The sequence below is a fragment of the Phoenix dactylifera genome, chromosome 1 (genome assembly GCF_051530095.1).
Source record: "Phoenix dactylifera cultivar Ajwa chromosome 1, Ajwa_hap1_PhDact_Kaust_v1.1, whole genome shotgun sequence".
In the NCBI taxonomy this organism is placed as follows: Eukaryota; Viridiplantae; Streptophyta; class Magnoliopsida; order Arecales; family Arecaceae; genus Phoenix; species Phoenix dactylifera.
The window spans coordinates 57,526,067-57,598,155 of NC_143190.1; the positions used below are offsets into that span (position 1 = coordinate 57,526,067).

The following is a 72,089-nucleotide window of genomic DNA, read 5'->3' on the forward strand; positions in this document are numbered from 1 at the left end:
CGTGGAATTGTGACGAGGATTGAAACGAGGGTGGACACTTTGGATAAGAGCTGCTACCGTCCGAGCAAGCGTTCACGGTATGGAGGATCAAATTATGGGCTAGAGAGAGAGAGAGAGAGAGAGAGAGAGAGAGAGAGAGAGAGACTTGGTTGGATATTGTTAGCAACAAATGAGGACATCAACCACCGAGGTGGTAGCACAATGAGAATGAGGCTTTGATTTCACCGAAGTAGCCCTGGTTCGAAACGCACCCATGGATGGGGAGGATATAAGTAAAAAATGCTCTACCAACATCGAACACTCTCTAGCGGATAGGGAGCCCAATGGGGTTGCTATGCAGGCGGGGTTCTCCTCACCTCCTTCTTTCCTTTTTCTAAGCGCAAAAAAAAAAGAAAAAAAGAGAGGATATCAAGATATTAGCCCATTGGAGCGGTACAATTGAGATGAAAGGAAGACGACAATTCATGAGCTGACATCTCAATCCAACTTGCCCGTGAAGTTAAGCAAGTTGAGGCTCGGCATTTCTAGGTTATACATAGTTCGACATGGTTTGATTTGTTATTAAATGGGACAGATTCAGGTTAGAGTTATCATCTATTAAACTTATGCTGGCTGATTTAGACATAATGAATCTATGTAAATTATTCGAGACCTATTTAACTTTTGTAGAATCAATTTAACTTCATCTGACATGTTTATTAAATGGATTACATGGCTCCGGTTGAGTTACTTATTTAATAATGAGATTAGATTTGATTTTGCATTTTTGATCTATTTAACAAATAGGATTATATTGGGTTGGTTTGACCAACTCGGGCTAACTCAACCTATTTGCCACCTTAAGGTGAATGATTTTGAGTTGAGGTGAAACTTTTTTTGTCACTTTATTTGATTTTTATTGGAAGTAACAAATGCCCCTACTAAGAAATAAATGATATCAATAATTTTTTTAAAAAAATTAGCTGATCCTAGCCATCCATATTATCTTACACGCATCACAGGTGCCTAAAGAAAGAGGTAGGAAGGAGAAATCCATACTACATTAGTTTAGAGAATAAACGCGAGACTAAACAACTATTTCAATGGACAATATTCCATACAATGGACCGTCAAGATCTCCAACGGAAGTACAATTTATACCCTACTAGATTAGATCTTCAGCTACAATGAACAGCAGGTGTTCGGTCTTATTTCCAACCAAAATCTACACCTTGGTCTTTCAGTCACCTACGCAAGCACTTGCGGGCTGCAAAGGCGCATAGTTTGGAGTATGATTCCTAACGTTGTTTCCTCACACCTTCCACTGCTGGCAATTGAGAATTTCAATGTAATTGCAGCGGCAAGGGAGGAGAAAGGTGGAATAGAGTTTAGAGTGATTCGAGATATAAGAGAGATTCCATCTTTTTTCCTTGATAACAGCCTCATGGATCTTGGCTTTACTGGATCCCCTTCTATCTGGTGTAATAACAGATCAGGAATGGCAAGGTTGTGGGAGAGACTTGATAGAGCTATAGCAACTGGATCTTGGATGAACTTGCTCCCTAAAGCTGAGGTCTTGCGCCTTTTGAGAGCCAGCCGACTCTTCCATCATCAAGACTGTTGGGGGGGGGGGGAAATGGATCACCCCACAAATATAATCAGAGCACCCGAATCCGATGATAGGCATGATCTCGACAAGCATGATCTCGACATGCACGACCTTAGCGTGCATGAGCTCAGAAGGCCGAGCACAGAAGACTGCCGAGCTCAGAAGGCCGAGCACAGAAGGTTGCCGATCTCAGAAGACCGACTTTATCGCCACATGCTGCGGCCATATCCTGCAGCAGCCTCACTGCACCATGTTTTGCTTGCCGGCTATGTCACGCCCCCGCCTCTGCGAGGCACGTGAGGTACCTAGTGCCCACGTGGGGGCCACATGAGAGGGGAACACGGGGCTCCCCTGCCAGATATTGTCCGGTTCTGGGGCTTCACGCAAGCGTCCTTCACCCCTCCCCGGTTTTGTTTTCCACCCAAAACGCGTCTGCAGGATTAGGAGACACCCGCCTCATATGCCCAGGCTCTGGAACGAGTCTTTCCGATGTGGGACTATTGGGCCTCACACCCTTCCCACCATCGGATAAGAGCCGTCCTCGGCTCTGATACCAAATGTCACGCCCCCGCCTCTGCGAGGCACGTGAGGTACCTAGTGCCCACGTGGGGGCCACATGAGGGGGGAACACGGGGCTCCCCTGCCAGATATTGTCCGGTTCTGGGGCTTCACGCAAGCGTCCTTCACCCCTCCCCGGTTTTGTTTTCCACCCAAAACGCGTCTGTAGGATTAGGAGACACCCGCCTCATATGCCCAGGCTCTGGAACGAGTCTTTCCGATGTGGGACTATTGGGCCTCACACCCTTCCCACCATCGGACAAGAGTCGTCCTCGGCTCTGATACCAAATGTCACGCCCCCGCCTCTGCGAGGCACGTGAGGTACCTAGTGCCCACGTGGGGGCCACATGAGGGGAGAACACGGGGCTCCCCTGCCAGATATTGTCCGGTTCTGGGGCTTCACGCAAGCGTCCTTCACCCCTCCCCGGTTTTGTTTTCCACCCAAAACGCGTCTGCAGGATTAGGAGACACCCGCCTCATATCCCCAGGCTCTGGAACGAGTCTTTCCGATTTGGGACTATTGGGCCTCACAGGCTATGCCACGATATATCAACCAGGGACCATACCCTGCTATGACTGTCAACAATTAAATGCGCACGATCTCCACGGATCTCCAGCTAGCCCAAAATCTCAGGCCATCCACGGCAACTCGTTGACTTACTCAATTTCATCTAGTCATCCACGGCAACTCATTAATTCACACGATCACGCCCAATCATGACGGTAACCCATTAATTCGTCCAGTCACATTACAGGTAACTCTGACACCTCTCCTATAAAAGAAAAACTCCCTCTCCTCAGAGGAGGCGGGACTTCTGGCTTTGGACTTTACATGCCATCTCTCTCTTTCTCCACAAAGGCCCCTCTGACTTAAGCATCGGAGGGCCGGCGCTGGGAACCTCGGCCACCGGCTTTTTGCAGGTCCTCTGGAGGACGTAGCCCGCCGACGTACCACCCGCACCGGAGCTCCCTCTCCTCAGCCAGTGGTCACCCTCGGGTCCAATTTCCAACAACAGTTGGTGCTAGAGGAAGGGACCGAGTTGTGACCATGAAGCTAAGGAGTAAAGGAGCCTCTAACGCCTTCCGGCATCGCGCACCAAGTCTTGGACACACAGTTTAGAACCCATCACTAAAGCCTTCGACGGATCCAGTCCTTTAAGTCCAACCAGAGCAGTTCAACCTGTTTGTCCAACAAGTCCAAGTACTCACTGCGGCCGTTCAAGGCCTACAGCAAGTAGAAGACCATCCTCTACTCCCTCCTCATGAGAATGAGTCCTCAGGACGCCGCTTGCAACGTCATTTTTCTATAGAGCGTCGCCACCACCGAAGCTTCCACCGAGCTCGACCCCCAAATTGGGAGGGCTTGTCGCGCATCCATTATCCTGAGAGTTCGTGCCGAAGCCTGATGCCTCGAGAACGAGAGCACCTATCTGAGGCGGGGTCTGCCCCATGCCAAGCTGCAACAGGAGCCTCACCCGAGCTCAACAAAAAAGTCGAGGACTTGGAGTGGCAGATACAGATGCTTCGAGACCGAGGCTTGAAGCGAGACGCCGACCTTGACTTTACAGCAGAGTCTCCATTTCCTCAATGGATCATGGATGAGTCAATCCCCAAGAGGTTCAAGATGCCACAAATTGAGCCATATGATGGCTCATCCGATCCTCTGGATCATTTGGAGAGCTACAAGGCCCTTATGACACTCCAAGGACCCACAGACGCTCTACTCTGCAAAATCTTCCCAGCGACTCTTCGCAAGGTAGCTCGTCTTTGGTTCTTCGGACTAAAGCCCAGCTCGATTTTCTCCTTTGAACAGCTGGGCGGGCAGCTCGCCACCCATTTTGCTGCTAGCCGGCGTCAGCGCCGGACCTCAGACTCCCTCTTCGCCATCAAGCAGAAGGAGGGAGAATCCTTAAAAGACTACATCAATCGCTTTACCTCGGCCACATGGAAGGTTCGCGATCTCGACCAGTCAATCGCCATATCGGCATTGAAGACTGGAGCTTGGTCCTACAAATTTCTCTTCTCCATCAAGAAGAGCTTCCCCGCCGACTTTCTTGAAATGTTGACCCGAGCTTGCAAGTACGCCAAGGCTGAGGAAGCCATATCCTCTCGTGGGGAGGCAGCCGAACGACCTGCCAAGATGCAGAACAAGTGCCAGGAGGAGCACTCCCAACCAAGCAATAGATTCCCTTAGCATGAGAAAGAGCCTCCTTGGTCCAAGAGCCTAGCTCGCCTGAGGTCTCCCCTCCAAAAGTTTCAGACATGCACTCCCCTCACATCCACCCGAGCAGAGATCCTCATGGAGATTGAGGGTCAGGGCTACCTCCGACCTTCATTGAGGATGCGATCGATAGAGTTGCGGAAGCACTCAAAAAAGTACTGCCACTTCCACCGAGATCGCGGCCATGATATAGAGGATTGCTACGAGCTCCGTGATGAGATCGATGCACTTGTCCGTCGAGGTCGGTTGAGTTGTTTTGTCTGTGATCATGCCTACAGGAGAGAGCATGAGGAACAAAACCCAGTGCTGCATGAGGAGCGGAACGACAACCGATCTCTCGCGGGCATCATCAATACCATTAAAGAGCGGGCGAGTAGAGGCACCTGAAACATCGAGCTCGAAAGAAGGAGCTTCCTCAAAGCATCCGTGCACTGTGAAAGTCGTTTCCTTTTCTGATGAAGACCAAAAAGGTGTTGAGCCCTTTTTATGACAACGTTGTAGCTATTTCCTTCATCATTGCAAGGTTTTAAAAAGAATTTTAGTACATAATGGAAGCTCGGATGACACCTTATTTTGTAATGTCTTCCAAAGGATGAGCACTCCTCCAGCCAGATTCACAGGAGATTCCACCCCAAGAAAGTACTATGAAGTTAAACCTTCTTATGGCCCACATCAGCTTGGCCTACAACGCAACTCTTGGTCAACCAAGGCAACAACGAGATCAGGTCCAACCTGTCCAAAGAAAATGCTCTTGGGTAGCCATAGATCCTGCATAATCATAGCTCCTCGAGCTCGAGGGGTAGCAGCGCGGCACGGAGCTCAACGTGTGCCCCTAACGGCCTCCAACGACTCCTAGCCAGTGCTGAGCCAAGTCCTGAGGAACCTCGAAGCTCAGGAGCTGTCAATATGTCTCCAAAAGGTACCTCCATCTCCAACATTGCCCTCTCTCGTCTATGTTCTCGAGCTGATGCTTACCTCCGAGCTGGACTCTTCTATTTTTGAGCTTATCTAAGTGCTCGAGCTCTTCCGTTCTTAAGCTCATCTAAGTGATCGAGCCCTTCCGTTATGCTCATCTAAGTGCTCGACGACATTTCGACGCCATTTCAACGCTATTTTGACGACATTCGACGCCATTTTGATGCCATTTCGATGACATTCGACGCCGCTTCGACGCCATTTCGACGACATTCGACGTCAGTTTGATGCCACTTCGACGCCATTTCGACGATATTCGATGCCATTTTGATGACATTCAATGCCATTTCGACGACATTCGACGTCAGTTCGATGCCACTTCGACGCCATTTCGCCGACATTCGACGCCATTGCGACGACATTCGACGTTATTTCGACGCCACTTCGCTGTCATTTCGACGACATTCGATGCCTCTTACAACGACGCACCCCGATCTGAGTGGGGACACTCTGCTGAGTGGGCCACAAGCCAAAGAAGGCCGCTGAAGTCGACCTCGGAGCAGAGTCGCTTAGCTATGCTTGGACAGCTCGGCTTAAGGCCGTTAGCTCCGACTGCACGAGAGGTACACCCTACTTGGCACATATATCTCCATAGACATTTGACTGTATTACAGGATGATTGACGATTGGACTACTTTCTTCGCCCGAGCCAAAAAGTAGCTCGAACTCAAAAGTCGGGGGATAGTATTGGGGGAAAAATGGACCACCCCACAAATACAATCAGAGCACCCGAATCCGATGATAGGCATGACCCTGGCAAGCATAATCTCGACATGCACGACCTCAGCATGCATGAGCTCAGAAGGCTGCCGAGCTTAGAATACTGAGCTCGGAAGGCTGCCGACCTCAGAAGGCCGACTTTGTCGTCCACATGCTGCGGCCATGCCCTGCAGCAGCCTCACCACATCATGCTTTGCTTGCCGGCCACGCCATGACATATCAACCAGGGTCCATACTCTGCTACGACTGTCAACAATTAAATGCGCACGATCTCCACGGACCTCCAACCAGCCCAAAATCTCAGGCCATCCACGGCAACTCATTGACTCACTCAATCTCGTCCAGTCATCCACGGCAACTTATTAATTCACACGATCACGCCGAATCATGACGGTAACCCATTAATTCGTCTAGTCATATCACATATAACCCTGGCACCTCTCCTATCAAAGGGAAACTCCCTCTCCTCAGGGGAGGTGAGACTTCTGGCTTTGGACTTTACGTGCCATCTCTCTCTTTCTTCATAAAGGCCCCCTCTGACTTAAGCATCGGAGGGCCGGTGCCGGAAACTCCAGCCATCGGCTTTTTGCAGGTCCCCCGAAGGATGCAGTCCGCCGACGTACCACCCGCATCAGAGCTCCCTCTCCTCAGCCAGTAGTCACCCCCGGTTCCAATTTCCAGCAACAAAGACCATAAAGCAACCGAAGGCTACAAGGAATGCCTTTGAGGCAATGGAATAGAAATGCTCGAGGCAATACATTTAGAAAAGATGAGATTGTGGGTAAGGAGGTTCAAGATCTTCAAGCAAAAAATATAGAGAGAAGGGGAGTAAGCCTGGAGAACCATAGAACTATACTTTAAAATGCAAGGAATCTTCAGGCGACAAAAATCCAGAATATTGTGGCTAAAAGAAGGTGATGCTAATACACCATTCTTCCATGGTTCCACTGTGATGCGAAGAAGGAACAGAATTTGAAGAATTTCAAAGGCAATGCCACTATTGCAAGCCTATCTGGAATTATCCATGGGGATGCGATTGGTGTTGTTAAGGAATTCTTCAATATGGCAACAATATATATCACTAAAAAGACCAACATGAAGGAGTGCAAAAACTATAGAATGATTAGTCTTTGCAATACCATCTACAAGATCGCAGCAAAGGTAGTTGTTTAATCGAACAAAGGGTTTGCTTGCACAAACTTGTTTTTGCAGAACAAGGGGCATTTGTTGTTGGCAGGAGCATTGCTGATAACTTGATGATTTTCTAGAAATCTATTAGCCTTGTTATCACTGCCTCAAAGCACAATCCCATCATGATTGTAAGACGGATAAGGAGAGAGTGTATGATACCGTTAAGTGGTCCTTTCTATTAGCAATTATTAACATTTTCATATCTAAGATAGATTGGCAACGTAGACGGAAGGCTAAGCGTTCACATTACATTCAAAACTTACCATTGTCATTAGGACACTGAATAACTTCCATTGTTTTCTATTTAAATCTTCCTAATTTGTAGTCGAGTTAAATTAGTCAATCAGCTGTTAAGAATTTTTCTATCTTGTTGGGAACTTCCACTGTATTGTCGCCTATTTAAAGGGCAAGAGAATGCCACCAAAGTGGGAGCATGGTTGGAACGGGGCTTAGATTCCATCGGAGTGACCCAAGTTCAAAACGCGCAGGCGTCGATTAAACGAGGAAATCGGATGCCTCCTGCTTGATTTATCCGATGGAGTCGCCATTTGGTCTGCCGGTACTGAGATAGCACTGGGGTGATGTACTCATACATGGATAATAAATCTAGTGGAAGAACCCACATGTTGGAAAGGGTACGCAGAAATTTGCGGTCTGCATCGAAGTGCCCCCCCCCTCCCCCCCCCTAAAAAAAAAAAAAAGGGCAAGAGAATAAGGACAAGGCATGAAGAACCCTTTTCCTAGCACTTGGGTGCTCTCATTGGAGGTTCTGGTTCCCTCCATGAATATTTTATGTTATCTTGCCTTCACCTTTCTTTTCCTTGTTCCTTCACAACTTTTCTAAAATAATTAATGGAAAGTCTTCTTCCACTAGCAGGACCATACCAAAGTTGTATCTCCTGAATTTGAAAGAACTGTTCAGCCTGACATACCCAATTGAGTGGTTTTCTCCTCCATTGAAGTGGGGAAAGTCTAACTTCACAGTTTTTGGCAGGAACAAGCTGGTAAAATTATTGAGTTGAAAGCTGCCACCACCACTCGAACGCTCCCCACCATGAATTTGCATGGAGTTCTCAGCAGCGTCGTTTATGGACTGACTCGCCAGTTGGTCCATACGAGTACCGAGCTTGCCGAACATCTCCATCATTTGGTTGATGATCTCCTTCTATCTGGTTGAAAGTGACTCCATGGACTTTTCTAGCTTTTCCACTCTTTGGTATAGAGATTTGCTTCTCTACAACTCTTCTAAAATAGATAAAAGAAAAGTGAAGACAAGATGACTTAAAATGCTAGCTTTAGTTACTTCGAGGGAATCAGAACCTCCAATAAGAGCAACCAACTGCTTGGAAAAAAGTTCTGCATGCCTTATGATTACTCATTCTCTTGTCCCTGCACAATGCAACGCAAGTTTCTAACAAAATAGAAAATTCTCAATAGCCGGTTGACTAATTCAACTCAACTACGAATCAGGAAATAGTTAGCACGAAAATCTAAGAACCAGGAAGATTTAAATAGAAAACAACAGAAATTATTCGGAGTTCCAATGACTAGGAAACTGGTTTCAAGCTTCCTAGTCATATTGGAAGCTGGTTTAATTTTCCTTGTCCATCATATTGGATGAAAGTGGTCGTCTCTCCCGCTTTCCTTACGACCTCTGCTCGGCTATGCTCTCCGGATATCTTCAAGGTGCCACAGCTAACAGACAGCGGATCGTGCATCAGCCTAAACAGAATATGGAATTCTTGGTCTCATCTCCTGTTCATTTCAAAAACAGGAAGAAATGTACAACAACAGATTTGCAATTCATATGATAAAAATATAGAATAAGTACGTACTTATACTTCATCCCATGCATCTGGAGATTACACATGTTATACACAGTACAGCAATCAACGCTTGAGCATGTATTACAATCAAGTTGTTCGAACAAATCCCCCACAGAAGTGATCCCTCGACCATCTTGAAGTAGCGTACGTACACGAGTCGAAGGCCCTCCATGCAATATTGCACACATTTGTCGATTCCTATTCCCGTCTCATATTCGAGCTAAATGACGGGGCTTCCGCCCGGTACAAGCTATACAATGTGGTGCTTCGGCGACACCACCTTACAGAGCCTCTTTTGGAACCCAGCACCCGTGAAGCCCATAAGGAAGCCCATAGGGGAATCTGGCTCGTGCGATCTCCTCGAAGGTGGACCCATCCAGGACTAGCGCGTAACCTTCCCCGTTCTCCGCGCTGACGATGGATATGACCACGCCTGTTAAATTGATCGAATCCTTGTAAGCCTTCGGCTTTGGGTTAATTTTTTTCAAAAAACCTTGAATTAGCTTGTTGAGAAAGAAGAATGAGAGAAAAAAAAAATTATATTTCTACCTGTCTGTTACAATATACAGAGCAGCCTTTATATAGGCTATGAAGCTGACAAAGTTTGGTAAGACCGACTGAGTTTGGTACAATCGATTAATCATATGATTTTAAATCCTTTCTCAAACTCAAAATGGTAAAGTGGACATCAATTTGAGTTTGGAAATAAGAGCCTTTAGCTTTGGGTTAATTTTTTTCAGAAAACCTTGGATTAGCTAATAATAGTTGCAAGACGTCTAACTCACCGTCATCCTCCTCGGTAGCTCCAGGTTTGGCTACAAAAAAGGGCTCTGAAGGCACTGCACCCTCGTCGTGCCAGTTCTTAGCCTTCTTCTTCACCAAATCGATCTAAAATGCACCCAAAACTAGCAAAGATTAGCTACACAATATAGCTCGATTAATTGTTTAACTTGGCCTTATTTGTAGTTGAACCACAGGCAAACCTTTGTAAGGGTGTTGGGGAAGTTGCACGGCCTTTGGGCCCCACAGGCATAGGCATATCTATACTTCTTGCCCAGATGGGCCGGGTTGATGCTGCACATGTCCATCCCCCTTCCGTGCTCATCTGGGTCCAGTGCTGCCTCCAGATCACCTATTGGGCTTCCATCCAAAGGTATTCGAAAACGGCCCACCCTGTTATTGCATTGGAGCATCTCTTTTAAGGTTATAGATACTAAAAATTATTGTAAAGAAAATTTATGATGTTTTTTTTAGGACAACCCAATCTTTGACTAAATGTCATAAATTATGATTGTCGGCAGCTTGATCAATCCTTTATGCCCCACATGATGTGCATTGCATGCATCAAAAGAGTGAATCCTTTCCATTGTTTTTAGTTATTGCAGTGAGAATTCAAATCTTGTGATAATAAAATTATAGTGCTGTTGGAGAAAATTCATTATCAGGAAAATGACTGAAAATCAGCTTGCATTTAATTCTTGAGCAAGATTCCCATGTCACATATGTATGGATTTTCGATCTGTTTATTTATGAAGAAGTATTGATATTAAAATGTCTCTTTACACTTTATAGTGATATAATCTATATAACTGCATTATATATAACAAATTAAGAGTTATATAATCGTCGTTATGGCATCATCGCATCAACAACAATTATTTGAAGGAACAAAAAAAAAAGTTTTCTAGAAACTTCTTGCAGAGAATCCCAAAAAGTAGAGGAAACACCTAAATTATCGCCCTTATGGGCCTTTGTAGCAGGCTCCTATTGTTCTAATTTAGGAGGATCATGACTCGATGTGGACTAATTTGACCTCTACGAGTAAGGTTGAATGGGGTCAAGGAGCGAGATTTACTGCATCAGGAAGTCAAGTCACTAGCCAAACTTTTAGAAGCCATAACTTAGTCATATGATATGCCATTAAGATAATCTTTTATTTAAAATCAGATAACTTTTCGAGATCTACATCCTAGAGTTAACCTCTTAAGAGGTTAAAATGGATCGAAAAATTACAACGTTTGAGCCGTGAAACCGGACAGTCAAACTGAAAGTTTTTCAATCCGTGAAGAATTAGATAAAGAGAGAGATGACAAAGTTGATGTAGATGTCAAGATCTACCTCTTGCAAGATTTTTTTTAATGATTATTTTTATTAGTCATATTTATTTTTGGAGATCTAGTTTTATTCGAATTATAAGAGAAATCCGATCCAAACTGTAAAAGAGAGGACATCACCACTATTATAAATAGAGTTATGTACCCTAGTTGATGAGGTATGGATCATCAATGAAAGAAAAGCGGTTGTAAATCTTATTTTTATAATTTTTTCAACTTTTTCTTATTTTTTTTTGAGAAATTCGAGTTGAGTGGATAGAAAAAATTTTGAAACACTATTCTTTTTTTTTTTTTTTTCTGGGGATGATATGTTAGTTTAGCATTTCTATTGCTCTAAACCATGGAACCATGAGTGAACCATAACGGGCGATACCTTCGTACATATATATCCTCATTGTTCTAACCGCCAAAAAATTGATTTATATACTAAGAAGTAAGACGGCCGGATGGCTAACCAGCTGCCACTCTTGAATGTTCTACTAATTCAATATTTCTACAAAAAAAATGACGACACAATCATTAGGGAATATACCTAGCATCCGGCAGCTCGTCTTGGCCGGCGAATGACCTCAGATTCTGAAGGCGAAGCTTGTCGAGGATCGTTGGGTCAGCGTTGTGCTCGCAGCAGTCGGCGATGATGGCTGTGACCCTACCATCCTCGTCCTGCTCCTCATATGCATTGATGAAATGGAACGTAACAAAAGGTGGCACCTCCACACTCGCCACCTAAAACATTTATCAAATCAAATCATCTAAGTTATCCTAGGACAAGATATAAACTGGACCTGTGGTCCACGAATCCAAGTTAACTAGAAATTAGAGAGTTAGAAGTGCTTACAATTTTTCCACTGGCTTTACACATGACATGCACGTAGCTACCGGAGTCTGGGTGCCACTCGAACTTGTATAGTGGAGTGGGCTCGGCCTTGAGAAGATTTTGGGCACAGTACCTTAGCGGCATCTCCGGCACCACCACGTAGTGTTCGGTCACCGGAAACGAGTGCACCCACCCAGGCGCCGGGCTTCCCCGGCAATTCACCCTACCGATCACCTTCCGCTCGTTGGTCCCCGGCGCCATTCTCACCACCGTGTACCCCGGCCTCACCAAGTCCGGCAGCAGGGTCAAAAACTCCGAGTCGGTCACGATGGGATGCGCCGAGTGGATCAGACCGCCCAAATTGTCGGTGTACTCGAACTTCCCGACAGTGTCCAGCGTGTCGGGATCGATTTGGATGGAGCCTTTGATGGTCTCGGTGAGACAGACGACTCGCCCGTCGGCGAGCTTGACGACGCCGGTGTTGGCGTTGTCGGTGAGGGACGCGCCGGAGAAAAGGCCAGCCAGCTCGCCGACGTAGGCGAGGAAGCTGTCGGGTTTCGGAGCTTCGGAGAATTCGCGATAGCAGAGGCGCTTGTGCTTCATGGCGGCTTTGTATGCCTCCGACTCGATTTGGCGGTGCCCGAAGAGGAGCCGGCCGTCCTCGAAGTGGAGGCGGACGATGGTGGCGTAGCCATCGAAGAGGTGGCGGAAGTCGTAGTCCTCTATGTTCCATAGCCCGGGCCCGTTCCTTAGGTAGGTACCGTTCTGCATGACATGGCGTCAATTTGGATAGCTAAGAATTAAATCCTTATTTCGTGGGCTATCTTTTGCTAATAAACATAATTTTAACATAGAATCCTATGACTCTGCTAGATTCCGAGCGAACGCGATAAGGGTGTCGTTTTGATTCGTGTAAGCTGGAGAGGTGCGTCATAGGTCATCTTTGGTGGTTTCTCCTTGAAGCAGACAAGAAAATGACCTGCCATTGATTCCAGCACCTCAGCTCCGGCAATATCAAAGCGAGAAATTTTGAAGCGGATTATTTGGACATCACGCAAGGTTTGTATGACACTTGTTGTCTTCTTAGTTATGTCTCCAAAAAGTGTGAAGGACGTTCCGGCTGTCTACGAACAACCATAGGCCAGAACGCCGAATAAGTTCATTACCTCGACGTTCCGCCCTCATCTTCACCTAGCTAAATTTGTGTATTAAGAGAAGCCAAGGTAGATGGTTAACTCCTACTTTAATTATGCTATTAGCTTGCAGTAAGGACTTTCCACGAGAAATACGTATTAGAACAAACGAAGACATGTCACATGATACTCTACAATAGCCTCCTTCAAGAGGAGACTATATATACTAATTGATCTTTGAAAGTTTTGAAATATCGATCGATCTAATGTCAAGGGCACTAGTTTATTTTTGTAAACTCGGTTGGTTAATTAAATCAGCATCAGCGTCCTTTATTAATGATGTAGCAGTTAGCAATCCTCTTTTCTCATCATCCTTTGGCCCTTCACAGGACGATGCGACGCCAAACTAGCCGGGCTCGTGTCACCGGAAAGTTATGGAATGGATGCCTCAGAGGTGCGTCTACCTCAAAACCGAAGAAGGTTGACATATTGTGCAAGCATGTCTCTTATAAATCAAAAAACATATCATGATCCTTGTTATAAAAGATCCTTGTGTTCTTGGCTCAGTTTTTTGGTTTGTCCAAGTGACCTTCCAAGAAAAAAGACGTTATATATAATCGAAGGGGATGATGTTATATATCTTACCAACCAAAGTGGTATCTCTCCGTCTACCACCAGCTCCCCCTCCCACCGCTCCTGCCGGATGCTGGTCCAAGCCGCGAGCTTCCCATGGCCCCGGCGTTGGGTCTCAACGGACGGCAATGGGACGGTGATTCGTGGCTCCGTTGCGACGCTGACCTTGAGGGACTCTAATTCTCGACGTCGGCCCCTCGGAAGGATCGAATGGAGTCTCGATGGAAGGGACCGGTTCGACTCCGAGGTAGTGGAAGGGCAGATAGCAGTGGGTCGAAGGGCAGGAGAGAGCAAAATAGACGCCATGGAGACTTGGGTGGTGGACTGGTGTAGTAAAAAGGATGCAGAAAAGAGACCGCCAGGATCTACTACATGGTCGAACGAGGGGTTCGGGATTAATATATATAGCCCGCTGGGTCTCATGGGGGAATATTCTTTGCTAGATTTCTCGTGCGCTAGAGGACGAGAACCGCCTGAGGTATCCTGTATACTGTAGTTATTGAACAGATACCGTCCATACCACACACGCCAGCTATCTACATGCCCTAAACCAAGTCAGAATTATGCATGAGAAGGTTCACCAACCTACCTACCTACCTACCTAAGCATCTAAATTTTTTTAATAAATGGTGCGTACGTGATTTGGAGACTCCTAATCTACGCATCAAGTAATTAAAAATATATAAATATAATTTAAATATATTTAGATTATCCATTTTTTTTTTATCACTTGATACATAAGCTAAAAATCTATAAATCAAATGATTTTTGGTATATAAGTAATTTAGAAGTAGTAGATCACAACCAATGACTCAAATCTTTATGACTTATATAGACTTGACCGGATTTGAGTAGAGATCCATTCAATTATAACCAATTTTAGCGCGCGCTCTCTCTCTCTCTGCGTGCACACACGCATATATTATGTTGTAATCAATATCTTTATTAGAATTATTTTTCTAGGTCACTTGGATGGTGGCATGCCAACGCCAAATAATCAAATCAATTGATACTTAGGATCGATAACAACGGACATTAAATAAGGCCGGGTATGTCTATGGTGCCTAGATTAAATATCCATTGAGGCATGAGGATGCCATGCATGCATCTCTAACAAACGATACAAAAAATTGCTAAACCAGGCATCGTGATAATAATAAAGCACATCAACCTCAAGATGATGCCATGGGTTTGAATTTAGGTGTTCTAAAATTTAGAATTACTATTGCTAGAGTGAACTTTAATGCTTAAATACAAAAATATACATATCAAGCATCTCATTTTCATGATATTTGTATAAATTTTAAAAAATAAATTTCTGGCACAAAGCAGGCTAGCTTATGCCTTTAATTACACTATTTAATTAATTTGATGGTATGGTAGCTGACTTTGGTGTTTCATGATCTCATCACATGTTTCAAATCGATGAGAGCTTCTTAGAGAGGGGTGAAACTGAGTGGTGAAAGGAATCTTGCTTGGGTTCCTTCCAGCCCAAAGTGGGAAGGGTGGGGCAAAGAAAGGCTTTCTTGCTGGGACTTTCTCGGCCCTCTGCAATGATGGTGCTGCACATCGATTGCTCACCATTTCCATTAGTTTAGTTTATTCAAAGTCAGAACTCTTCGTTGCCGTCCCTATAGATAAAATGACTTGCATTCTAGCTAGTGGACAACCCAAGCATCAAACAAGTATCCATATTATGATATTCCGAAACTTGGAAAAGCCACAGTGATCACCACCCGAACGTTCATAAGGTAAGAATTAATATGCAGGTCACCTCATGCTACATGTTATTTGGAATTTTCAAAGATATATTCCGGACCTCTATGAATAAGGTTGTGTAGAAGAAGCCACACAATCTCCTAGAGATCGACTTCAAACTGAAGTACTTGAAAAAAATGTTAGCTTAGTTCTCTCTGGAAAGAATTTAGCCTAGTGTTACACGGTGAGGATCGAGTCTTGTAACGGAAAAACGGTGTGCGGATTTGTTTTAAGCACTTTGTAATTATAGACAACCATGATCAACAGATATTATCCCATTTATCGGCTACTAATAGTTTTATAAAAACTATCGTGTCTCAAGTATACTACCATAGAACATAGATTACAAATAATCATTTTCAATGTAGCTAACATGTTTGTATCTTCTAATAAAAATGAGTTTTATTTGTTTTTTTCTTCCGACCCCTACTCTAGGTAACTACAATCATTACTGCCAAACTATCTTTGAATCATATATTTGATATAAGTAATAAGTTGGACGATGCATTGTTGATTATTTAAAGCGACCCAAAATCACAAGTCACAATCCCATTTAGAGAAAATTTTATGCAACTACATTTTTCAAATATGTCATGGTCTAGCTTTGTAGTGCTACCATGGAAAACAATCTAAATTATATTAGTTTCTGACCTTTACATTTTAGGTTCTTCTTATCCGCTTTTATTTCCTCATTGGATTTTAATTTAATGTACGACCTCAAAAACTTCTCTCAAATACAACAATTATCGACTAGTTGCAAATGATCAATCTATCTTGATGAATCACATTGAGCTTAATTATATCTCATTTGTTACACCGGTTTGTTTCTAGTTTATCGTTGTTGCATTCAAGTAGTAATCTCCTTGCCCTTTATTTCTCAAAATTTTTATTAATACAGCGTATAGCGAGTCCTCCAATAAAGTCAGCTCACGGCTTCGTAGCATTTAATCAAGCATTATACTTCATAAGCATATTTCCAGATTTCTCTTTAACAGGGACTCTTCTCAAGAAAAGTCCCATTTATCCTCCAATCTTTGTTATTATAAAACTTTTTTCTTTAAAGAAAGTCATCAAATTGTTACCTAGTGATTGCACTTGTCTTGTTGCAACAACGTATCTTCGAAATGAGAATCAACTAGCGCATGAATAGTTCCAATAAATCTACTCAAAGCTTCATAGTGTGAAATAAACATTATACTAGACCAGGAGCATATTTTCACATTCTCTCTCTTATAGTAGCTCTCAAAAAAGATCCCTTCTCTCGTACAATCTCCATGATTTTATCGCATTTGAAACTCTTCATGCATGGTTGGTTGATGGTTCTCCAGCTGGATATATCCTCCTCTCTTAGTTGCATTATTGTCATTGAGCTACTAGTCTTCTACCATAAATTGAATAACTGTTTATACTTTGAAGAAGTCTTTTCTTTTATCACAAACTGGCCATGGATTTTTTCCTTTGAAAGCAAAATAGTGGGAAAATCCACCACACATTTCATTGGAAGCGAAATGAGTAAAAAAAATGGAGCTGAAGAAAAATCAAGAAAACGAAGAGAAAAGTGGAAAAATAAAAATAGATAAGGGGGGGAGGAAAAGGAAGAAAAGTTCAACAACTCAAGTAGCTAGTGAGGTCTAAGTCATATCCTATCATCACAGGGAAGCAAACGGTGCTTCTGACTGGGTTGCTTACTTTACGGCTCACCACTTTGAAGGCTTTGTATGGATGGATGGTGAGGCTGTGCCATGACCTTTATGTAGTTTTTTGTTTTCTGATTTTGTTGGCCCCATCCACACTCGCTATGTATAAGCCGCCATAGTACCAAAAGAAGAAGAAGAAGAAGAAGAAGATAGGCAAGAATATGAACTTGCTATTACCATCCTATGCGTTATCAACACTTCATTAGTAATGCTAGCTCTAATTAGAGCAAGCATTCTCTAAGCTCCTTCTATTTTCTCCTCAATTCTTCTTGACCAAGTGATAGAGAAGTGTTCCATTCATTTGACAAGAAACATGGCAGAGTCATCCTTCCATTACGGGCCCAACAACCCTGGGGACATGGTTCATGTTTCCCAAAGCACAGTGCAAACAAGTTGTGTTCCACTTGCCCCCCTGCGGGCCCTCACTCCACAAGGCAGGGTTCTCAAGTTGCCCCACTACCACGTTAAACAAATGCCAAGTCCCGGTGGGCATCACTTTGTGCCCCAATCACCCCCATAAGTGGGAACACCAAGTAGAATACCCGGAGCTGCCATTGTGTGGCAGACAAGGCCAGGCTCCCCACATCCCAGCATCTCCCCAAATAGGCTCCTATTTTGATACACCAAGCAAGGGTGGCCACGCAATTGGTAGGGTCGAGCCATATAGCTAGCTCATCATGCACGTCATGTTTGAGGCCAAATGCCTACCATTTGCAGTCCCGATCACCGAGTGAATCCACTGCTTATTGTCGAATGCCCCTAGCTATCTTGTGTTTGAGTCAAGATACCTGAAATTAGCACATTAGAATGGTTAAAATTAATCACCACTTGTTCCAAAAGCTTAAGCTGATAGAATGAGATAGATTTATTTATATATTTTATATTTTTTTATACTCCTTCTCATGTGTAGGGGTGACAATCGGGTCGGATCGGATCATAAACAGGTTGGGTCACATGCAGGTCGGGTCAGAAAATCATAAACCTGAACCCGACCTGTTTATTAAACAGGTCAGAAATTACGACATAAACCTGTCATGTTTAATAAATAGGTAATCCGACCCGGCCCGTTTAACCTGTTTGCTGACCTGTTTAACCTGTTTACCCAACCCGACCCGTTTAACTTATTTAGACCTGTTTAACCTGCCCAACCCGACCTGTTTAGACCTGTTTAACCTGTTTAGACCTATTTAAACTGTTTAACCCGTTTAACCTGTTTAGACCTGTTTAACATGCCCAATAGTTAAACGGGTTAAACGGTTTAAATGGGTCAGACATCTAAAACTCGTATCCGACCCAATTAATAAACAGGTTAAACGGATCGACTTGTTTACGACCCGAACCTGTTTAGACCAAACCCAAACCTGTTTATAGCGGATCGAACACGGGTCGGGTTGGCGGGTCGGGTCATATTTTGCCACCCCTACTCACATGTGGGCCAGACTTTTCTTTAATGGGTAAGCCTGTGTTAAAAAGTGTAGAGACAGGGTTCGAACTCAGAATCTCTGCTTTGATACTATGTTGAAATCACCATTTGTTCTAAATCACCACTTGTTCTAAAAGCTTAAGCTAATAAGATGAGGTATATTTATTTATATATTTTATATTTTCTTACAAGAACTTACCTATATATCTACCTTAAGATCGATCAAATTCCTAGCCGCTAAATTAGCAGTCGGTCGCTCAATACAATTCCAGAATGACTCGGGATTCAGATTGGACAAGCATGATGGATTGATCCGCCATGTTTTTGCTGCTGAATCACAAATCGCAGACTGCATGCCATCCACAAGAATCAGGTTGAGTTTAACTAGTTGCTGTCTATGATTAACTTTCTATTTCCACGCGGAGCAAGCTGATTCCACTGTGGTCTATATGTTTCATAAGTTTGACTGTTTGTAGAATGCTGCAATGAAAGTTGTGGACCCGTTCACAGCTTTTGCTTTTGTTGATCGGTGGGAGGACAGGATGCTGAACATTCATAGCCATGGGACCCGGTGATTAGGATCACTTCATATATTTTTAGAACTTTGATTTGAATTTTCAACTACCATGCTACTTTTCCAAAGAGACATGATTACATGTCTAAGGAGTTCTGTTAAAATTCATATTAGCCACACATCGAAGCGAGCCATTTAGAGGAAATGAGACTCTATGATGAGTGCAAGGCAAAAGAAAGCACCATCGATTTTAGAGTTTATGTGGGGTGCACGATGCGTGACACTTTTTTTCTAGTTTCAAATATTATGGAAGTCAATGACGGGTCCTACGTACGTATGATGTATGCCGGCCATTTGGCTTTTCATCTGTGGGGAGTCAGCAAAGGAGAGGTTAACCGATCGACAGTTTGCAACCGTGAACTTCATATGTTGTCTCAATTTCACATTCGAAACTTGGTGGTGATAGGTTGATTGTTCCCTTGCTAGATACTCCTTTCTCTCTTAGTTGCACCATAGTCTTTGGGCTGTATCTATGCTATAATACTTTCGGAATTAGGAGACGGTCAAGAGTGCAACAAATATCATGCGAGGCGGGCACTATAGAGTAACATATAGAGCGGGCTTCCTATTTTGCTATATTTTTCATAGCGACTATCTCAAAGAAGAAATCCAAAAGTTAGAAAGTTCTCCTGCTATTGGAGTTATCAGTCCAATGATTAAAAAACCAAAAAAAAGAAAAAAAGAAAATTGCGTGTGGCATCTTCTTTTTTTTCTTCTTGTTTTCATGATATACTTGTTACCGGTACATATTACATCGCTAGATGATGCACATTAAGCAAATTAGTCATCTAGCAAGTCAATACATATATAATGCTTGATAAATTGCTGCACAGTTTTCAGAACATGATGTTCATCGATGTATAATATATAGCCAGGTGATACACATTTAATAAATTAGTCATTCAGCAATCCAATACATACCTCCAAGCAAATTAATATACAATTTTCAGAATATCATATTCACTAATACATAGTACATGGGCATGTGATATACACTCGTTGATTTCTTGATAAATACTGTAAGCTTCTTAGATACATACTCAGCAGTGATCTAATACACCTTCAAATAAATTAATACATAATTTTCACAACATACTTTTTACTAGTACACACTACATGATCAGGTGACACATACCAAGTAAATTAGTTATTTAGCAAGTTAATACACACCTCTATATAATTCAATATACAATTTTTAAAACATGGTGCTCGTCAGCAACAATACATAGTATACTGTTTTCTAGCTTTATTTAATATAAAAAATTATATACATATAATTTCTTAGATTCCATAAATTCTTAAGTGCAAAGATCTTCAAAAAGACAGAAATTTGGAGAAGGAGAAAGAGACTCGAAAAAAAGAATGAAGACCTCGTGGATGAAAGATATGGCGTGATGAGGAAAGAAAAATGATGTCTCACATAATTTTTCTTTCATTCTTTGTTTTCTTTTTTTTTAACCATAGGACTGATGACTCTATTAATAGGGGAAGTTCTTGACTTTTGGGTTTTTTCTTTAAGATGGGCACTAGAGGATACATAATAAAATAAGAAACTTGCTTAATATTTTCTTTCCCTAGTGCCCACCTCATATAATTTTTGTTCATCGGGAGTGGGCAATCTATGATTTCTTCTTTTCTTAGAAGTCAGCCAAGGATGTTGTCTTGCTCACATTCCTTTCCTTTCTTTTTTTTTTTTTTGATTTGTTTTATTTTATGGTTGGGAAAGGCATCAAGTGGCCAATGACAATCTAAAGAAAGCATAACCCAGCCCACCAGCTTGGGCTAATGAGCATATGTAGGCAATTTCGGTCTTTCTCATTGAGGTTAATCTGTTGTCCCACCTCCATAGCATGTATTGCTTATGCCATTGGTGTTATACCGAGCCTTCGTTAAACAAGTGTCATATTAATATCATTAGTCAATGCCAATAGATGGTTATAAATTAGAGGATAGACAATGAGGAGTGGATGAACCATGATCCTTTCTATTATTATGGCCAAGGATGCCATTTCATGAACATCATTTGCGTTGTATCTAACCCTTGACGAGCAAGAATGTCAAATTTGCACCGGTCGACAAAGTTGATCGCAAATAGATGGTACAAGCTCGTTTGTTGCTTGTGGAGCTGCAACATTAGTGTAATATAGAAAGAGATGCAAGGCTTGAGCCAAGGAGACACCTTAATCTCCTTGAGCCCCTGATTCTTTTAAGAATGTTTCACAAAGCACACGCAGAAGGCATGGTTGAAGAAGAGGGTTTAATTGAAGGACTTGGTTGCAGATGATTAAGATTGCAAAGTAATCTCACAGTATGTTGATGACACAGTTGTCTTCTTGAGAGCCAACAACACTATAAGTACTACAAGTATGTTTGTTTGGTTTGGCTATCAATTTCGTAGGGCTCGTTTGTTTCATGGAAAAAGAAGGAGAAAGTATAGTCAACGAAAAAGTAATGAGATGACTCTTGTTTGGTTGGAATTTTCAAATGAGAGAAAAGAGAAAGTTGTATTTCCATAGGAATATGATTCCTACGTTTTATGAGAAAGTCTTTCCTATGAAAAACATGAAAAAGTTACTTTTCCGTGAGCCGGAAATCACTCAATTTTTATTTTTTTCAAAAAAAGCCCTTCAGCATTAAAAATGCATTAAAGACTTAATTTTTATTAAAGATATAATAAGAATTACGCATAACTTTTCTAGAAAAATGGATCGTCAACCAAACATAAGCGTTCTGAAAATTTGTCATTTTCTCATTGTTAATCAAACATGCCAAAAGTATTTTTCCAGGCATCCTCTTTTCAGAAACCTGCTTTGCAGAAATTATATTTCTAAAAAGAAAAATGCATTCCGCGAACCAAACCAGCTCATAAAGAGCTTCTTCATTCTTTAGGTGTCGATGCCTCTTCTGGCAGAACCTTTTGCCAATGTTTCAATATCGGCTGGGGTACTTTCCAGAACAATACCTCATATTACCTCTATCCAGTTGCAAGTTGCAAAGAAAAGATTGGCTCGATCTTACTAACAAATTTGAAGAGGGACTTGCAGTCTGGAAATCTAAACTTCTTTCTTTTGGAGGTTGGTTAGTTATGCTGAATGCTGCTCTTTTTCCACTTACTATCTATTATTTCTCTATTTTTAAAACACCATCATGGGTTCTTAAGAGACTAGATAGTATTAGACACGCATTTGGAGGGGCCGTACTATCTATTATTTCTCTATTTTTAAAACACCATCATGGGTTCTTAAGAAACTGGTTTGTAGAGCCAAAGATGGAGGAGGATTGGGAATTAGAAATTTTGATAAAGCTTGCTTTGGTGGCAAAATGGGGCCGAATATATCACATTCGAACCTTCCATCATAAGAAAATAAAATTGAAGCCTTTTCTAGAAGGAAAAGGAGGGAACTTTCTTCCATCTAGGTGGAAATGATAAAGTGATGCCTATACTATGGAATTGAATTCTACGAAGATCCTTGGATAGATTTTGTATCGTCAAATTGAATTGAATTGAGAATTATGTCGAACTCAAGACCTCTGCTCTAATACCATGTTAAAATCACCACTTATCCCAAAAGCTTAAGCTAATAGGATGAGATAGATTTATTTATATATTTTATATTTTCTTACACTTTTTTTTAATAGTAACTGAGGAAGTTAGACATTTCCACCAAATTTATTAATCAAAGAAAAGAATTTTCAAAAAATATATTAATAAATTACATAAAATGAAGAAAGGGATGATTCAGAGACCATACTGCACTAGGAATCAATGATGAGAAGGAGCTCCACTATTCTTTACCCTCTTGGGCTTCTATTGAGTAAAAAAAACAAAAAAAGAGAAAAAAGATAGCCTAAAACATTCATAGTGTGAATTATTGATATTCATAGTGTGTTTTCCAACAAATATTATTTTTATCTTTCTTGACTTGGTAGATATATTAGAAATATTTATGCAACATTCTCTCTCTCACACACGCGTATGGGCGCGAACACACTTAAAGAAAAAAAAAACTTGTCCACCTTATTTACAATATAATAAAATTGTAATTTATATTGTTTTTTAGAAAATATTAGAAGTCTACTAGCTCATTTTCGTTAATTCAAAACAGTAATTGTTAGATCCCAAAACCAAAAATGCATCAAAATGGCAGGTAAGCCCTCGCTCAATGCTCGTTTTTGACTTTTATCTTGTTCCCTTACACCATGATTTATTTAATATTACTGCAACTTGATATTGGAGTTTTATTTAAATCCAGATTCTAGGTTGCTATATTTCGGCATCAAATAGTAATGTGTTTAATCAAACTTTGTCTAGCTAATATATTTTCTTGTTTATAATTTCTTTTAACCCATCATTTTTTTTCTTTTAATAATTTCATGACACATGAATTCTCTATTAAAAACCACCTATCAAGATCTTTTTAAATATAATTATTTTCAAATATTTCATTTATGTGTTTGAATATTTAGCTAATCTTTATTGAGTCCAACCTTTTCTGATTAAAAAACACCTACACTAAATTCTTTCTGCTTTTACTTGGCAATTACTAGTCCTCTGCATAATTAAAAATTGAGTACCAAATAAGCGCCAAAGCGGAATTTTTTTTGGCATCATATGCAGGGTAGGTCTTTCACAATAAGGCTTTATTACCCATTTTACCGGGTCAGGGTAAACTTAGGAGAACACAATGGATTTTCCTAAAAATATCATTAACCAAATCCTTTTATGTCATTGATGGGAGAGAAGCTGGGCCTGATGATTTAACCAGATGAGGGCATTCGGATCTGCTTAAAGTCCGAACTCATCAGGATCTGCTTAAAGTCCGACCCGCTAAACTCGTCAGCACCATTGGCCCCGCAATAAAATCAGGAGATCCGCTTACCCTTGACATCGTTTAGAGGGTCGGGCCTAAATACTATGAGATCCTTTTATTTGATCGATGGGAGAGAATCTGGTCCTGATGATTTAGCCAGATGAGGGCATTCGGATCTGCTTAAAGTCGAACTCGTCAGGATCTGCTTAAAGTCCGACCCGCTAAACTATCAACACCATTGACCCGGCAATAAAGTCATGAGATCCGCTTACCCGGGACATTGTTTAGAGGGTCGGGCCTAAATATTATGAGATCCGCTTACCCGTATCATCAGCGTATTAACGGTCGGCTCTGAAACCCCAAAACTTCCGGTCCAGTTCCGGCCTAACTGGCCCCAATTCGACCGGATCATCTCCAACACCAGCCGGTTCGACCCAAAGCCCACGCCGGCTTCCCTTCGCCTTAACTTCTAGGGTTTAAGCGCCCAGCGATGTAGCTAACTTCTGTCTTCTCTTCCTCCCGCTCGCCAAGAAAACCTAGAACCCTGGGAGGGATTTCCATTCTCCGCCATGAATTTTCGCTTCCAGAACCTCCTCGGCGCCCCGTACCGCGGCGGCAACGCCGTAGTCGCGGAGAACACTGTCCTCTACTCCCCCGTCGGCAACCGCGTCGCCGCCACCGACCTCGCCAAGTCCCAAACCGTAACCCTCCCCTTCGAGGCCTCATCCAACATTGCCCGCATCGCCGTTTCCCCGGACGGCAACTTCCTCCTCGCCGTCGACGACGCCGCTCGCGCCCTCTTCGTAAACCTCCGCCGCCGCGTGGTCCTCCACCGGATGACCTTCAAGAAGCCCGTCGCTGCTCTCCGCTTCAGCCCGGATGGCGCTCTTATCGCCGTGGGCCTCGGCAAGCTCGTTCAGATCTGGCGGTCTCCGGGTTTCCGGAAGGAGTTCTTCCCCTTCCACCTCGAGCGGACGCTTCCGGATTGCGCCGCTGCCGTGACGACTCTGGACTGGAGTCCGGACTCCAAGTACCTCCTCGTCGGGTCGAAGGATCTCACCGTGAGGCTCTTCTGTATGCAGAGATTGAAGGGTTCTCGTAAACCCTTTCTGTTTCTAGGGCACAGGGATGCCATTGTTGGTGCCTTCTTTAGGACCGAGAAGAAAACCGATAGGATTCGCAGGGTGTACACTGTATCAAGAGATGGAGCCATTTTCACCTGGAATTTGGAGGAAAGTCGAAATCTTGATGACTCCAAAGAGGATATTTCGGATCCTCCTTCTCCCGGTACACCCGAGCAGAGGCCTCCTGGAAGAATTGCCAATGAAAATTCTGTCGAATTCGAAAACAATGACATAAAACCAATGAATTTGGACGGTCTTGATGCTGAAGAATCAGAAATCTCCCTCCATAGAGCAAAATGGGAGTTGTTAAAGAAGGATTTTTTCATGCAAGCACCAGAAAAGTTAACAGCTTGTGATTACCACCAGGAGCTTGATATGGTCGTGGTTGGGTTTTCCCATGGGGTTTTCGGGCTGTATCAGATGCCAGACTTTGTCTGCATTCACTTGCTTTCTATATCTAGGGAGAAGATCACCACTGCAGTATTTAACAAGCTTGGAAACTGGTTAACATTTGGTTGTGCGAAGCTTGGGCAGCTGCTTGTATGGGAGTGGCGATCGGAGAGCTATATTCTAAAACAACAGGGTCATTATTTTGATGTGAATTGTATAGCATATTCGCCTGACTCCCAGATGCTGGCTACAGGGGCTGACGATAACAAAGTCAAGGTAACTTGCAACTTCTGCTAATCACGAACATCTTCTTTCTCTTTCTCTCAATTTATCTGATTTATCTATTTTGTTTTCTTGAGTTTACACTCTTTATTTTGTCCTTAATAACCTTATATTCATTAGATCTGCCATAAATTGACTTGATATTGCTAATGACCTCTCCAATCTACTGTCTTAAGTCTGGTTCAGGGCTTCATATTCATATGTTTGTTACCGTGTATTTCATTTGTCTGTGTACATTGATATAACTCTTCGGGCTAAATTCAATTCTCTTCAGAAAGATGCAGTGTTTTAACTTTCGAAAGTTTTTTTTTAAAAAAATATTATCAATAATCAGTTAATATCCAGTCAAGACCTGTTGGTTGCTGATAATTGATTGCTGGTTAACTTATGGGCTTCACCTTTTAATTAATTATGCTGTCTTATCTTTTCTGCTGTCTCACTTTGTTCAACCATTTTAATCCATACTAAGGAGGACTGGGATGTGTGATTGGATATATACATCTTTGGGTCATGGAGTTTTTTCTATTCAGGGTTTGCATGTAAAGCTCGATGTGCTTGTCCAGTGTTTGTATCACTTCAATTTCTATTTGACACTTTTTAGAAGGATTTACATCAATCAAGAGCATAATGATGGAAAACCTATAGAGATGGCATGGACAAGCATAACTTAGATTTGAGTTTAAGGTGGCCCAAAGGGGATGCATTTGAAAATTTATGTTGAAGGCCTTAGAAAAAGGTGGAGAAGAGTTAAGCTAACTTTGACATGATTGCAAGAAAGAATTCATGAATGCTTGTAGACACAGGAAGTAACCTTTATGGTTATGTTTGAATGTTGAATAGTTAACCAACCCTTGAATAACTTTAACTATTGATATTCACTTATACCTAGCTAACTAGTGAACAAAGTTATTTCATGTTTGGTTGGTACTCGCTTGACCCACCGTTAATGCCATTGTGCAGAAATTGTGGTGTTTGGTTGAAAAGGTAGTGGTTAGCTAGTCAGGAGCCCTTGTTTGTTTTCATAGACAAAAATGCCCTATGCCAGTGTGCAGAAATTGTGGTGTTTGGTTGAAAAGGTAGTGGTTAGCTAGTCAAGAGCCCCTTTCTGCTCTCATGGACAAAAATGCCCTCTTGCAATGTGTAGGGAAAATATCGAAGTACTTAACCCCTAGATATATGTCTCGCACGCATTCTTGCAACCGTAAGGGGAACATTGTTTTTTCCTATATTAACAATATGGGGCAGCATGATATTGAATTGGCATATATAAAGCAATGCATGGTATTGTTTTCTGCCAATTGTGATGGAAATTTACCCCCATATATCCCATCCAACCCCATTTTGATAGTATACTACAACAAATAGGAAAATAATGACTTGCAATGAATTTGGAGGCATTTTAGGCTCAGAAACTTAGGTCAGCATCACGATACAAAGTGGTTGCCATTGGTTGACACTAGGGCCAAGCCGAGCATGTGCTTCTATTGGCTTTTTGATCTTCATTGCCATATAAATGTGAGAGTTCAAATTACATTTATCATGTGATAATGTAAAATAAGTGGAATGGAATATGAAAACACCGAAACATAAGCATAGACATGGAATAAATATAGGCCTTGCCATGGGCTAGAGTAGTGGCGGTCCCGAAGGATAATAATCATACATATCTAGGACATAATAGTAGATATCATTATCAACTTTAATTTGATAAGCTACATATCAACAACATGCATGCAAAGAATTAGCTAACATATCTCGGAACCAATCAGAGGACCAAAAAAATCATCCACAGATCTAATATTCCACAGCACCACACATAAGGACCATCACAAGTATAACATTCAACGCAGGCCATGTAAATCTGCCTTGGATCCATGCCAAGGAATCAGAATACATCACGGAACCTCCATATTGGCCATCAACAAAGAGGGGATATAGCCTTGCTGTAGCCTCGATGGTGGCTGAGGGGAGGGTGTGGTGGCTGGGAATGGCTCAGGAAGTCTCTAGTTGGAGCTTTGCCATGCAACTTTACAAAGGATGATGCTCGAGCACCAACATGGAAAATAGTAAAAGTAAAGAGGGGAGGGGGGATAACCTTATGTCATCAACCCTTTAACTAACATCCGAACACACCTTTATAGTGATGAATGTGAGATCAGAATTGATGAAGCTATCCTAGTTATCTAAGAGGAAGTTTGATGGTTGTGATTATGGTAATGTAATGTATTGTTGCCACCCATGATTTTGCAAAAAGTATGAGAAAAAATACCAATGATGAATATTGATCGGAGAAAATACAATAGAGTATTGTTGTTTTGTCATTGCCATGGATATAAATGTTAGGGTTTCTTTTAGTGGAAGTCATGTATCCAACATTGGTCATTTTTTCTTTTGGATTATGTCTTGAAAGATGAAACATTGCTTTATTGAGGATATATTTGTGGTAGCAAAATGGTGGTAACTTTAGAGGATAGACCTTGGCGCAACGATTAGATTGCTCCATTGTGATGATGTCATAGATTCATAACATGGAAATAGCCTTCCTTCACGTGGGGTAAGGTTGTGTATATCTGACCTTTTCAGAACCTTGCTAAGGCAAGAGCCTCATTTAGGATGCATTTATGGCAATGAAATGGTTGTGACTTTAGGGGGTGGCCCTGGATACAATAATAAAGTTGCTCCATTGTGATTTGGGAGTCATGGTGAATCATGGATAATCACGCACACAGGATAAGACTGTGTACATCTGACCTTTCTCGTACCCTGCAATAGCATAAGCCTCGTGCACTAAGATGTCCTTTAATGAAATAGTGGTAACTTTACTATCAAATTGGGTTCTGATTGTGGTAATCCTAGATTACTAAGTGACGAAGTCACTAGATAAAGTTAAACAAAAATATGTTGAAGAAATTGCAGTTGAAGTACAAGCATTTTTGCAGTACCTATTTTGGTACCCATACTGAGACCATGCCGGTATAATGTCAGTATAGGTTGGTTGATGGTACCGACACTTGGTTCGCCCCTGTATTAGGTATCAATTTGCTACTATACAGTATGGTGTGCATGGTACATGTGGTACGGTCTGGTACAATGAACCATTCTCATAGATTAGTTCACAATGAATCTGTTGTGTGATACAAATGAACATGGGATTGGTACTCTGAATCGGTCATAACTTAAAAAGCACTTATAATTATATTTAGTTCCAATTATTGCATATGATACTCAAAATTCTGTGTTACCATAAGTATGACATAAATTTGCAAGTTTTTAAACTACATAGATTGGCAGGACTGGAGCTTCCTTTTGGTATGGGGCAGCTCCACATATCTTAAAATGAGGCAACGAAGTTTGAGATATTTTCCTTGAGTTTTCTACTAAGATTCAGTTGTTTGTGAGATGTGGGCTAGTACCAAATTTTAGTCAGGACAAACTTTGGCAAATGGACTAACCATGACTTTGGGAAGATCGATTGATATTGGCTAAACTTTAGCAGCTTAGAAGCAACAGTCAAAGATTTTCGTAAAATTGGAAAAGGCCCAGCCCCAGAGAATGTTAATTTTCAAGGTTATGGTGGAGCAAGCTTATAATGCAAGTGCTTGTTGAAGGAAGTTTTTGGGTGCATTTAGGCTAAACTATTGTTGACAAGTCTACTTTAGTCTAGGTCGGCTTGGGAAGGATATTGAATCATTAGGAATTTCTTTTGTGTTGGTTTGATAAATATCCACATTGAGTTTTAAAGTAATATAAATTTCACTAGTTTCCTGAAGTCTTTGGTTATCTTTTTATAGGAAAGCATTTCAATATGGTTTTTAGTCATGTTTAGAGTTAAGACTTTCTAAAATTATTCAACATAAATTTGAATTCATACTTCATTTCTTGTAAACTATCAATCTTTGTATTTGAGCTTCAATGCAAACTGAGGATTTGGGCCTTTTAATTACATTTGATGCTGATTACTGATTTTTAATCATTAATAAGAAAATGTTTGACCTGGTTCCTTCCTCAAGATCAAAGATGAAAAAAGTTACATCTATGATCAGTTTTTGTAGAAAAATTATGCATAGAGTAGCTATGTTTTGCTATTTATTATCATTTGCTCTTGTAGATTCATTTATACTTTTTCTATGAACTTTCACATACCTTGCATGTTTATTCATTACAGGTGTGGACAGTTTCATCAGGGTTTTGTTTCATAACATTTTCTGAGCACACTAATGCTGTTACTGCAGTCCATTTTATGGCCAATAACCATTGTCTTCTGAGTGCATCTCTAGATGGGACTGTTCGTGCTTGGGATTTATTTCGTTATCGGAACTTCAAAACATTTACTACTCCTTCTCCCAGGCAGTTTGTCTCTTTAACATCAGACCCAAGCGGTGAGGTGATCTGTGCTGGAACTCTTGATTCTTTTGAGGTATGTGTCACTAAAGCATATACATCTCTTCATAGAGTTGATGCTTTTTAGCATTATTGTTTATCTTCTTAACAATGTTATATATATATATATATTCAGATATTTGTTTGGTCAATGAAGACTGGCCGTTTGTTGGATGTCCTTGGCGGTCATGAGGGACCAGTTCATGGTTTAATGTTTTCACCTACAAATGTAAGTTTTTTTCTGTGTTATAATATGTTTTCGTTTTTCTTTTTGGGATATAGTTTTCTAATATGTGTGGATATTTTAAAGTGGTTTGCATCTTGATATAACTCTAACCTTCCACGAGCAGGTTACAATGCTAAAAAGTGCAGCCTTATTTTGCTTTGTCCAATTGTTTTCTCCATTTTTTTCTGTTTCATGACAATAAATTTTGCATGCATTTGCTGTTGATAATGGCACTTATTTAATTGGATCTTTATTTTATAAGCAAAATTACAATTCTGCACTTCCACTTTTTATATTGAAAAGCTCCATGGTGTTTTACTTTTTAGGCTGTTCTGGCTTCGTCTTCATGGGACAAAACTGTTCGATTGTGGGATGTTTTTGAAGGGAAAGGTGCAGTAGAAACATTTCCACACACACATGATGTTCTTACTGTAGTATATCGTCCAGACGGAAAGCAGCTGGCTTGCAGCACATTAGATGGTCAAATTCAGTTCTGGGATCCTATAGATGGCCTTTTGATGTACACAATTGAGGGCCGCAGGGACATTGCTGGTGGACGTCTCATGTCAGATAGGAGATCAGCTGCTAATTCAAGTTCAGGAAAGTATTTTACAACTTTGTGCTATTCAGCTGATGGAAGCTATATTCTAGCTGGAGGGAGTAGCAAATACATTTGCATGTATGATGTTGCAGACCAGGTCAGGCATCACAATTTTTTTGATCTTATTTATTGTAACCATGGCCTGATCTGACATTTTTATTGATTCAGCAGTTTATCTCAGAGTTCACAATCTTATATTTTGGTCTTTGGTCGATTACAAACACCAGAAAATGGTGCAGTTTTGTACTGAAATTCTGGCAAAAAAGGGGGTCCCACTAGCTAAGAAGATAGGCAAGCATCTATTTATATTTTATCCAAAGTACATAAAAGAATGGATAAGCAAATAAAACCACTAATAGTTATTTGATTATGAATTTAGATGTTTGTTTGCAAATATCGATACCACAAGTTTCTCGATAGTAAATAAATTTTAGAACATGACAGTGTGTGTGAACAATTAGGAATAATAACTTGTTACTAAAAAGCATGCAAAACTTAAATCATATTAGACATGATATAACTTTATACTATAGCATAGAACTGCAGATGCATCTATGGATAATTATATGCTATTCCATTTAAAATGTCTCCACTTTATTATTTTTTTGTTAACAATATGAAATCTTGATACAATCATGTATAATTTTGTTCTTGGGTTTGAATGCAACAAATTTATAAAAACTTCTAATGAAAAGTAGGGAAATGTTACCTTAGTCTTCTTTATTATGCACATCCCATCATCCTATTTGCAAGATCTGCTAAATTTGGTGAAATTGAGGTTTAGTTTGATTCTAATAGGAATCTCTCTCTCTCTCTCTCTCTCAAGTGTTCATCATTGTTTCTTTTGGATCACTACATGCAAAGAAGAATGATCTACACCTGATGTCAAACCCTGTTCCATAACTTGTCCTTGGTCTTGTTCAAGGATTCACATCTTTATGGTAATGGCACATCCTAGCAATACCATACTGTTCTAACAATAGAACAGTAGAACAGTAGCTAGGGTGCCTCCAAGATATTGGTTCTCATAAGGGCTAGGATGTCTTGACTGTCCTAGCTGGTATCGGCCAAGAAGGATCAAGATAGTTGCATCTCTACATTTGGGGTCTTGGGAAGCAGTTTTTTTCTCTCTTCATTCTTGTTCTCAGTGGTTGTTTCGGTACATCATAATCTATCCAGGAACATGTGCTAGTACCATATGGACTCAGGACTGCACAGGAACATGTGCTATATCGGGATTTTAATCCTCAGTTCAGCTCTTGCTAATGTATTTTTGTTACCAAACATGCAATTTCACTGACCTTTCTAGACATATCATTGTTAAGTTTTAGACTTTCATGACACAAGTTTGATACTTACATACTTATGCTGCCATTATTACAAAGTAAATTGAAGTCAACTCAAATCAACTAAGCCTTAATCCCAACATAGTTGGGTTTGGCTGCATGAATCTTTTTCCCCTATTCCGCTCGATTTAGAACCATAATTTCTGAGAGATGTTGAGATGTCAAGGCTTTCCTTTCTGTCCAGCCTACCTCTACTACTATGTCCTTCTACATATATCAAATCACTCCTTCGTACTGGTACATCCCTCAGTTTATGTTGTACATGTCCAAGCCTTCTAAGTCATTCTTCTCTCAATTTGTCCTCAATTAGTACTACCTCTACCTTTTTATAGATGACTTATTTTCATATTCTATCTTTTCTTGTATTACTATACATCCATCTCAATATTCTCACTTTGGCCACATTTTTGTTGGGCACATCTTGTTTTTAAACTGCCCAATTTTGATACCATAAAACGTCGGTTGCGTGATTGTCCTATAAAATTTTCTCTTCAACATGGCAGTATTCTATGGATGCATAATGTCTTAATTGATTGAGGTAGAAGGAATTTGGCAATAGTTAGCTATGAGGAGTAATCTTGTAACCAAGCTAGCATGTCAAACCATGATTTTTTTAAAATCATCATCATCCGTGTAAGAATCTACAACCTTTATTCTATCCATATGGGTTCTACTTGATATGGTTTAATTAAGGAAATCATACAATTATACAAAGATAGTTCTCATTTTTTTGGAAGTCTTGGAGAAATGATAATTTTCTACTTTAATCCAATTTGAAATTCTTTTAGCAATAGATTATTCTACCTCCAGCAATTTTTGTAATGCTTACTAGTGCAATATAATGATATATGCTGAACAATTTTTACATTTTTTCTGAGCTAAGAATCTTATTGCTGTTTATACATACATGCCAGGTATTGCTTAGGAGATATCAAATTACTCGCAATCTCTCCCTGGATGGAGTTCTTGATTTTTTGAATTCTAAGAGGATGACAGATGCTGGTCCATTAGATTTGATTGATGATGAGAATAGTGATGTTGAAGAAGGGATTGATCGACAAACACGTGAGAAGATAGGACATGATTTACCTGGATCGATGCCCAATCGTGGGCGGCCTGTTGTTCGCACAAAATGTGTGAGAATTGCACCAACAGGAAGATGTTGGGCAGCTGCAACTACTGAGGGTGTTCTTGTGTACTCTTTCGACGAGTCCTTCGTATTTGACCCCACCGACCTTGACATAGATGTTACTCCTGAGGTGCCAATCTGTTTGGCTGTTTGTGTACTTGCTTCCATTTTATCTATTTAGTGCTGCATTTCATTAATCTGGGGACTAACATATCTTGTCCAAGTGATTATATAGGTGGTGGATGAAGCTCTTGCGGAGGACCAACCACAGAGAGCATTATTACTCAGTCTCCGCCTGAATGAAGATTCTCTAATTAAAAAGTGCATATTTGCTGTGAATCCATCAGATATACCAACTGTTTCTTCATCCATACCTTTCAAATATTTGCAGAGGTTAATTGAAGCATTTGCTGATCTTTTAGAAAGCTGTCCGCATCTGGAATTCATTCTTCAGTGGAGTCAGGTTCAATTAACTTTTATATACTATATGAGAATTAAGCTGTTCAAATTATGGTATACTTGCATTCACATATCTAAATGACTAATATACATTGCAGGAGCTATGTAAGGCTCATGGTCATTTCATCCAGCAGAATTCCAGAAGCCTGCTTCCAGCACTAAGGTCCTTGCAGAAGGCAATCACAAAACTGCATCAGGATCTGACAGATACATGTTCTTCCAATGAGTATTTACTCCGATATCTATGTTCTTCAGGCACCAAGGGCTGATGGATGGTTATTCATGCTGGCCCATTCGTAGGTATATCTTTGGGTGAAATTTAAGGCTTCTAACTTTCTGGTCAATATAAATGTTTGATTAGAATCTTCCTTTAGCGGTAGACGTTGCATAAATTCACAATGGATTTTTCTAGGTTTTGGATGCTCTAAATTTCTCAGGCTGACCTTTTTTCCCATTATTGATATATTACTTTGTGTTCGCATTTTAAGTTAAAACAAAATTACGTTGTGCTTTGTTAGGATTTTTTTTGAAATTTGGCTTATTTTGTCAGCATTCTGACTGGTAATCCTTGTGATACCATTTAATTTTGCAATTTAATCTCCCCAAGACTAAGGTTCCACTATATTTGTCTGCTGGTTTCCGAGCTTAGGTGACAAAATTGCAAAAAATGAATTTATCAATGAAGATAAAAATAAAAACACGCTCCCATCCACCCACACTTTCTGAGCTGTCATATAAACCGAGATATTTCTATTCATTCTTTTTTGGTACATGATATTTCTACTCATTGATTCCTGTTGACTAACCTGAATGTGTTTTTCCCTTCTTGCGTTAGAGACTCATATGGATTAAAGACCAAGTCCTGCCTCTTCTATGCTTTGACATCTGGTATTACGAGATCGAGACCATGATCTGACACTTATATGCCATACCATCATTTTGGTGGCTGTTAGCTGAAATTCTTCCTGTCAGATTCATCAGAGCAGATGGCCTGGTAATATGACATCCTTGATGCATGAAATCCTGAAATGTCGGACTGGGGGTGGCTAGTGAATTTCTGCTTCCCTCAGCAACCTGGATTCCAGAAAATTTGATGTTTCCAACGTCCCAAATTCAATTAACAATGTGGTCAACAATTATTCACTGGATTAATTTCCTAGAATGAGTGAGTTGTTTCAGAAAATTAAGGAAAATTATTATCTATATATGCATTTTATTTTTGATGACTGGGTCCCTAAGAGCGAGATCATGATGGCTTTGATTTGGATGATGTCTGCATATTTCTGTGCTATGTAGACTACAATTTGTATCTATAGTTTGATGAAAGTGCAGAAAGCAACATGCTAATATGGGTTATTTTATAAATCCAGATATGTTTATTGCCATGAGTTTCAAAGTTTTGCCGTGCTAACATTTAGTAGTGAATTGCTGAATAATAAACAAGCCTTGTAAAAATGTGTAATTTACTCTATATGAACGGAAAGTGTGTAATGCCTTCAGTCCTGCTGTTGTACTGATCTGCATCTCCCACCCAAAATAAAGAGGAGCAGGGCGTGATAATGATCTTGTTGAACTTTTTTGGCCAAAGATATGATGTAAATTTACAAATACTTAATCAGTTCGTCGATACTGATAACTGTGTCTACAAATCTACCAAGAATTAAGGAGCATTGACCAAGTTTGGCAGGAAGACAGATTTTTCGTTTTACTTAAAGAGCTCTTCAATGGTCGAATGGTGTGGCACCTAATCTGGAAAAAATAAAGAACCAACTGTAATTTGCATCATGGATTGAGAACAATCTCTGCAGTACACAATTTTTCACTAGTGAGACTACTAAAAAACAGATGGATTGTTTCAGAATATGATTCCAAGTGCGCCTTACGCGTATGTTGTGTATGAGTGCAACAATGAATTGAAGACTGACCAGCCTTGGATTTGAGTTCAAGACATGAAAGTCGAATACGAACTACTTCCGCAGCTAGATGGCTCAAGAAATGGATTGCTTAGAAATTTATGTACCGGCAAGTCACTTGGCTATTTTATGGAGGGGGAGTTGCATTTTATTATTATTTTTGCCAGTGATAAGCGTTTTTTTCTCTTGGATGCCATCCAGGTGATTAGTTCGCTGTGTCCAGTGATATCTTTGCGTGGAGAAACCATGACGAGTCAAAGTGCAGCATACTGGTGTCGGACCTTTGTGTGATTGAGAGGATTCCGGGGTGATAGAGATACACCAGGAGAACTACCGGCGTTTCTATTTTGACCCAGGATAATGAATTCAGCCAACCAACCAGGGAACGCCAATTTATAGTGAGTAATCTACAAGATCTCTCGTTGCATTTTGACGACTCACCATAATCTTGAAGATGGCAGGCTAAAGATGCTATTCTGGTATATATAGCATTAAATCTGGGGAATCACTAGCATGGATGATTGACATGTGAGATGGTGTTTCTTGAATGGCTGAAGAATCTCCAATGCCTAGAAAGATACTGATTTATTATATTATTTCTATGTTTCATGGATTTACAGAGATGACAAAGGCTAGGTCTCCTCATGGATGCATGCCCTGTTAGGTCTAGGGCCACAGGATGGGTTTGCAGAGATGACAACCGGATATCCAGCTCTACAACCCCAAGGCATTGGTGTTTTAATGATGCCACCATGATGGTGAACAAGTTATGCCAGTTCTGGTACGCATGCTGCAGGGATAGCTAAAAAAATTCTGCTTTTCAGGAGCTCTGATTCCAGTCGTGGTACAATTTTTCTTTTTTCTTTTTGGAGAAAAAGGAACAACGAGAGTTCCACCTGCTGCAAGTGGCATGTATTTTGGGCCACAGAATAAGACGTACAATAAGCAGACCGTAAATATTTCCAGATAATCAAACTAGTCAGCAACCAGTCTGAGTTAAAGAAGGTGCATATCTGGCATTATAGATTGGGTTCTAGCTGCTAAATGGGCGATTCAAGTTTTCAACAGTTGTTTCCAAGCAGGCTGCCATAACAAGTTTGAGCTTGCAGGCTTGTACACAATTGGGTACGTGCTTACTGGATCTTATGCTAAATTCTTTTTCAGTTCATTTCTGGAGGGAGGGGATTGTGGATTGTTCCAATAAAGGAAGCTCAATTGTATCAAATCGTAGCCAACAGAAGAGACTGATTGATCGAAAAACAGACAATTGAAGAATAAATCGCCTCATAGATTCGAAGATTTGAATTTGACATATTGAAATCTGAAGCAAATGCATGAAGTAGCCCAATTTGGTATGTCTGCATGGAAACATGTTAGCTGCCAGGTCTGCCCTATGGGTTTTATCAAAATATATGATCCAGTTTGCTGTAATTTTCATAGCATTGTCCAAGCTTCTTCAATCTTTGCTTTAAGCTCATCAAAAACACTTCATCCTCTGCAACTGGGATTACTGGTAGTTTGAGTCTCTATCGTGAACCCGGGTGGTCTGAATAGCCTTTCCATCAATAGAGAATCAGCTGTGGCTCTTGTTCATCCATGGTTGCACCATGAAAAGTTTGCTCATGATGAGGTCCATATATTCTTTCACCTTGAGGCCTTTAGGAGAAAAATTAAATGATGGGAGCAGAACCGTAATGGGCGCTATCTGTCTCCGAATAAGCCTTTATAAAGGGGTGCAAGACAAAAGACTGCTTATGAGGTCGTTTTCTATGCACTTACCATTTCTCTTGATTATATTGTCTTGTCTTCATTCTCTCCCTACTGAACCATGTGATTTCATTTCTATAAGCAATCGGCAATTTAACTTTTAGAGCCCTCCATTTCTTCAGAGGACCATTGCTGTACCGATGGCGATTGATGTTTTGGCAGCGATAGTCCTGGTGGGCTCTCTTGTTTCCTGAAAATGCTGTGAAGACTGTGATCGCTCTAGGAGTTAGCTCGCTCTTTTACGGAGAAATAGCTTCTCCCCCTTGTTCTGCTTTTCGCCACTCGGTATCTTTAGAGCTGATAGACACTCCTGTTTTCGATTCCATCGCTTTATTCTTCTTGTCTCTTAAAAAGGCTGTCAAGAGTGCAAATTGGGTTCTTGCGCCTCGTTTAGGCTCGGCGCAGGCCAAAGTCTTCTTTATGCCTTCCGGCCTCTAGGGCCGTTGTTTTTGGGCTCACTATGGGCCTCTTTGGATATGAGCCCAGTGCACCACCAGTCTCAGGGAGAGCGGCAGGGGCTTCGGCTGTTGGAAACCCGGATACTGCTCCGTGCAATCAGAGAAAGAAGAAAGGTAATCCATCTCGATATTTTGAGGGCTAACTCATAAAGCAATCACGGTAAGTTCACTTCGGAAATCAATACAATAAGATCTTTTCACTCTTTTTCTCTATCAGTCTACCCCCATAGTCTTCCGAAGGTATATTAAGAGTAGAGCTTTACTCGGACCGCAATTTCTAACATGAGAAAGGAATAGCGTAAGGTCCGACCTTTTTCATCTAAGGCGTAAATAAAATGTGAGGACCGAGGGCAAGCGGTTACATTATGGTAGTCAGCAACAACAGTTCAGTGTCAAATGAAAGTATGCGCCCCAAATTATAAGAGAATTTGAGTAATCATACTTACACTTTTTATTTTTTTTATATAATAGCAACTCATACTAATCGAGCATGAGTACAATTAATAAAGTCAGAAAAAAGAAGTTACAGAAAGAGAATTGAGCAGACTCGTGACTCTTTTAGAAAATCTCTTCCAAATGATGTGTAATATAAGAGACGACCCAATCAGCAGGTCACTGCTTGTACGGCTGCCAATCACTTCTCCATTCACCCCTTAGTTCATCAATGTTACGTGGCATCCATGGATTGGTGTGATACACGAAATAAGGTACGTGCCAGTCGGGTCCGATTTGGCCATCCCACCAGTAGTGATTTTCGCACTTTGAGCAACTAAGCATAGAGATTTTTGAATTCTGCTAAAAGAACCCGGCTAGCATGGATAGAGGGAAAGGCCCCAATGCTTGGCTTCGCCTCATCAACTAAAATTTCAAGGAATGAATCAAGATTTCGGACAAGGATTTGCCGCATTAGTTATGAACCAGTTTTCCAAGCCTTCCCCAATTAGTTGTCATATAATTTTTATAGGACTGAAAGCGGATCGGATTATATCCAACTATATCCGTTTTCATATATCGGATTCTAGTCGGATTCGAATATTATAAATATCTAAAAAAATATTCAATTTATATCCATATTTAGATAAGAAACTATAAATTGTTTGATATCCGATTCGTATCCGCACTCGTTTATAACAAATATGGATATGTTTAACATCCGATTCGTATTCGTATCCGTTTAAAACTAATATAGATATTAATTTTGATATCTATTTAATATTTGTATCCATATTCGTATTCGCTAAAAAATATGTATATATATATATATATATATATATATATATATATATATATATATATATATATATATATATGAATATATTATGCCATCCATTTTCAGCCCTTACTTTCATAGTGTTAGAGGCACTCCTATAGTAGTAATTTTCTATCCTATTCTCTTGGTGTGCACCCATAATTCATTCATGGGATATCTTGTGCACACAAAATGGTTGTAACAGCAGCAGTTATTTCAGCGCTAAGACCTGGATTCAGGAGCAAGATTCTTACACGGAATACCAGATTCGGAGCTTCGTGACAGGCGGACGGTAAGATATGCTGTTCGGGATCCGGTATTCCGGTTCTGGCCATCTTCTCCCGTGGCCGCTTTCGTTCCGATCCGCTATCCGCGCGCTACGGCGCGAATCCGCGATCTATTTGACCGGCCGATCCGGTGATCGCATCGACATTTCTAAGCGCGCGTTCGCACTTTTTGTAAAGTCGCGGTACCCGGGCGTCGGCATCGGATGCGGCGCGATTCCAACGGTCTAGCGGAGCGGTGGTACCATTCACGCGTGACGACCGTTCTCTCTGATTTTTTGGCTCGCTCTCGGCCGGAGGACGTATGGGGAATTCCAACCCTGGCACTGTTCTGGGAGCTAGAATTTGGCTTGATATGACAACTATATATAGTAACATTTATTTTTTGTTCATGATAGATACTTTCTATTAATAGTAAATCTTTCTATTAATAGTAACTTTTATTTTTTGTTCATGATAGATACTTTCTATTAATAGTAACGCTTTCTATTAATTGCAACTTTTATATTTTGTTCGTGATAGATACTTTCTATTAATAGTAAATTTTCCAGGGAAAGACAAATTTGGTAATATATTTATGCATATTTTTGCTGGCCCAGAGAATATTTTTCATTACGCTGCGGAAGATATTCTGTCAACAGCAATGACATTTTTGTCTATTGCTCCAAAGTCTAGTTTAATCAGAGCTCTGACGCAATTCTATAAGTTCTGAGGGCATCTTCTGCACTGTACTACTTGATTGCACTAAATTTAATTAACCCATTACAATTAAGTCCAAGGAAATTCACACGATCGATGCTCTGCCTTCAATTTTTGATGCACTTTTTATATTTGACTGAGACAGCAACGCCAATATAAACCACGTCATGGCTTGCATGGCCCTAAAACATAGAGCTGCAAGTGGATCAAGTAGATACAGGCTAGCTTTGTTTGATTTGAACGCCTTCATGCTTGACATTGTAACTGTGGGTTGGCTGTAGGTCGCAAATCTAGATTTTAAAAGTAAGTTATGTTTGTTAAAATAATCTTAAAAAAATATTATCTTTGGGATCCAGACTATTTAAATAAAAAAGTAGGCTTATGGGTGGATTGAAATCAATTAAATTCAGATCATGACAGGCATGGCAAAACCAACTTGACCATTTGCTCCCCTTACCAACTCTTGGGGCCTTGCATTAGATGGTAGCTATCAAATTGATATAACAATTTTGTAGGCAGCACAATCTGCCCTACCCTCAAAGGTTTAAAGAGTTCATCAGGTATTTATGATTAAAATTTTTTCATTTGTTTATTTTGAATAATTGTAAGAAAATATAAAATATATCAATAAATCTACCTCATTCTATCAATTTAAATTTTTAGGATAAGTGGTGATTTTAACATTGTATCAGAGTAGAGGTTCTGAGTTCGAACCCTGTCTCTACACTCTTTAATTCCATTATTAAAAAATTTCATATGTTGGGTTAACCCATTAAAGAAAAGTTCGACCCACATGTGAGTAAAAGTATAAGAAAATATAAAATATATAAATAAATCTATCTCATTCTATCATCTTAAGCTTTTAAAACAAATAAAAAGAAAGAAAAAAACAAATCTTCGTAACTTTGAGGCATATGCAGTAGGGGCATGCAAATGGACATTAGTCAACTGATGTGATTCTCTAATAATCGATCGCTAGGATTCTCCTTTGCATGCGAAAATCTTTTTTTGAGCAAAACGGTGGCAGCAACCACCGCTCGTTTCATTAAAATAATGAAACGGGGGACACTTTGCATACAGAAATCCCCTAGTGCTATCGTCTTTTGTGGTTCACCCATTTGAAGTTTTGAGTGGTTAACATGTTTGCATCCAAGAAGTTTCTTGGAGAAACTACACTGGATCTAAATATAATATATATTTAGAAATTATGAGTTTTGAGCCCTAAATATAATGTATCATCACTCAGGCTTTCAAGCATCTAAGGCTTTCTATATTCGACATCCATGCCTGACATTTCCCTGTAAGCTTTGTAGCCTTTTTATAAGCAATTGTGATAGTTTCCTTGCCTATTAAATGGTAACACGCAATGACGCATTGGTTACCTTTCTGCTTTGTAGCCATTTTTTAGATGAGTAAGATGGTGTAAGATTGGGACCTTCTTCTACCCCTTTGTAAAATTGTATACCCTTAAACAACACATTATTTCCATTTCTTGGATTGCAGACTTCTTTTCAATAGATATTTTGACAGAGACGTTGAAGGACAAAGATGTGTTTTCGTAATAAATCTATATGCATCGCGCAACATATATTGCCTCCTCTCCCCTCTTTAATTTCTGACAAGGATGTTTAATGATAAAGGCAAGTTTTAATTACACTCAACCGAAGTCGCTTTGCCCAATCCCACTTTATTTTCCCTTGTTCAACAAGACAAGTTAAGATAGTCTACCACCCACTAATAAACGGTGCCACCCAACTCGCAGTTGGTTTAATTTCCCTTTTAGACTCATTTAGATTTATTTTTTATGACCTACCTAGGATCTGATGTTAATAGTGTTTTAAAAGGAGCTGAAGGTGACTTGATTTATATTTTTTGATTCTCTCATATAGATTTAAATAACTCGTTCCGGTCTTCGCTAAACTTTCCTTTTCTAATTAAATTGTTTTATTTGTTACAGGTCCCGCTCATGATTAGGAGGATAGTCTGCATCAAACTATGGTCAAGTTATGTTAGGAAAGACCCCTTCACTAGATGAAAACTTTCCTATCTTTGTGTGAGTAGAATGAGAATACCACAATAATTAATCAATGTAAGAACCACCAAAAAAAACAAACCACAAGAAAGAGACAAGAATTTTTTAGGTGGAAAACCCTCCAATATGAGGGGAAAAAACCACCGGACCTAAGTCCACCACAAACCTCCACTATCAACAATAATGGGCTTACAAAGTATCTTCTCTAGGCTAAGCTAGAGGATCACATACATCAAGGATCTCTTCCTTGGATCACAAACAAAGAGTTTATATGAAAAAGAGTTTAGGCTCCAATAATAAAATAAGAACAATCTCACCACCGAGTGTAGGTTTGCACAAGGTTCTTCTTCCTCTTGAAATGCCTTGAATAAGATCTTCACCTCCTCCTTGAGATGGATTCCACAAGCACTTCTCCCAAGACGGCTACCCACTTTTGTTTTCTTCTCATCCACCCTCTAATAGAATAATTAACCCTAACCCCTCTTTTCCCTCTTTTTGTTTCCTTTTTTTTTCTTTTTTTTTTATTTAAATTGCTGGGTCCCACCTCACATAAGGTGGGACTCGGCCAACAATTCTCCCCCTCCCATCTTATGTGAGAGGCTCCACCAAGCTTGCCTTAAGCATACAAATATCATGCTTCTTCTTAAGCAAAATTTTAGTCATCATATCCGACCCATTCTCATCGGTATGGATTTTCTCTAGATGCAAAAGCTTTTCTTCCAACACATCCCGAATCCAATGATACCTCACATCAATGTGCTTCGACCTTGAATGAAAGCTGGGATTCTTGCTAAGATGAATGGCACTCTGATTATCACAAAAGAGAGTATACTTTTCTTGTTTCAAGCCCAATTCTTGGAGGAATCTTTTCATCCACAACATTTCCTTACATGCCTCTGTCACCGCAATATATTCGGCCTCTGTAGTGGACAAAGCAACACATTTCTGCAATTTGGACTGCCATGAAACAGCTCCCCCTGCAAAAGTCATCATGTATCCCGATGTAGACTTTCGAGTATCAATATCACCAGCCATATCTGCATCTGTGAATCCTTCTAGCATAGTTTTTCCATTTCCAAAGCATAAGCAAGCTTTGGAAGTACCTCTAAGGTATCTAAGTATCCATTTGACTGCAGCCCAATGTTCTTTGCCAGGATTCGAGAGAAATCTGCTCACAACACCAACTGCATATGCTATGTCTGGTCTTGTACACACCATGGCATACATCAAACTTCCTACTGCTGAAGCATAGGGTACATTTTGCATCTCCTCTTTCTCCCTTTCATTTGTAGGACATTGCTTGTTTGTGAGTTTGAAATGATTTGCAAGTGGAGAGGAAATCGGTTTAGCCTTTTCCATATTAAACCGCTCGAGCATCCTTTCAATATACTTTTCTTGTGATAGCCAAAGCTTCTTGATCTTTCTATCACGAGAAATTCTCATGCCAAGCATTTGCTTTACGGGCCCCATATCTTTCATGGCAAACGACTTGCTTAAGTCTTTCTTCAACCTATCAATTTTGTTAGTATCACGGCCAATAATCAACATATCATCTACATAAAGCAATAGAATGATAAAATCACCATCACTAAACCTTTGCACATAGACGCAATGATCGGATTTTGTCCTCTTGTAGTCGTGGCCCATCATGAAAGAATCGAACTTTTTATACCATTGCCTTGGTGCTTGTTTAAGCCCATATAAGCTTTTCTTCAACTTGCAAACAAGATGTTCTTTGCCCTTAGTTTTAAACCCCTCAGGTTGCTCCATATAAATTTCTTCCTCTAGGTCTCCATACAAGAAGGCTGTCTTCACATCAAGTTGTTCAATCTCAAGGTCCATACTAGCTGCCAAACCCAATATAATCCGAAGAGATGACATTTTCACAACCGGAGCAAAAATTTCATCAAAATCTATACCTTTCTTCTGACCAAAGCCCTTCACAACTAATCTTGCTTTGTACTTAGGTTTTAAGCCGCTCTCATCCTCCTTTAATCTGTATACCCATTTGTTCTTGAGTGGTCTCTTACCCTTAGGAAGCTTTACCAAATCAAAAGTATGATTTTCATATAAGGATTTTATTTCTTCTTGCATAGCTTGAAACCATTTATCCTTGTCCTTATGATTCTGCACTTCTTGGATGCATTCTGGCTCCCCCTCATCTGTAAGAAAAATATACTCTGAAGCAGGATATCTAGATGATGCTCTGTGCTGTCTAGTAGACCTTCTGACCTCTGGTTCTGTCATTTCAGACTGACTTGATAGTTCACCATGTTCTGAAGCTTCACTGTGACCATTATCACCTGTAGAACCCTCACTAGCACCTGTATCACTATGCTCACTGTCATCCTGCACATCTCCCCTATCATCATCATGGACCATAGGTGGAGGAACTGGATCAAGATTAATTGGAGAACTGTTCAAATACTTTGGCTTCTCTTGCTTTCCAAAGTCTTCAATAAACTGATCTTCAAAGAAGACAACATCTCTACTCCTGATCACCTTTTTGTCTTTTGGATCCCACAACCTGTATCCAAATTCTTCATGGCCATAACCTAAGAAAATACATTCTTTAGACTTTCCATCAAGCTTAGACCTTTCATCTTTTGGAATGTGAACAAATGTCTTGCATCCAAACACCTTCAAATGACTGTAGGATACATCTTTTCCTGTCCAAACTCTTTCTGGCACATCACCATCCAAAGGAGCCGATGGAGAAAGGTTGATCAAATCCACTGCAGTCCTCATAGCTTCACCCCAAAATGGTTTTGGCAACTTTGCATGAGAGAGCATACATCTGATTCTCTCTACAATTGTTCTATTCATTCTCTCTGCAACTCCATTTTCTTGCGGTGTTTTAGGAACTGTCTTTTGGAGCTTAATGCCATAGTCTTTGCAATATTTTTCAAATGGCCCTCTGTACTCACCTCCATTATCTGCCCTGATACACTTTAGCTTCTTGCCTGTCTCTCTTTCAACCATGACATGAAAGTGTTTAAATATATCCAAGACTTGATCCTTGGATTTCAAAGCAAAAGCCCATACCTTTCTAGAATGATCATCAATAAAGGTAACAAAATAAAGTGCACCACCAAGAGTTCTACTATCCATCATGCATACATCACTATGTATCAAATCTAGAATGTTAATTTTTCTAGATATAGGTGTTCTATGAAATGCAACTCTATGTTGTTTTCCGGCTAAACAATCAACACAAGTTTTCAAAGACACACCTTTGGTATTTGGTAGCAACTCCTTCTTGGCTAGAATTTGAAGTCCTTTCTCACTCATGTGCCCAAGCCTTTTGTGCCAAAGCTTTGTAGAGAAATCATCATCAATTGTATTCACCTCTCCTTTCTTTAGCTTTGCTTGCATCATGTAGAGAGTATTATTTTTCTTTCCTCTTGCTATCAACAAAGAGCCTTTTGTGAGCTTCCATTTTCCTTCACCAAAATGATTGCTATAACCTTCATCATCAAGCTTGCCGGTGGAGATTAAATTGAGGCGGATATCCGGAACATGTCTAACATCTTTGAGTAGCAACTTGCACCCTGTATTGGTCTCTAAACATACACTCCCCATGCCAACAATTTTGGATAAACCATCATTTCCCATCCTAACACAACCAAAATCACCAGAAGTATAGGATGTGAAGAAACCACCATGTGGAGTGATATGAAAAGAAGCACCAGAATCAATCACCCAGTTACTATCTTCATATGCAAGGTTGACACAACCATCACTAACAACAATGACATCTGCATCAGCTGCAACTGCTGTAACATCCTTTTCCTCTGTCTTTGCTTCACTTTTTTCTGTGTTCTGCTCTCTTTTCAATGCTCTGCACTCTCTTTTCATGTGTCCTAGTTTGCCACAATGATAGCATTTTATGCCTTTCCTTGACTTTGACCTGCCCCTGGATTTATCTCTATTGTAAGGATACTTGCTTTTGCTTCTACCTCTTCTTTCTGTCACAAGAGCCTCAGCTTCAGGAGATATTCCCTGTTCCTTTCTTCTAACCTCTTCATTTAGCATGCTATCCTTTACCATATCCAAAGTGACCTTGCCGTCAGGTGCAGAATTGCTTAGAGACACCACAAGAGTCTCCCAACTGTCTGGCAAAGAACTAAGAAGTAACAAAGCCTGCAACTCCTCATCTAGGACAAGCTTCATAGTAGTCAACTGATTCACCAAGCCTTGGAAGTCATTCAAGTGTTCTGTCACACTTTTCCCATCTTTATACTTCAAGTTGACAAGCCTTCTAATCAAAGAGGCTTTATTCTGTGCAGTCTTTCTCTCATACATGGCCTCTAATTTCTTCCACAAAGAGAAGGCATTGGTTTCTTGAGCAACATGATGAAACACAGTCTGATCAACCCATTGTCTAATTTGTGCAACTGTCTTTCTATTCATTATCTTCCATTCCTTGTCAGTCTTCTCTTTTGGCCTAGCCTCATCTCCATGGATAGGTTCATACAAATCCTTACAATAAAGGATATCCTCCATCCTAGGTTTCCAAATGGCATAGTTGGAAGATGTCAATTTAATCATGCCTCCCATAGAATCCTCCATTCGAGTCACACAAGAATTTTATCAAATACCTTGTAGGCACAAAACCTTGCTCTGATACCACTTGTTAGGAAAGACCCCTTCACTAGATGAAAACTTTCCTATCTTTGTGTGAGTAGAATGAGAATACCACAATAATTAATCAATGTAAGAACCACCAAAAAAAAACAAACCACAAGAAAGAGACAAGAATTTTTTAGGTGGAAAACCCTCCAATATGAGGGGAAAAAACCACCGGACCTAAGTCCACCACAAACCTCCACTATCAACAATAATGGGCTTACAAAGTATCTTCTCTAGGCTAAGCTAGAGGATCACATACATCAAGGATCTCTTCCTTAGATCACAAACAAAGAGTTTATATGAAAAAGAGTTTAGGCTCCAATAATAAAATAAGAACAATCTCACCACCGAGTGTAGGTTTGCACAAGGTTCTTCTTCCTCTTGAAATGCCTTGAATAAGATCTTCACCTCCTCCTTGAGATGGATTCCACAAGCACTTCTCCCAAGACGGCTACCCACTTTTGTTTTCTTCTCATCCACCCTCTAATAGAATAATTAACCCTAACCCCTCTTTTCCCTCTTTTTGTTTCCTTTTTTTTTTCTTTTTTTTTTATTTAAATTGCTGGGTCCCACCTCACATAAGGTGGGACTCGGCCAACAAGTTATTCCTTTTGAAATGGCAAAGAAACAGTTGATTGCATTCGTGCATGCACAAGAGATAGGCTTAGGAGGTTGTTGCAAAGTTGCCTTGTTTTTTATTTCAGTAGCAATGCGATCAATATTGTGACACCTGCTCCCTTTTTTTCGCACAGACAAATGTTTCATTTCTTCCTTTTTGATAGTAAGGTGATCAGAGAAGTTTTAAAAAATAACTTGGCTGCCTGAATTATGGCAGCAAAGGCATCTTAGTGGTTCACATATCAAACATCGAATATTGCTTGGTTTCTTCATCTCAGATGGGAGCTATGATGTCTTCTAACCGGTTAAAGAAATAGTATCACACTCTATTATTGTCAGGTATCTCCAAGAGGTCATGCACGCGCGCATGCGTGTGTATGCATCCTCTTTCCCTAGGAGAATTCAATGATCAAAAGCAACTACCAGTCTAGGGTTGTTCCAATGGATTACACCTCATGATATTTTATAGGGGTTGTTCCAATGGATTAGACCTTATGATATTTTATAAGGTGGAGGCCTATACTTTGTCACCATGCGATCCCAATCAACACACTAACATTAAGAGGAACGCATGCATAATAATTGCACAGCAAATATTTTGGCTCTTCTAACTTGTAGCATCCAGTTTAGCCTCAAAAAAGAACAAGAAAACTCTCTCAAGGCTTTCAGGGTAAGTCTCCCGGTAGACCATTTTTCTTGTTTACTTGTCCTCCTCCACTTCTATGCGTGCAGGGAATGTTTGTCTTATTAGCTGAGCTCTTGATTTTTATATCTGTTTTTGTTTTCAGAAGGCATAATTAATTGAGCACCGACTTTCCATAATATTAGTATAAATTTTCTTGCAGCTGATATCAGTCCAACGCATTATGCTGACTGGATCGAAAAAAGAAAACTATTCGTTGCATGCTATTCGTTGCATTACGTCGAAAAAAGAAAACTTCTTTTCGTTGCATGCCAGTATTGCATGGATCGATCTTTCATGTGGCCGGTCGCTATCCAACGCTCATGCCTCGTTGAAATATGGAGAATCTTCGATTACTTCAGATACAAAAAGGTGACGTCGTGATTTATTTATCCACACCTTTCTGCTTTCCTCAACTTCATAGGAAGCCATACATTCGAATATTTAGCACACACGATTCTAGTGAAGTTTATCGATGGGATGAAGGATCTAAAACCACAAAGCTAATGCGATTAAATTCAGTTTGCACTCCCTCTTTAAACTGAGCGTGCGTAGAAAATACTGAGAACTTGGAGTATTATGATCTCCCTTTTCATCTTTTGCCTTCTAAAAAATAAAATTTAAAACCAATTAGGCCTCTTGTTAGTTGATTGATATACCAATATGCATGACTTTGCTCAATGTAATGACGGTCATTGAAATGCAAGACAGAGCATAACACCGCAGCATCCGCGAGAAATTTGATTCGACACCTATTCATGTCTAAAAAGTAGGACCGCTTGATCGCCAACCCTTTGATAAGATTTTCCGGAGAAAGTTGTGTGCCTAGATTGCGTTTTATTTTTGAGATTTTGATATATCAATCCTTTTCTAATCCTATCCCAAATCAATCCTTATCTCATGTAATAAAATATTTAGAACCTAAGAATTTTGTAAATAAAATAGAGTAGTAGTCCCTTCTGTCTAATTAATACCTAACTCTATCCATTTCTTTATGCTAAAAACAACTGACTTTATGAATTTCTTTATGTTAAACAACAACTATAACTTTAATTCTTTTTTCTATTATTATAACACCAATTTCTTTAATAGCATTTTATTTTTGGAATTTTGATATATTAGTCCTTTTCTAATCCTATCCCAAATGAATCCTCATCTCATGTAAAAAAGTATGTAGAACCTAACAATTTTGTAAGTAAAATAGAGTAATCCATCCTATCTAATTATTACCTGACTCTATGAATTTCTTTATGCTAAAAACAACTGACTTTATGAATTTCTTTATGTTAAACAACAACTATAACTTTAATTCTTTTTTCTATTATTATAACACCAATTTCTTTAATACCATTTTATTTTTGGGATTTTGATATATTAGTCCTTTTCTAATCCTATCCCAAATGAATCCTCATCTCATGTAAAAAAATATTTAGAACCTAACAATTTTGTAAGTAAAATAGAGTAGTCCCTTCTGTCTAATTAATACCTGACTTTATGAATTTCTTTATGCTAAAAACAACTAACTTCATGAATTTCTTTATGTTAAACAACAACTGTAACTCTAATTTTTTTCCTATTATTATAACACGGATATCTTTAATGGTCCACGTCTCCAATCTTCTTGTTTGAGATAATCATAGTACAAGAAAATTAATTCATGGTACAAGGAAATTAATGCCGTAATTGTTATTTAGAATAAGGAAATTAATGCCATGATTGTTATTTATGGTACAAGTCATCAGTTGAATGGCAAGGACCATGCTGTATCTCAATTCCGAAAAAAAAATTCCTATACGTCTTATTTTAACAAAATGAAGTGACGATTTGAGGTTGGGCTGAAAAAAGGGGACTGGTACATCAAAATCCTCTTTTAGGATAATCCAACCATCAAGAAAGGAGCAATACCTACAATACAAGAAATACTGTGCATATACTTCGTTTCGGAACTTCTGATGAGAAGTTTTTTCCATCCCTTTGAAGAAATATTACTTTCTGACTGCAGGAAAACACAAACATGGGATGATTCTTTTCAAATTGAGGAAGCTTTCTGTTGGGGGGAACAAGATTTTTCCCAAATGACGCAAATGTCCCTAAGGAGCCGCACGACCTCCGACCCTGGACGGCCGAAGTCGGCGTCCGACCTCGGGACGCCCGACCTCAAGACGACCGACCTCGAGACCTCCGATCTGAGAAAAACCCCGATGATCGAGGTCTACTCTTGTCAGCCACCTACTACGGCCGTGCACCTCTGAGGTCCGGCCGAAGACCATACCCTGACGCCCCTCTGGCATTTATTGCGCATGGTCGCTGTCACCCTCCGGCTCACTCAACAATTAATGCGGACCTCCGGCTTACTCCACAATAAATACGGATCTCCGGCTTACTCCACAATTAATGAGGATCTCCGGCTTACTCCACAATTAATGCGGATCTCCGGCTTACTCCACAATAAATGCGGATCTCCGGCTTACTCCACAATTAATGAGGATCTCCGGCTTACTCCACAATTAATGCGGATCTCCGGCTTACTCCACAATAAATGCGGATCTCCGGCTTACTCCACAATTAATGCGCATGGCTTCTGTCATCTACGGACTCTCAGCTCTCCACGGCAAATTAGCCCAGCAGAGTCTAGTCGACTATGATAAGTCTCTGATCCCGGCCATACCTCCGACACCAATGCAATAATTCGCCTGGTAGCGTGCTAGTTCGGGTTGTACGACGCCCTCACCGCCGACATCGGTGCAATCATTCGCCTGACCGTGCGCCGACCTGAACAACATGCCGAGCCGTACTACGGCCTCGCCCTGTTACATCGCAGGTAAACCGACCCCCGCCTATAAAAGAGAGCCTTGGCCTCTCAGGAGGGGATTGGAAGATTGATGCACTCTACAGACACTATTTATCTCCCTTTTTACACTATTCGCCCCCTCCCTGACTTGAGCGTCGGAGGGCCGGCGCCGGAAAACCCGGCCACCGGTTCATGTGCAGGCACCCAGACGGAGGACGCCGCCAGCTGACGGATCGCCGCCTCGCCACGAGGACCAGCTGCTCCTTCTCCCCGATCACACCAGACAGAGGACGCCGCTCGCCGACGGACCGCCGCCCCGCCGTGAGAACTCGCCGCTCCCTCTCCTCGACCGAAGATTGCCCCCGGGTCCAATTTCCAGCAACAGTTGGTGCTAGAGGAAGGGCCCGAGTAGCAGTCATGAAGTTGAGAAGTAAGGGAGCCTCTAACATCTCCCGGCGTCCCCCACAAAGCCCTGGACACTCCGTCCAGAATTCTCCAACTCCGGCTGACCCAGCTCCTCAGGTTCAGCCGGAACAGTTCGACGCCCTGGTACAGCAAGTCCAGGCCCTGGCCGCCGCCGTTCAGGGTCTGCGGCGCGAGGAAGCCTTACCTACGCTCCCCCCACGGGCCCAGGCCCCGCCGGAGTGTCTCCCCAACGGCCCGGTTTTCCCAAGCCAAAACTTGCATGGCTCCTCCAGAGCCAACAACGGAGAACGAGCTTCTCTCTGGAGGGAGTTACCGGGAGAAGGTTTCGACCAGAGGCCCCAACTTTCTGAGGCAGAGTCAGCCCCAGACCACCGTGAGCCGGCGCAAACCACAGCGACAATCCCACGGATGGGGGAGCTCGACCGGAAAGTTGAGTATCTGGAGCGCCAGATTGCGGCGCTCCACAGCAAGAAGGCAAGACAAGAGGGAGACTTTGAGTTCACTACCAAGTCCCCCTTTTCCCGCCAGATCGAGGATGAGCCGGTTCCCGCGAGGTTCAAAATGCCTCAAGTGGAACCCTACAGCGGGACGACTGACCCTCTCGACCACCTGGAGAGCTATCGGGCCCTCATGGCCCTACAAGGGTCCTCGGAGGCTATACTCTGCAAGGCCTTCCCAGCAACCCTCCGAGGGACCGCTCGGCTTTGGTTTTCGGGACTGAAGCCGAATACGGTGTCCTCTTTTGAGCAACTCGGCAGGTAGTTCGCTACCAACTTCGCTGCCAGCCGGCGCCAGCGACGGACGTCAGACTCCCTCCTCGACATCAAACAGAAAGAGGGGGAGTCCCTCAAGGAGTACCTGGATCGCTTCACCGCTGCTACATGGGAGGTTCGCGAGCTAGACCAGTCGATAGCCATGTCGGCTCTGAAGACTGGGGTTCGCTCCTACCGATTCCTCTTCTCCGTAGAGAAGAGCTTCCCGGCCGACTTCACCGAAATGTTGGCCCGAGCCCGGAAGTATGCCAAGGCCGAGGAGGCAGTCGCCTCCAGGCGGGGAGCAATCGAGCCCGCCTCGAAGAAGCGGAAGAAGCGCCGCGAGGAGCGCGGCCGGCAAAGGAGCCGGTCTCCCCGCCGAGAGAAGAGTCTCTCCAGACTGAGAAGTCCGCCCCGATAGCAGAGGCGACCTCAGCAGAGGACCCCTCTTCGACCGAGGTCCCCACCACGGCCTCGGACGTACCCGGGGAAGTACAAGAACTATACACCCGTCAACGCTCCCCGGGCCGAAATCCTGATGGAAATCGAGGGTCGGGACTTCTTCCGACCCCCGCCCCCCATGCGAGACACGGGATTCCTTCGAAATCCTAGGAAGTATTGCCGCTTCCACCGAGATCGCGGGCACGACACGGAGGACTGCTTCCAACTCCGGGACGAGATAGAAGCGCTCATCCGGTGGGGAGTACTCGACCGGTTCGTGAGGAACCGACATGAGGAAAGGAGGCCGGCGGAGAATGTCGCACCAACCGAAAATCCGGACGACAACAGGCCCATCGCCGGTACCATCAACATGATTGGGCGGGCCTCGGCAGGAACAGCCGCCCAGGGAGCACCCCCGAAGCGCCCACGTACTGATAAAGTCATCTCGTTCTCGGACGAGGACTTAGAAGGGGTCGAAACTCCTCATGATGACGCTGTGGTCATCTCTATGATTGTAAACAGGTTTGATGTAAAGCGTGTCCTAGTTGACAATGGAAGCTCAGCCAACATTTTGTATTATCATGCCTACCAAAAAATGGGAGTGACAGAAGGGTATCTCCGGAGAGTCAATGCCCCGTTGGTTGGGTTTACCGGAGATGCGGTCCCGGTTGAAGGTGAGGCTAGCTTCCTTGTCACAGTCGGCCTCGCCCCCCGGGAGAGCACCGTGAGGATGGACTTCCTGGTGGTCCGTCTGCCCTCGGTCTATAACGCCATCCTTGGGCGCCCTGGGCTAAACGCCCTTCGAGCCGTGGTTTCAACTCGCCATTTGCTCGTGCGTTTCCCCACCGGCCAAGGAGTAGGCGAGGTCCGCGGAGACCAGCTGATCGCCAAGCAATGCTACATGGCAGCCCACACAGCAGAGCAACCGACCGAGGCGCCGGACCACCCGATGGGCCCTTCGCTGCCCATAGAAACCCTCGATGCGAGGGACACCCTCTGGAAGAAGCAAGTAGAGCCCGGTGAGCTCCTTATTCAAATTCCACTACAAGAAAATTTTTCCGAGCTAACCGTGCAGGTCGGCTCCGGCCTCGGTGCCCACGAGAGGGATCGCCTCGTCAGCTTCCTGCGGGACAACGCTGACGTCTTCGCCTGGTCGCTCGCGGACGTGCCAGGAATTGACCCTGAGGTCATGGTCCACCGACTCCAGGTGAGGCCAACCAGCAGGCCTGTAAAGCAGAAGAAAAGAGGCTCCGCCCCGGAACGACAACGAGCTGCGGCTGAGGGGGTGGACAAACTCCTCGGGGCCGGCTTCATCCGGGAGGTCTCCTACCCGGATTGGCTCGCCAACGTAGTCCTCGTAAAGAAGGCCAACGGGAAGTGGCGTATGTGCGTGGACTACACCGACCTAAACAAGGCCTGCCCGAAAGACAGCTTCCCCCTCCCGAGCATCGACCAGCTCGTCGACTCCACTTCAGGACACCAGCTGCTAACTTTTATGGACGCCTTTTCAGGGTACAATCAAATTCGAATGGCGCCAGAAGACGAGGAAAAGACGGCCTTCATCACCGACAAGGGCACCTACTGCTACAAGGTGATGCCCTTTGGCCTGAAAAACGCTGGGGCCACCTATCAGAGACTGGTCAGCCAAATTTTTAAAGACCAGATCGGCCGGAACATGGAAGTCTATGTGGACGACATGCTGGTGAAGAGCCGAGCGGCGGAACACCACATAGCCGATCTCAACGAGACATTCGCCAAGCTCAGGAGATACCAAATGAAGCTTAACCCGGCGAAGTGCGCGTTCGGGGTCACCTCGGGCAAGTTCCTGGGTTTCATAGTGACCCAGCGCGGAATTGAAGCCAACCCGGAGAAAATCCGGACACTGCAAGAGATGTCGCCTCCGAAGACAGTTAAGGAGGTGCAACGGCTCGCGGGGCGGGTTGCCGCCCTGGGAAGGTTTGTCTCTCGGTCAGCCGAGCGCTGCCTCCCCTTCTTCAAGAGCCTCAAACGGCCAAAAGACTTCCGGTGGACAGAAGAATGCCAGCAGGCCTTTGAAGAGCTTCGGAGCCTTCTGGCCTCTCCCCCACTGCTCACCAAGCCCCAGAAAGGCGAGATCCTTTACTTATATTTGGCCGTCTCCCCAGCTGCAGTGAGCTCAGTCCTTGTCCGGGAAGAGGACAAGCTCCAAAAGCCGGTCTATTACACCAGCCGGGTTCTCAGGGATGCTGAGACCCGATATTCTAAACTTGAGAAGACCATCTTCGCTCTCATCATCTCGGCGCGGAGACTCAGGCCTTACTTCCAAGCCCACACGATAGCTATATTGACCGACCAGCCTATGAAGCAAATATTGCAGAAGTCGGATCGTGCGGGGAGGATCGCCAAATGGGCGGTCGAGCTCGGGAAATTCGACCTCGAATATCGGCCCAGGCCGGCTATCAAAGCTCAGATACTCGCCGACTTCATCGTGGAGTGCACCCTTCCGGACGACCCCGAGCGGCCACCCGAATCCGTGGAGGAGGCCCCGAGGCAGCCATGGGTCCTGCACTCGGACGGGTCTTCGACCTCGGGGGGCAGCAGGGCCGGACTTATCCTCACCAGTCCAGACGGAGTGGTGGCCGAGCAAGCTTTGCGCCTCGAATTTCCGGCCTCGAACAATGAGGCCGAGTATGAGGCTCTCATCGCCGGGCTCAAGCTGGCGAAAGAACTAAAAGTGGGAGACCTGACGGCCTTCAGCGACTCCCAGCTGGTGGTGAACCAAATTCGAGGAGACTTCGAAGCTAAAGAGCCATCCATGCAAAAGTATCTCCAAAAGGTGCGGGAACTCACGTCTGCCCTGAATTCTTTCAATATTCAGTATATTCCCAGAGCGGAAAATCTCAGGGCAGACCAACTATCCAAATTGGCAACTTTCCGCATGAGCGAGCTTCCCAGGGGAACAACGCTCGAGTACCTCCAGATCCCCAGCACGGAGGAACCCGAGCCCACCATGTGCATCGACTCCGAGCCAAGCTGGATCGATGGGCTCGTCTGCTACCTTCAGGACGGAACCCTACCTCACGACGAGACGGAGGCTCGCCGAATCAAGCGCCAGGCCCCCCGGTATGTCTTGTACGAGAATAGACTTTATCGGCGATCATTTACTTCTCCCCTTCTCAGATGCTTCCGCCCCTCCGAGGCGGACTATGCCCTCCGAGAGGTCCATGAAGGGATCTGCGGAAATCACCTGGGGGGTCGCGCATTAGCCCATAAGGTCCTGCGACAAGGATATTATTGGCCCACACTCCAGAAGGATGCAACGGATTTCGTCCGGAAGTGCGATCGGTGCCAACGAAATGCCAATGTCCAGCGCCGACCTTCAGCTTTGCTGACTTCCATCATCGCCCCCTGGCCGTTTGCCCAATGGGGGATCGACATCCTGGGGCCCTTTCCCCTGGCCACCGGACAGAGAAAGTTCCTGGTCGTCTCCATCGACTATTTCACCAAATGGGTCGAGGCCGAACCCGTCGCCCGGATCACCGAGCAAAAGATGCGGGACTTCGTGTGGAAGTCCATAATCTGCAGATTCGGACTACCCCGTATCCTTATATCCGACAATGGTCGACAATTTGACAATGTTCATTTCAGGAAATTTTGCTCTGAGCTCGGCATTGATCACCGTTTCACCTCAGTCGCTCACCCCCAGACAAACGGAAAAACTGAGGTAACTAACCGCACTATTTTGCAGGGGCTCAAGGCTAGGCTTGATCGGTCCAAAGGACAGTGGGTCGAGGACTTGTACAATGTCCTTTGGGCGTACCGGACCACGTTCCGACTGCCCACGGGAGAGACCCCCTTCAACCTGGCATACGGCACTGAGGCCGTCATCCCGTTGGAGATCGGCCTGCCTTCTCCAAGAGTGGAGCATTACGACCGCGACACCAATTCCTCCCAGCTCAGGAGCAACTTGAATCTTGTCGAAGAGACAAGAGAGGTTGCCCGGGTCCGCATGGCGAGATACCAACAGCGAACGGCCCAATACTACAACGCCAGAGTCAAGCCCAAGCTCTTCAAAGTGGGGGACCTCGTCCTCAGGAGAGTCGAGGCTTCTCAACCGACCGAGCAAGGGAAGCTCGCCCCAAATTGGGAAGGGCCGTATCAGATCGCCCGGGTGCAACGACCAGGGGCCTATAAATTAAAGTCCCTAGAGGGGACCCTGATCCCGCGAAGCTGGAACTCCGAGAATCTACGAATGTACTACCAGTAAAACCCCTAGGGGTTCATGACAATCAGGACAATGGACTCAGCTTCCTTTTTGCAAATAATTCTCCCATCTTGATGGCTGTAACTCTCTTCTAACGTTGGGTCGTCTGTGATCCTCAGATTCCCCGGCCAAAATCGGGACGCCTCGAGGCTCGACCGTAGAGTCCCAAACTTCCTCGACCTCGAGAAGTATCGCAGGACGATGAAATATCGGCTTGGCGCAAGAATCCCTCGACTAAGGTCGGGATGCCCCGAGGGTCGACCGTAGAGAACCAGACTCCCTCGACCTCGGGAAGAAGCCGTAAGGGGTGGAAAGGGTGGCTCCACCCGGGGCGCCACAAAGTGGACCCCCGGGAGCGGTCGACGATCCCCGATCCCCGAAGCAAGCTTTCCCCTGACTAAGGTCGGGATGCCCCGAGGGTCGACCATAGAGAACCAGACTCCCTCGACCTCGGGAAGAAGCCGTAAGGGGTGGAAAGGGTGGCTCCACCCGGGGCGCCACAAAGTGGACCCCCGGGAGCGGTCGACGATCCCCGATCTCCGATCTCCGAAGCGAGCTTTCCCCCGACTAAGGTCGGGATACCCCGAGGGTCGACCGTAGAGAACCAGACTCCCTCGACCTCGGGAAGCGTCGCAGGTCGGTAGAGCGCACCCAGACCCGCCGACCTGACGAAAGATCCCCCGACTAAGGTCGGGATACCCCGAGGGTCGACCGTAGAGAACCAGACTCCCTCGACCTCGGGAAGAAGCCGTAAGGGGTGGAAAGGGTGGCTCCACCCGGGGCGCCACAAAGTGGACCCCCGGGAGCGGTCGACGATCCCCGATCCCCGAAGCGAGCTTTCTCCCGACTAAGGTCGGGATGTCCCGAGGGTCGACCGTAGAGAATCAGACTCCCTCGACCTCGGGAAGCGCCGCAGGTCGGTAGAGCGTACCCAGACCCGCCGACCTGACGAAAGATCCCTCGACTAAGGTTGGGACGCCCCGAGGGTCGATCGTAGAGAACCAGACTCCCTCGACCTCGGGAGGCACCACAGGTCCGCAAAGCGTCCACGGACTCGCCGACCTGACACAAGATCCCTCGACCAAGGCTGGGGCGCCCCGAGGTCCGACCATAGGGTCTCAAGCTCCCTTGACCTCGCAAAGAGCTACAAATCAATAAAGCCTCCCCAAATCCTCTCAACCTCGGCAGACGCCGTTGGGTCCGTGAGAAGCCCGAGCCCCCTTAAAGTCAAGAATGACTCCGGAGGTCGACGAGGAAGGGAGGCAACCTACTCCACCATGCAAAGCATAACTCTAAGAATGCAAGAGGTACATCTAATTAGACGCCCTCTTTGTCAAATTTTATCTACATACTGCTGAGCGGAATCTCATCCAACGTTGGAGTCTTATCCCGCCCCGAAGCCGGGCTTCTCCAATAGGTCGGCTTAAGACTGACCCCCTAACTACATTATGCATGCTCCGTTCATCAAGTCTCCGCAATTTGTACAAAGGCTTCATAAATTAGGGCCCAACTCGGCTCTTCTACGTAAACTCCGACGTCCGGCTGAGAAAGTGGTCCCGACCACGAGTGTACCAGCCAAACACGGGTACCAAGGCAATCTTTGGAAATCCCAGCCTTGCTCACCGAAATCTCGGCAGAATCCGAGAACGATAACTACGAAAACCTTCGGCAATAACTTGTTTATTAGCCCGCGCTCCCTACGAGGGGTTCAGAGTTGAGTTCGGAAACCCGACTAAACTCTCCGAATAGCAGCACGCACAGACCTAGTCCGGTCTTACTTGAAGGGCTAAGGCCCGACCTCAATGCCTGGGGACTTTCCTAAAGGCTAAACGTGATGACTTCCACGACTCTCAGATCCGAGTTATAGAACTTAGAGAAATTTTCTAAAAAACCTAAGACTCGGAGCTCCCTTCGGTCGGAATGACTGGAATCCGAGAAGGCTAAGGCGTAGCCCGGGAAAAAGGGGCAACTTCGTTAAGCAGCCCGAAAATTAAATTACAAAGTTAGAGGTCGTCAAGGCGGTTAGCTAAGGCTCTAGCCTCATCCACAACAACAGAGGGAAAGATGAACACAGAACGACAAAAATATTTTTTCATTGACAAAGGGCCGGAAGGCCAATTACAAAATTGGAAGTCGGCCACTCAAGGGCCGACCTCGGATACAATGGAAAAAGAGAAAGAAAAAATAAGATATACGCTAAGTCCTAAGCGGCGGGAGCAACATCCGGGGGGTCGTCCGGCACATTGATGATCTCGGGGTCTTCGGCCGGCACAGGCTCGGGGTCGGGGGCAGGGGCCTCAGGTACCGCCTCCGGGACGGCGTCCGTCTCGGCCGCCGGAGCCGCCTCCATGGCGCCGACCACCTCGGCCACCCCCGTCGAAGGCTCGGCGGGGTCTTGTTCGTATATTCCCGCCTCGGATGTCAAAATGGCGGGGAGGCCTTCCGCGTCGGACCCCCAGCCCAGGTCCTCCCTCGGACGGACTGTCGAGAGGTCGTACTGAGGACAGTACCGGCGCATCTGCAGCCGGAAGTTCTCAAAGCCCCGGAGAAATCCGTCCACCGTCTCCTCCTCCAACATGTCGCGGAACTCTTGCGACTCCTTGAAGAGTTCCACGGCATGGTCAGCCCGCTCAAGTGCCCTCCACTCTCGGGCCTCGAGTTGCTCGATACGGAGGCGGAAAACTCCGTCCTCATACTTGAGGGCCGCGACCTCGGCCTGGACCTCCTCCAACCGCGCCTCCGTACCGCGCATGGCCGACCTGGTCAGGGCATGAGCAGCCCTTTCCTCTTCAAGCGCCCCCGCCATAGCAAGGCGCTCGGCCTCGGTGGCCGCCCTCCGAGCTTCGGCCTCGGCCAACGCCGCCTCCAGCTCGACGACTCTCTTCTTGGCCGGCTCCAATTGTCGGCCGAGCCGCCAGGCCTCCTCTTGACAGCCTTGGGCGATAAACACCAAGGCGTCGAGCTCGTGGACATGCTGAAAAGAAAGAAACGAAGATATCATGAGTTGAAAAACACACAAGTTCGCTAGTAGCTTAAGGAAATTAAGAAGGAAGCTTACCCGGGCGGTGTTGCAGTAAGCACCGTTGACGACCTCCTCCAGCGGAATATTCCGGAACTCAGCCCGGTCCGCTGGAAGCATCGCACGCCGCAACACGGAACGCGCGACCTCGGCATCATGAAAGGCCGAACTCCCCTCGGGAATAGAGGAGTCCGGCTCGACTGAATCTTCTCGGAAAGCCCGGGAAGAGCTCGGCACGATCGAGCCCGAGGTCCCGGAGCCGCTCGCTTCGGGGCCTCGAGTAAGCCCGGGTTCTGGCCGCCGCGGCCGGGCCATGGACGACTCCCCCCGCTGGGCAAGGGGGCAGGGCAAGGAGGGACCGATGCACCCGCCTCAATGGCGACCCGCGCCCGCCTCGGGTCAGCTGTGGAGGCCCCCGCCTCGGGGCCACTCGTCCCGGCCGACGTAGAAGCGCCGTCCGTCCTCGCCCTCTTCCGAGGCTGGGGTATGGCTCCCCCGGCCTCGGCCTCTCGCCTTCTCAGGCGGGAAAAAAGTGATGTGTTGCTGGTCGGCATATGGGGAATATCTGAAATCAAAAATTTTGTTACGTGTTAGACCAGTGGCAGTAAAACCAAAGAACGAGAAAAGAAAGTAACGTAACCACCCTTACCCTCGGGGCGCGCCGAGCTCAGACCCACGCTCGCCAGGGCGTCCTCCCGCAGGAACTCGGTCAGGTCGTTGCCCCTCCCGAGGGCTCGCAGAGAGTCCAGGGTCCTCAGCTCCCTCCTCGAGGGCTCAGAGAGCTTATTGAGGGCCTTCAACCGAGGGTTCCCCCACCTCGGGTCGAACCCCCAAGGCGCCTCGGACGCCAGGAAGAAAAATTTCCCCTTCTACTCATGAATCGAGGAAGGGGCACCCTGGAAGAGTGACATACCGCCCCGAAAGGCGAAGTATAGCCACCCTGCGTCCGCCGGGTTCTTCTTTAACAGAAAACACCGGCGGAAGAGGCCTACCGAGATCGGGACCCCGTGCCCGTGGCACAGGGACAAGAACCCGATTATGGTCCTCCACGAGTTCGGAGCCAACTGCGCCGGAACAAGCTGGTACTCGGCCAGCAGGTTGTTCACGAACTCGTGGACGGAAAAATGCAGGCCAGCCCAAAGTGTCTCGCGGTAGACCGCGATCCGACCTGGGGGCGGCTGCGTCACCCTGTCCCCCGGCCCCGCAGTTTCAAGACGAAACCCGGGCTGGAAGAAGAACCGGGAGCGGATCAGCTCCAACTCCTCCCCCGACAGGCTCGACCCCACTTCCTCAGGACCCAAACCCATTCCCACAGAAGAACGAAATAAAAATTGAAAACAGCGAATGGAAGCTGGGGAGGAGAAGAAAAGAGGAACTCTAGCAATCACGGGGTAGGAACCTACTGGACATCGCCGGAAATCGCTCCGGGCACCAACGGCAAGGTTCGGTTGAGGGAGGAAGCAAGGGAGAAAGACAACGAAAATAAGAAGCAGCCAAACAAGACCTTTAGGGCAACCTCGAGGGGTTTATATAGACCCCCCTGACGGCCCAGATCAACGGGGACGGTTCCCATCCCCCGATCGGGTTGCGCCACGTGTCGACCTCGGAAGCCGAGGCACCGTGTTCACTCCGGATTAATAAATCGGGTACGAAATCGAAGCGTTGTCCCATCGGATCTCGGGGCCTCATCATGGGTCCGCAAAATCAAATCGTCTTGAGGAACGAGCGGACGCCGCCCCCGCTCCCCTCATTTAATAAGATCTGGGACACGTGGAGCCCCGATGTGGCCTCCACCTCCCCGGAATTATGATCCAGTAACACGAAAGCGGAAGCGTCCGACCTTAGGTCATGCCGCGTGTCCGCTTTAGACCCCGCAACGGCACACTCATTGATGAGTAAGGGGTCTCGATTACGGGATCGAGACACCGCCTCGACGAGCTCGAGGACCCCCATCCTTAATCCGCCGCAAAGCAACCTCGGCAATTCAAGAGACGCCACCCCCGCTTCAAGAAGCGTAATGATACGAGCTTCATCATAAGCTCGCTGAATAAAGCAGCCTCGAGATGCCAAAGGGCGCAGGTTTCACCATGAAAACTCCGAGAAGCGTAAGGACGCGGACGAGATTCGCCCCCCCCCCCAACTTTAATGATAGACTTTACTTCCCACGTCCGAGCCCACAAGCCGCTCGAACTCGGAAGTCGGGGGGTAGTGTTGGGGGGAACAAGATTTTTTCCAAATGACGCAAATGTCCCTAAGGAGCCGCACGACCTCCGACCCTGGACGGCCGAAGTCGGCGTCCGACCTCGGGACGCCCGACCTCAAGACGACCGACCTCGAGACCTCCGATCTGAGAAAAACCCCGATGATCGAGGTCTACTCTTGTCAGCCACCTACTACGGCCGTGCACCTCTGAGGTCCGGCCGAAGACCATACCCTGACGCCCCTCTGGCATTTATTGCGCATGGTCGCTGTAACCCTCCGGCTCACTCAACAATTAATGCGGACCTCCGGCTTACTCCACAATAAATACGGATCTCCGGCTTACTCCACAATTAATGCGGATCTCCGGCTTACTCCACAATTAATGCGGATCTCCGGCTTACTCCACAATAAATGCGGATCTCCGGCTTACTCCACAATTAATGAGGATCTCCCGCTTACTCCACAATTAATGCGGATCTCCGGCTTACTCCACAATAAATGCGGATCTCCGGCTTACTCCACAATTAATGCGCATGGCTCCTGTCATCTACGGACTCTCAGCTCTCCACGGCAAATTAGCCCAGCAGAGTCTAGTCGACTATGATAAGTCTCTGATCCCGGCCATACCTCCGACACCAATGCAATAATTCGCCTGGTAGCGTGCTAGTTCGGGTTGTACGACGCCCTCACCGCCGACATCGGTGCAATGATTCGCCTGACCGTGCGCCGACCTGAACAACATGCCGAGCCGTACTACGGCCTCGCCCTGTTATATCGCAGGTAAACCGACCCCCGCCTATAAAAGGGAGCCTTGGCCTCTCAGGAGGGGATTGGAAGATTGATGCACTCTACAGACACTATTTATCTCCCTTTTTACACTATTCGCCCCCTCCCTGACTTGAGCGTCGGAGGGCCGGCGCCGGAAAACCCGGCCACCGATTCGTGTGCAGGCATCCAGACGGAGGACGTCGCCAGCTGACGGATCGCCGCCTCGCCACGAGGACCAGCTGCTCCTTCTCCCCGATCACACCAGACAGAGGACGCCGCTCGCCGACGGACCGCCGCCCCGCCGTGAGAACTCGCCGCTCCCTCTCCTCGACCGAAGATTGCCCCCGGGTCCAATTTCCAGCAACACTTTCATATATAGTTTTTATAAGAAAAGAAATAAATGTTATCAGGGATGATCAAGCCAAACTGTTGAAAGCAGCTAATTCACTATAAGAAAATACACTTTCAGCAACTAAGATTCTAGTCGCCGAATAACCAAATTTGGTCGTCGAAACCTTTTCGCGACTAGCATACCATTACAAGAAACTTGGACATTAGCGACGCTTTTTTTGGCTATTAGCGACGCTTAAAAGCGTCGGTAAAGCGTCGCCTATGCTACAGTGGAAAAAATATTTCCGACGCTTTTAAAAGCGTCGCTAATTCCAATTTAGCGACGCTTTAAAGCGTCGCTCTTTTCCGACGCTTTAAAGCGTCGCAAATTTCCATTTGCCAAAAAAAATTACCATTTGCGGTCTGCATCTTCTCCTCCATTCAGAAATACAAACAACCTCCCCGATCGGTACCTTCATTCCATCCACGCAGAGTGGTTGGGTTTGGCTATATAAATAGTTTTTTTTTTCAGATCCACCGATGTGGGACTAAGATGAGATAATTTTTTGGCTTCCGACGACGCTTTTAACGACACTTTTAAGCGTCGTTATTTAACGACGCTAAAAAGCGTCGTTAAAAGTTTCGACGACACTTTTAAGCGTCGTCATTAGTCGACGCTTTTAAAAAGCGTCGGCAAATGTTGATGGAAAAATTTTTTTGCCGACGCTTGGAATAAGCGTCGGCAAATAAGAGTCGGTAATGTTCTTTTTTTGTGTAGTGTACCCTTCGTCGCCGAACCCTAGTCACTGAAAGATTTTGGCGACCAATATTGTGTGGTCACCTAAGGTACACCAACAACGACTAACGTTTGGTTACCGAAGAAAATTATCAGCGACCAAATCTGTTGTCGCTAATTTCAACGCTGACCAAATAGTTGGTCGTGGAAGGTTTGTCTTCCGCTACCAAAAAAATGGTCACTGAATGTCTATCTTCCTCCACCAATAGTTTGGTCGCAGAATGTATTGGAATGCATTGGCAACAAACATTTTTTGGTGGCAGAAAGTATTAACCTGTATTTAATTAACAATTCAAATTATAAGCTTAATATTTATTTTTGGCTCATTCCAAATCTTGTACAAACAACACAGCCTATCCAATATCCATATTGCACAATACATTTGCTCATCCAAATAGAAGTATACACAATGTTGGAGAATCCATAATCATTCATTATAAATATCATCATCTATAAGTCTAAAGTCAAGCATACCTATTAATCATACATCAAAATATTTCATCCAAAACATATGTTAAGGTGATAATCATCACCAAACACATCAAAATATAAATTAAAAATTCCAAAATATTTGATGTTGCTATTCATCCAAACAACCATCATGTAGACAAAAATATTCTTATACCAAAAATTAGATTCTGCTTGTAGACAACTCCACCATGATCATCTGAACAAAAGCTATCCATGTACCAGAAATTAGATTTCACATGCTCATAACTCCACCATATATCTGAGAAAGCAAAAAAGAATACACAATCAATAACCACATGTGAATAATAATAAACTAAAATTCAAGTATAAGTTCACAATGATATTTCGTTTAATTTGGTCCAAATCTCTAAATAACCTACGTAATATAAATGAGAATACATACCAACGAGTATTTGTACCACCAGTTGAATATATGGCCCCATCATGATGGATAGATGACTTGTGCGTTTGAGTCTTTCCCTTTAAGAACTCTATCACCAAACTTGTAAGATGTGCAATTTGCTTCTGTTCTTCCTCTCGCTCTTTCTTTTCCTCCTCACGCTCTCTCCTCTCCTGCTCCAATTGCCTCCGCAGCTCCTCACGCTCTATCTCACGCTCCATCTTCATCTCCTTCATCTCAGTTTTAAGTTTCTGCAACTCCCCAATATGGTCTTATGACACACGACTAGGTGTGGAAGAAGATGAAGAGGGCTTCAGCCCATCCCCAAATCCAAAAATGTATCTCTTCCTTTTTCCAAGTGTCTGCCTAGACATCTCCTCTGATGTTAATTGCACACCGAACTGGGAAGATTCTTCTCGCAAGCTTAACATCTTTGACTGTCAATGCAAAGGTAATAACAGAATTAAATGTATATAACCTTGCAAAAGCAGAAATTGATTTAAATGATTATTGAGATTTTAGATACCTACATGTTTCACGGCGCAAATAGGATCAATCCACTCTTTGTTCTTCTTAGTATGCATTTTCTTATAGAATTCTGAAAATTCAAGATTTTCAGAACCATTAAACTCCGGCTGCAAAGTATAATTTAGATTAGCATATAGCCACTACATAATAAGAAAACTAAAATAACTGACAGATCTACTTGCATAAAAGGATTCCAAAAATATACTTGCAGCAAACTAGAATAAAACATATTACCTGTATAGTCATTGTTGCAACAAATGACCGAGATCTTGAACAATGATTGTACTCAAGCTTTTTCCTATTCTTTTTGCCAGCTTTTGATCTCACCTTAAAAAAAATACAAATTAAAAATCTAAAGAAAATATTATGATCAAATATTTTACTTATAAACTCTGAAGCACTAAATATATGTAAGTTACCTTGTGTTCTTTGCTTTTCCACACATCGTCAATTAAGTGGCGCCAATCCTCTTGAGTCACATGTTCGTATGGATGACTATAAGGGTCCACATGTAAGACGTTCTTAAGATGCTTGTAATGCAATTTCATATTGTGCCTCCAATTTTCGTGAATATTGTAGCATTTTCTGTGGACAGCTTGCTGAGCTACTAGATTGCCATGATAATCATTCGAGATTTTGAACTTGTTCTAAAAACATAAGTAAAATCATTATGTAGTATGATCAATGCAACTATTACAAGTACCTAAAAAATATTGTGCAATAAATAATTACAAGGACAGATTGTATGATAGCAGATTGAGTAGCCTCGTCTACATGCCGCCACGTCGGTATGCCCTTAATTGGACACATTCTCGTAATATACACCCCCAACAGATTGGCTACCTTTGGGGCATTAATACCACATAAAGCATTCCACTCATCAAGTATTGGAACAGAGAGCTTTTCTCCGCCATTCTGGGCAATGAGCTTATCAATTCCTTCCCCAATTGTCTTACCCCGCACGCGCTTTGATGATGAACCTGCTAAAATACTTAAATACTTTAGGCCATAAGACAAACCTGCTAGTGATAACCAAAGAGAACGCAAAAAAAAAAACACAAAACCACTAAAATGCCATCATTTTACCAAGAATATCTTAGCAATAACAAGATTCAGAAAGATGAGTTTTCTCACCTACGCTGTTGGCAATAATAGGTGGACTTGAAAGCTCGTGGGTTTGTTGGGTAGAAAAGGTGGCGAGCAGAGTAGGTTGGGCAGCCATCAAGGGCACAAGTTCAGCATCTCTAGAAGAATTCAGTCCTTCATTATCAAATGGCAGATACTCTTCATCATCATCGCCATTGCTAATCTTGTTCGGTCCTTCATTACCATTCTGATTTGAATCAAACAATGCCTTGGACATGCCCGGTATGCCAAGAGCCTCTAATCTCATTGAGTTCATTTCAATCCTTTTTTGCCTTTGTCTTTCGTGTCCCATCAGCTTCTAGGACAAGCACCCAGGCTTCACAAATTTTTTACCTACTTTGTGCATCTTTCACAATAAAAACCAGACATATACATTACATTCAGCCATAAAGAAATATGAAGTAAAAAGTAAATCACACTCTCCATAAAAAACAGAAGCATGTAAGATAAAAATAGATGATTTTCATTAACATAAAAAATAGAAGCATGTAAGATAAAAATGTTCAACTTTTCTATAGATAGATCATTAGAGAAATATATCATGGCTCTAAATCTAGATATGTATCACTGTCACTATCAATGTCTTCTTCTTCATCGCTAGGCTCCTCCATTACTTCATTGACACCCCCCCCCGGCTTGATCTCGCCCACAGCACTACAAAATGACCTCCTCTTGGATAATTTTAGCATCAATATCATATCTGCGCAAATCCATTGTGGTTGGCTCTTCAATGGAAATTGGTTCAACGTCATTGGTTTCATCTTGTTGGAACGCATGATTGAGAACAATAGTTTCTTCAACATCATTGGGTTCTAAATTACTCATCTGTGGCACATCCCATATACCTCGATGCTTGAATCTTTGGACAACTTTCCAATTGCCACGTCTCTCTGCAGTGTCATTAATATAGAATACTTGCTGCACTTGACTCGGTAGTACAAAAGAATCATCTTTGTACCACCGACTTCTTGTATCAATGCTAGTGCAATGCGCATCAATGCAGAAAGTTTTTTTACTTCCAGTGTTGAACCATTCGTATTGGAACAAGACGACTCGTTGTCCGAACATATATGTTAATTTCCAAACTTTGCACAAGTAACCGTAGAAGTCAATCGGTTGCCCTTCGTGGTCCCCTTCAACAACTAACCCATTGTTGGCGGAGGCCTGAGGGGCCGAGTCAACGTTGGCGGAGGCCTGGAGGGCCGAGTCAGTCCTGCCGCCTGCCAACGTGGATGCGCTGGAGGAGTAGGGTGGGTTATACCACTAGGGGGTCCCTGAACCCACTGGCGAGGCCCTGTCGGAGTCCGGAGTTGGGCGAGGCTTGGTCGGAGTCGACTCGTGGCGCTATTGGCCCCTGCGCTAGTTTAAGGAAATAAAGTTGCGCCTTCACTAACACCTGCGGGTTTTGGTGTAATGGTAGCGCTTGATCCTGACAATTGGTATCAGAGCCATAGGTCTCGAGTTCGAAACCCAGGCATCACGTTGGGGGGGGGATTGTTGGCGGAGGCCTGAGGGGCCGAGTCAACGTTGGCGGAGGCCTGGAGGGCCGAGTCAGTCCTGCCGCCTGCCAACGTGGATGCGCTGGAGGAGTAGGGTGGGTTATACCACTAGGGGGTCCCTGAACCCACTGGCGAGGCCCTGTCGGAGTCCGGAGTTGGGCGAGGCTTGGTCGGAGTCGACTCGTGGCGCTATGGGCCCCTGCGCTAGTTTAAGGAAATAAAGTTGCGCCTTCACTAACACCTGCGGGTTTTGGTGTAATGGTAGCGCTTGATCCTGACACCCACTATTCTGGCTTTTACGGCGGTTGTCACGTTCGATGGTATGGAATCGGACACCATTACAAAAGCACCCTGAATATATGTTGACTATCGGACGAGGACCGTTGGCCAATGACCATAATTCATCAGTAGCTTCCGGTGATCGCTGGTTTCGAAGTTGAGTCATCTATAACAAAAAAGTGACATAATATGTTACTTCACTTTCAAATACAAGGATAACTCAAGGTGCCTACATGTTAATTAATTTTGCTTACGTGATCTTTGAACCACTTGGAAAATTCTTTACGTTGTCTGTTTGTGATGTCAACTTCACTCTCACCTTGTATGTAGTTCTTGTATTCCTTATTCGACATTCCGTAACGTATAAGTAACGTATAAGTCTAAAACAACTAAATATATAATAGCTGAACCTTAATAAGCAAGTTAAAAAACATACTCTCGATATTGATCCACTTCTGAACTATTGTATAAGACAAACCATTCAGCCATCTCGAGTTCATTGATCGGCACATCAGGTCCCCTTTGGATTAACCCAAATGGTCGGGCACTTTGAGTGAAGACTGCTAACCCTGTGCCACAATCACCACCGTCATCATTCCTTTCTTCTCTATTAAACACTGTTTCGATTCCATCGAGGTACATTGAGCAAAATGTTGTACTCTCTTTAGAAATATAAGCCTCAGCGATAGAACCTTCTGGGTGAGCTCGGTTGGCAACAAATCCTTTTAGAACTCCGAGTAACCTACGATAAATTATAGCTCAATGCTAATAGAAAAATTCTTACATGTACAATAATATACATGATTACTATTCCTACTATACGGTTGCAAACAATTATCTTTCAATTGGATACATCCATCGATATTGCACTGGCCCTCCAAGAATAGCCTCGCGAGGCAAGTGAATAGCTAGATGAACCATGACATCAAAGAAGGCAGGAGAGAAAATCTTCTCAAGCTTGCAAAGAATAAGAACAATTTGGTCCTCTATTTTTTTCAAATAAGCTATTTTTAATGCCTTGGAGCACAATTGCTCAAAGAAATTACCTAACTGAAATAATGCAGTATTAAGTTTTTTGTTGAGGTACCCACACATTCCAACTGGAAGAAGGCGTTGCAAAAGAATATGATAGTCATGACTTTTCAAGCCCGATAATTTACCACCTTGAGTACTTACACAGCTAGAGATGTTTGCCGCATAGCCATCTGGAAACTTAATCGATTTTAAAAAATCACAAAACCCTTGTCTCTCTTGCGGGGACAATGTGTACAATGCTGGAGGCTTCTCATAAGATCCGTTCGCCCGCTTTTTTAGGTGTAACTCCTTCCGTATACCCATATCTGCCAAATCCATGCGTGCTTTTTCTGTATCCTTGCATTTCCCATCTATGCCCAGTAATGTCCCAACAATATTTTCTGCAATGTTCTTTTCTATATGCATGACATCCAAGTTGTGACGCAGCTTGAGTGTTTTCCATTAAGGGAGATCAAACAAAATACTTTTCTTGGCCCAAATCATGTCATCATTTTTGCCCCTTTTTCTTTTCTTATTAATGCTTGGATGCTTGCCCAACGACTTGTATGTCCCTGAATTAATTTGCTCCAAGATCTCTTCTCCCGTGAACTCTCGTGGCCTTGACCTGTCCTCACTTTTATCATTAAAGAGCTTGCTCTTTCGCCATATGTGGTTCTCAGGCAAGAAACACCTCGCACTCATATAGACAATCTTACTCCTCAAACGTTCTGATGAAGCATCTTCATTACAAATGGGACAAGCCAAATAACCTTTTGTTGGCCATCCAGACATGTTACCATATGCAGGAAAGTCATTAATGGTCCACATGAGAGCAGCACGCATTCTAAATTAATGTACTTCCACTAGAGGCATCATAAGTTTGCACGCCATCCTTCCAAAGCTCTTTCAACTCATCAATTAATGGCCTCAAGTAAACATCTATTTCTTTACCGGGAGCCGTTTTTTCGGGAATAAGCAATGACAGCATACAAAATTGCTCTTTCATACACTTCCAAGGTGGAAGATTATAAGGCATCACGATAACGGGCCATATACTGTACGATGTGCTCATATTTTCAAAAGGATTGGAACCATCGGTGGCTAGCCCTAACCTCATATTCCGCGGATCCTTGGAAAACTCGGGATGTTGCCGATCAAAGTTCTTCCATTCCTCCCCATCAGCCGGATGTCTTGATGTTTCGTCATCCACTCACTTCTCCTTGTGCCATCTCATATCTACAGCTATTTTCGGGGACAAAAATAAGCGCTTCAATCTCGGTGTCAGGGGAAAGTACCGCAAAATTTTATGAGGGATCTTCTTACCATTACCATCATTCAGCTTATATCTAGGCTCATCACATATAGGGCATTTCTCCAGGTTCGCATTCTCCTTCCAAAAAAGAGCACAATCATATTTGCATGCATGAATTAGCACATATCCCAAACCCAAATCTCGTAAAAATTTCTTGACTTCATAAAGGGTCCATAGAACAGACTTATCACACTCCGGTAGAATTTCCTTGTATACCTTCATGTTCATGTTAAAAGAGGAATTGCTCCACTGGTTGTACACCTTAACATAAAGCATCTTAATAACGAATGATAATACTGTAAAAGTTTTGCAACTAGGATAAACGGGTCATTGAGCATTATCGAACAACTTATCAAAATTCTGTGCATCCTCCCTCCCCAAGTTATTAGGCAATTCGTCAATATCGTCATTCATAAAAGCGCCCATGTAAACAGCTTCCAGCATATTAGACAATTCGTCCCTATCATCGGTGCCATCCCCAGCCATTCTATCCTCAACACCTCCACCATTGTCACAGTTAGCATCATTTGAAACACATGATTGATGCACGTGAACATATTCTTCATGTTGCACCCAAGTCTTGTAAGAAGGTGAGATTCCTTTCAACATCAAATGATTCTTGACAACTTGAATGCTTTGTTTTTTGTTACATGCACTCGACACAAGGACACCAAATATCATTTGCTGAGCCTAAATTTGCCACCACAAATTCAATAAAGGACTTCACCCCTTCTCTATATTCTTTACTCTTCATTCTATTTTTTATTGTCATTCAACTCTTGTCCATTTTACTGACCTACAAAGTTCTTCATCAAGTTAGATTGATTAGTTTATAGATTTATTTTTGTACCCTGCAAAAAAAACTTGCAGCAGAAAATCAGGTGCGGCCCAATACATTTGGGGGCCTAAGACATATTCATTGAATGAGGCCTTTTCTTTTTTTTTATTATTATAATAATAAATTTTAATAAGTATAAAATAGTTAAAAAATGATATGAAAATAGATAGCTGTCAAGTATACTATTTCAACAAAGATGCATGAATCTAACAAAGATAGACAAGAAGCCTCTTCAGTTTAATATAATCCTTGAATAGAAGAATGGAAAAATAATTAGTTTGAAAGAAATTCCATCCCACCATCTCCCATCTCCCATCTCCCCTTCGATACCCAAGCTACATCACAGCACGGCAACCATCCAACCCAAACAATTAAAAGAATCTCCACCCTCTAAGAAGTCCATCTCCAATCCCCCTGTCTTTCTTCCTGATGGCCCATCTGGATCAGGAGTAACGTGAGGGAAGGAAAACCAAGACCAAAACCAAAAAAGTGAAGGGATGAAAGCCAACCAAATCCCTCCCCTC

At 43.3% G+C, this 72,089-nt stretch overlaps 3 protein-coding genes, 1 long non-coding RNA gene and 1 pseudogene across 4 annotated transcripts; 1 reads left to right on the plus strand and 4 right to left on the minus strand.

Annotated features, from left to right (window-relative positions):
* Nucleotides 1-9,061: 9,061 nt before the first annotated feature.
* Nucleotides 9,062-14,157, minus strand: LOC103717867 (carotenoid cleavage dioxygenase 8 homolog B, chloroplastic-like). The gene is made up of 6 exons (XM_008806408.5): nt 13,789-14,157; nt 12,032-12,775; nt 11,726-11,919; nt 10,063-10,252; nt 9,865-9,967; nt 9,062-9,512 (listed from the first exon to the last, which is right to left on the minus strand). Exons 1-6 carry the CDS (start codon nt 14,080-14,082, stop codon nt 9,361-9,363), a joined length of 1,677 nt encoding a protein of 558 aa, XP_008804630.3. The 5' UTR covers nt 14,083-14,157; the 3' UTR covers nt 9,062-9,360.
* Nucleotides 14,158-24,475: 10,318 nt separating this feature from the next.
* Nucleotides 24,476-35,361, plus strand: PWP2 (periodic tryptophan protein 2). Its single transcript, XM_008806398.4, has 8 exons — nt 24,476-25,829; nt 30,001-30,252; nt 30,352-30,444; nt 30,768-31,139; nt 33,303-33,647; nt 33,753-33,980; nt 34,075-34,276; nt 34,812-35,361. The coding sequence occupies exons 1-7, from the start codon at nt 24,609-24,611 to the stop codon at nt 34,243-34,245; spliced, it is 2,682 nt and encodes an 893-aa protein (XP_008804620.3). The 5' UTR covers nt 24,476-24,608; the 3' UTR covers nt 34,246-34,276; nt 34,812-35,361.
* A 29,295-nt stretch (nt 35,362-64,656) lies between these two features.
* LOC149768770 (uncharacterized) lies at nt 64,657-66,182 on the minus strand. Its single transcript, XR_016398501.1, has 3 exons — nt 65,897-66,182; nt 64,953-65,804; nt 64,657-64,808 (listed from the first exon to the last, which is right to left on the minus strand). It is a non-coding gene; the product is annotated as an uncharacterized LOC149768770 (long non-coding RNA).
* Nucleotides 66,183-67,277: 1,095 nt separating this feature from the next.
* Nucleotides 67,278-68,625, minus strand: LOC148715427 (uncharacterized). Its single transcript, XM_089927463.1, has 2 exons — nt 68,402-68,625; nt 67,278-67,765 (listed from the first exon to the last, which is right to left on the minus strand). Exons 1-2 carry the CDS (start codon nt 68,565-68,567, stop codon nt 67,278-67,280), a joined length of 654 nt encoding a protein of 217 aa, XP_089783589.1. The 5' UTR covers nt 68,568-68,625.
* Nucleotides 68,626-68,824: 199 nt separating this feature from the next.
* LOC149768771 (uncharacterized) lies at nt 68,825-70,485 on the minus strand (annotated as a pseudogene).
* Nucleotides 70,486-72,089: the final 1,604 nt, after the last annotated feature.

Bases quoted from the DNA above. Each gene is read 5' to 3' on its own strand.
- LOC103717867 (XM_008806408.5), bottom strand. From the start codon at position 14,082: ATGGCGTCTATTTTGCTCTCTCCTGCCCTTCGACCCACTGCTATCTGC. The intron at 12,776-13,788 runs GTAAGATATATA...CATGTCATGCAG, and splicing joins GAGAGATACCACTTTGGTTG to AACGGTACCTACCTAAGGAA. The intron at 10,253-11,725 runs GTATATTCCCTA...ATGCAATAACAG, and splicing joins GACGAGCTGCCGGATGCTAG to GGTGGGCCGTTTTCGAATAC.
- LOC148715427 (XM_089927463.1), bottom strand. From the start codon at position 68,567: ATGACTCAACTTCGAAACCAGCGATCACCGGAAGCTACTGATGAATTA. The intron at 67,766-68,401 runs GTCAGGATCAAG...ACAATGGGTTAG, and splicing joins TAAAAGCCAGAATAGTGGGT to TTGTTGAAGGGGACCACGAA.
- PWP2 (XM_008806398.4), top strand. From the start codon at position 24,609: ATGAATTTTCGCTTCCAGAACCTCCTCGGCGCCCCGTACCGCGGCGGC. The intron at 25,830-30,000 runs GTAACTTGCAAC...TATTCATTACAG, and splicing joins CTGACGATAACAAAGTCAAG to GTGTGGACAGTTTCATCAGG. The intron at 33,981-34,074 runs GTTCAATTAACT...TATACATTGCAG, and splicing joins TCATTCTTCAGTGGAGTCAG to GAGCTATGTAAGGCTCATGG.